The sequence below is a fragment of the Spea bombifrons genome, chromosome 2 (genome assembly GCF_027358695.1).
Source record: "Spea bombifrons isolate aSpeBom1 chromosome 2, aSpeBom1.2.pri, whole genome shotgun sequence".
NCBI lineage: Eukaryota > Metazoa > Chordata > Amphibia > Anura > Pelobatidae > Spea > Spea bombifrons.
The window spans coordinates 62,601,061-62,665,120 of record NC_071088.1 but is presented as its reverse complement, the minus strand read 5'-3'; the positions used below and the strand labels follow the sequence as shown (position 1 = coordinate 62,665,120).

Below are 64,060 nucleotides of genomic sequence, written 5' to 3'. Positions count from 1 at the left end.
TTCTGGTATATTGTCAAACAACAGTGTGTGTTCAGGAACATCTCCTGAGTGCAGTGATACCCGACATGCATGGGTTTGTCGTGTTGTTTGAGATTTAAAATGCCACATTTGGGAAGTGCGCTTTTTTTCTCCATTTTGGTCAGTCTGTACCTATGCCCTATCTTTGAGCTCGGCCACTCCAATTTACCCCATCAGCCATTTTTTTTATATTAGACACCCCTTGGGTATTTGAAGTGCTCTTATTTTAACTCTTTGTTGAGATTTTTGAGAAATTTTAGCACTTGCTCAAAATAATAAACTTTATTTTTTTAATACTTTTTTTATATATTTTGTACACGTTTTGCTGGTACTGAATGGTTCATCTAGTGACATCACTGCATAATTATTTTGAAATGTTAGCACATTTTTTTTTTATATTTTACTAATCACATTGTGATTAGAAAGCTGGGCTCCATTGACTTGCATGGTTGAATGCAGTACCTGTATACAACCTGCAAGTGGAGCCAGAGTTCTCTAGAGGGTCTTGAGACCCTCTAGCGAACTCTTTCATCTTTATTGTTTTTTTTCCCGGGCCGCCGCCATCTTGCTGATGGCGAAGATCACCGGCAGCTGCGGCTGCGACCACTCTCCGGAGCGGTCACAGCCCATCCAGATAAAAGTTTTTGGGTCGCTGGATGCCTCCTGATCGAGGCATTCCAGCGACACCATTTAAGTTGATCGCTGATCTCCTCCTAAACACTTTTAAAACGGGCGTCCGCCGCCATACAATGTATGGCGGCTGTTGACGCCCCGGGGAGGGGCCAGAAATGGCCCCCGATGCCGATCTCGGCCTTGTTGAATGCCTCGACATCGAGGCATTACAGTAACGCCGTGTAAGGGAAGAAAGTGATCGTTGATCACTTTCTAAGCTTATTTAATTTTTTGACGGTTCAGGACCGTCAAAGGTCATTAAGTGACCGTTTTTCCATGACGGTCCTGAACCGGCAAAGGTCGTTAAGGGGTTAATACCTGCAATGCTGTGTGCATGTATTTATTTGATGTATACCTGCAATCCTACGTTTCATACATTATTATTGTATACCTGCAAATACAGGATTTGTATGTCTGATTCTGTTTATTTGATATATACCTTCAGTGCTGAGATCACAAGTGAATTTCAATTGATCTATACATGCAAAGCTGGGTTTGTGTGTTAATGTGTTGATCTATATGTGCAGCAGGATCTAATATTTATATATATATATATTTATATATATATATCGGCAGCAGGGACTAATATTAATATAAATCGGCAACTGGGGCTAATATTAATATATATATATATATATATATCAGCAGGATCTAATATTTATATATATCGGCAGCAGGGTCTAATATTTTTATATATACATCGGCAGCAGGGCCTAATATTAACGAAACTGCCAGTTCAGCTGTAATTTTGAAATCATATTTCAATCATAGTCTTTACTTCAAAGAGATAAGTACTCATTATGTAGTTAAAAATGCATGTCTAACGCATATATACCATGGGGCCATCACATAAATCAATAATAAAGGGAGGGGCTTGCTGGGGGCATTAATACAAATAGTGGTGGCTGGAGGCGATCATACAAGGGTGTGGGCACCACATTAATCTATACTAAAATGGTGCTGGCTGGGGCATCAATACACAAAGGGCAAAAACACTAAGGGGGTATAAACGACAATGCAGTGTAAAAAATCCTGATATAGATGTCTGTGACGTAGATTGTAGCAGTGTAGCAGAGCCTGTGTGTGTATTGATGTTGGTGTGGCAGAGCCTGTCCTGGTGTGTGTGTTCGGGTGTCAGTGTGGCAGAGCCTGTCCTGGTGTGTGTGTGTTTGGATGTGGGTGTGGCAGAGCCTGTCTTGGGGTGTGTGTTTGGGTGTCCGTGTGGCAGAGCCTGTCCTGTGTGTGTGTGTGTGTGTGTGTGTGTTTGGGTGTCGGTGTGGCAGAGCCTGTCCTGGTGTGTGTGTTTGGATGTTGGTGTGGCAGAGCCTGTCCTGGTGTGAGCCTGTCCTGGTGTGTGTGATGGCTGACGGTGTGGCAGAGCCTGTCCTGGTGTGTGTGGGTGTCGGTGTGGCTGAGCCTGTGTTGGTGTGTGTGTTTGGTCATCTGTTTAACTTTGCAGGGGAGTTAAAACATTCAAGGCCCTGAAAGCATTTAGTGGAAAAGTTAAGGTATTGTGTTATTTACATTTCATAGCACATTACTTTTGGCAATGTATATATACAGTCTCTTTAATGAGAAGGTGTGAACGGCATAACGAGGGACCAAATCAGCAGGCAATCAGATAAACTTGAGGAAAAGCTAATGGGTCTGATAACGGAGAATCTTTCAGCGCGGTACACAATCAACAGAACCTGAGAGTAAATGGGGATGAAGTCCAGAGGTCTGTAAACAGGGAATCAGTCAGCTTAGTATAATAAGCGGTAGACAATAGGGAAATCCTTACAACAGTCCAAGTCTGTAACGGAGAGGATGATGCAGGGTGCTTCGTTCAGGACACGGAGACGGTTAAGCAGAAAAGTCTCCAGGGAATACAGCTCTGGTCTGAGTGGTGGGACCCTTCCTTGGATCACCTGTAGAGACAAGGTAAGTGTGCAGCATGATTGTTAAGACAATTGAAGTGCCCAGAATCACTACCTAATGAGGTTTAAATAGAGAGTGATCTCATTAGGTAGTGATTAATTAATGGAACAGTACCTATAATGTAGAGAACATGACACCTATATTAGTCCGATGCAAGAGGGAGGTATGCTGGTAAGAAAGGAAGAAATAATCAAAACAGGTGTAAGACCTATGCGGCACGGAAAAGAATGTGAAGTCTTCAACAGTGGGATGCAAGGCCCTCCACCAATCAACCAAATGGTGTGTAGAGAGGAGAGAGCAAATTTTCCTCAATACATGCTGGGGGTGCGGGTACATCCTGTGGAAGTATCAAAGGCGGAATTCAAAGCCACATTAAAATCCTCCAAAACGAGGACCCCCTCCTGGAAGCCAGTCAGTTCTTTCAGGTAAATATAAGGTATAGTTCTGGCTTGCTATGAGCCCTTTCACCAGCAGATGTCTCCCTTCTTGGTCTATGCGTGTAGCCAATTCCTTAAAAGACACGTATTTTGATATAAGGATGGCTGTACCCTTAGTTTTCCCTAGTGGGTAGCAGCTAAAGAAGCCAGTGGGGTAAAACCGGTTAGTGATCTTAGGCATGGGAGCCCCATGAAATTTTGTCTCTTGTCGCAGTTCCCTCAGCAAATTTGAGCGCTTTTCAGGTATATTCAAACCTCGGGAATTAATGGAGAGTAGGCTGAGAGTAGGCTGATGTTCGCATATTGTAAGGGGCCTCGGCGCAGTGGCAGAAAATAGACATAAGAGAAGCAAGAAGATGAGATATCTAAGAAGAAGGGAGAAAAAAAGGGGGGTAAAGGTAAGGAGCTTCCAGGTGCAGCTCCTAAGCACACAAAAAAGCTGAATCAGAAAATTAAAAATGGGGAGGGGCATAGCGCCATAACACCAAATGTCACACAAGGCATGCGTCTGTAGCTGCCGAAGCAATATTGCCATTTAAGATGAACACATTATGTGTTTCGGGAACGTAGATACGTGAGTAACATGAAACACCAGCAGATCCTGTTCGAGGAGCCAACTATGCCGAGGAGCCAAACTATGATCACTTCCTAAGCTCTGTTTTAGCCGGCTGCCATCTTGGTTTTTTAGCCATGATCCATGGCTAGCCTCACTTCTGTGGATTCTGAAAATGCCTCCATGGCTTCTAACAGTATCTTGTCCACGATTTCCATAGTGGATTACAATAAGCACATGGGTGGTATTAACTTGGCTGACCAGTGAATGAAGCCATATTTGGTGAACTGTAAAACCAAAAATGGCAATGTTCAATTCCTTTTTTTTATTGTAACTCTTGCTACTGCATGCATGCAGTTGCAGTATGCAATCTACAGTGTTCAGAGAACTAAATCAGTATTGCTTGATTGTGGTCCTGCCAAGCTCTATGGCATGGTTTCAAAGCAAGATTACTCTAGTGTTGTGAGCTCCCCTGCCGGTGACCTTTAAAACCGAAATACTGGCACCGAAGCCATTGGTCTCCCCAGGCCAAGTTGCTTTGCGGTGTACCTTGCCCTGCCCTTTGCAGGGGGGTTAAAATCCCCATTTCTCCCAAGCCAAGTTGTTCAGAGCAGTTGTCTGAGTCTGAGACAACTGCTCTGAGCAACTTGGCCTTTGGAGGAACGGGGATTTTAGTCCCTCTGGTAAGACTCGCTCTTACAGACCTTTAAAATCCTGGCGCCAAAGCTGCTGTGTACTGTTACCGCGTTAACCCCGTATTAATTCTCTATACCCGCTAGAGAAGCGAAAAAAAAAAAAAGAGAAAAACGAACACAAAGAACATACACAAATATTCGCCAGAAAAGAACACGGGAACAGGTGAATATTTGTGGAATATTAAGGGTTTTTTTTCCCAAAGACGAAGACTTGGCCAGCACCCATGTCTAAGGATAAGGGGAGTGCAGTGACAATAAACCTATGGAACGAATTGAAGAACATAAAGGGACAAACACATGTAAAACATGTCCATTAAATGTATTCCATTAAATGTAAGTGCTCTAAAGGTATTTTCTGTGGCAACTCCTTGGCGACCATAGAGTACATCAAATGGACTTTGTCTACCACACATAGGGGTGATTAATCATGGGGTATTTTTTGTGTTTTCTGCAGCAGAAACATAGACGTTAACTGACTTGTCTCCCCATTTTCCTGATGTACAGACTCAGATCTTAATCAGTCCCTGGTCTTGTCTTAAATATAAGATAGCTGTCTGTATCCCATGCATGTTTTAATTCCCTCACTGTATTAGCCTCTGCCACTTCTTGTGGGAGGCTATTATCTACCACCCTTTCTGTGAAAAAATAATTACATCGAATCTTAACCTCTGACCCTCAAGCTTTAGACTATAGCCTCTTACCCTGTCCATCCTTACTCTATAGGGGATTGAGGAGAGGGGTACAGGTCGACTCCTTGGCTCCTCATGGACTGGATAAGTGTGCATTTGCTAACCAGTGTACTGACAACTTGCCTTTTAGTAAATAGACTCAAAAGGAGAGAAAATGCTAAAACTGCTTCTCTGCTCAACTGCTCAACAAATATTTATTCTTAATGGTTAAAACAGAACCATAATCTGTGACCTAGTTTTTAAAGAATTCATTTGAACATTTGCCTGTCATGGACCCCTGGTAAAAGGAATTGTACAATGATTGCCTCAAATTACAAAAGGCAAAAATATCTTGGAGGCTTTTGCATAATTCACATTTCTGCACTATTAACATCCATAAAACTGACAGCAATATAATACCTCAGAACTTGAAAATCTACATTCTGTTTCTCACCTAGATTAAATTTCCATTACGTATCCCTATGTGCCTTTGCACAATGACCATACATACATAACAAAATATTGCAAGACACAAATTGGCTAAGATCTATTTAGTGGAGTCATGCCAAGGTGCAGTTGGATTTTTCATCAAGGCCAGCATACACTAAATTTGTTGCAAATAAATGAGCAATCGATGGTTCAATATAAAGAAAAAATATGCAGACTTTTTATTTGAAAATGATAATGTTTATAAAGGTCTATAATCATAATATTAGCAAACGGATAAAAGACAGCAGGGCATTTAAACCAAGGTTGACGTTTTAGTTCCTGGTTAGGGCTGCCACATATAAGCCTGTTTTTATCATCAAACCCATCAGATGGCTAAAACCAATCAAAGCCATGTTGTATATTTGCAAATTGATATAGAAAAGCATAGTTTATTTATATAAGCTTGATTTAAAAGTTTACATTTTTTATATCCATTAATTTAGAAATCTACATTTATTAGTTTTTTTGCTAGAGAAAATTGTCAGTTGTTGGATCTTTGATTTTTTTAAAACAAAAACCAATCTGTGCTTTCGAATATGTTGTAATTTAGATACATGTAGGAAACGTTCTACTGCATTTGCTAAACATGTCATACAACAAATTAAAAATCAACGACAAGCACGCAGGGCAGATGAAAGGATGGAGAAAAACTGATGATAGAGGTTGTTTAAAAGACTGTCCATATCATTAGAAAAATGAGCACAGCCTTCTCATCTCAAGTGAGATTGGAGGAGTATCAGAGGATCCAAGGGCTCAGGAGGCTGCCCACCAGCACAGCAAGCGACACAGCTGCAAACAAAACCAGAATTATAACCACAGACATTTATGGATGCACACAAGTTGAAATTAAGTTGTTTTTAGCAGAAAAAGAGTAATTTGTTTAATAAGAGAAGTTTCCCAGAATATACCCCAAAACCATAACCTTACCTGTATAAGAACCGGAATTTTCAATATCTAAAATAAGCAAATGAAAATAAACAAATATAAAATAAGGTCAACATATGTTTTTAACCCCCCCGTTTCCCAAGTACGTCAGTACACTAAAAAAAGTCATCATACATGGGACACCTGAAGCCACAATTTAACACAAAGAATTATTTTTAATAAAATATGCAGATTGAAATAGATTAAATAACACAAAACCTTCACTTTTCTGCTCACTGATTTCTGGGCCTAGAAAATGTTGTCCTTTAAAGTGACTATAGTTCAATTTATTCCTACAGAAACTAAAGTGCCAGGAAACAGATGATCAAATACACACCAGTACAGGCTCTGCCACATCGACACACCAAACACACACAACAGGACAGGCTCTGCCACACCACCACCCAAACACACACACCAGGACAGGCTCTGCCACACCGACACCCAAACACAGACACACACGCCAGGACAGGCTCTGCCACACCGACACCCAAACACACACCAGGACAGGCTCTGACACACTGACAGACAGACACACGCACACCAGGACAGGCCCTGTCACACCGACACCCAGACACACACCAGAACATGTATATCTGACTAGTTTGTTCCTGCCATGAGTCTATCAATCCCCCATACTGCAGGGCAGCATTTTATCTGGGCTGGTCAGCAGAATGCAAAAGCTATATGTTTCCTGGAAAACATGGCCAATGCAGACACCCTAATGCGCCCACACCCTTGTGTATTGCCTTTAGTATTGATTTATGTGATGCACCCAGCCAGCACCCTCTCGTGAATTAATGCCCCCCCCCTTAGCACCAAGATTTAACTCACAGGATCTGCCCAATACCCAGAATGGAAGCATAGGACTTCCCACTTTTGCCCCCATACAACCTGCCTGTGGTATCCTCAAACAGCCTCCCTGTGCAATGCTTTCCCCCCACTTACACATCCATGCAATCACACACGTATTCATTCATTCATTTATTAGTCACAAACAATCATTCACTCATTCATATATTCATTTCAGTGGGTAGGTGTCAGACTCTCAGGTTGAAACTGCACACAAACACATACTTTAGTATATAAACACATTTCTTGTGTCTTGTGATTGCTTGTGAATGTTGCTTTTGGCCAATTTACAAACATCCTTTGACACTAAATGAATATTAAAACCAACTATGAGCCATTTTTAACACCTTTTAAAACAACAACTATTAATTGTTTTGAGACTTTGATTTCACTGTTTAAAGAACATATGTTTGTTTGTGTCCTTAATTCTGTATGTTTATTTTCACATTCACTGCCTGGGTGACCTGTTGCGATCTTGGGTCTATAATGTTAGCTTGGTTTTGCAGATGTATGAGCTTGTTTAGACATTACTACTTCTTCAAATGTGCTTAAACAACCACTTTGACAATTTGAGATTCTTTGTATTATTAAACTTAATTCTCAGTACTGGGTATGCACTCCCTATTTTCACCTTGGAATGCAAAAGGTCCTAGTGAAAACTGTGAAGTTGGTAAAACATCTGATGCCTCACGAGAAGCTGAGCACTGCAGGGAGACAAAAGCAAATTGTCAGTGTGAGAAAAGAAAAACATAATAAAAAGCAAAACAAAGATATGAATTGAAAAAATTATGATTATGCACAAGAGCATTGAAAGAATTTATATATTTGAAGATAGTTTCATGCAAATGAAGATAATACTCTTTCAATTTCATACTCCAGCCTTACTCACCCCAGAACAGCTCCCTGATGCTGCGTTGCACAAGCGGGCGTCACAGAAGATGTAGACATTGTCATAGCCTTTGAAGGCGAAGGAAACAATGCTGAATCTGACCTCTTTAGACTTTCCATTTTCTACAACCTCAATGTATGGCCCCTGATTTGCAGAACACCTACAAAGATGTAACAGAAAAAAAGGTTAAAAAAAAAGGTTTAAAGAGATAAATATGGAACATTTGGAGTCCAGGAACCACCCTGTGATTTAATGGAATCTGAATTTATTTCTGTTCCACCAAAACTTTAACTTAACTTATTGAATACACATTGTTTTTTGACATACCACCATACCTGGGAACTTCTGGGCTCCGGGTACCCATAGCCTTCCCTTGCGGGACGCGGCCAGGACTGCACACTGACGTCGGTGTGCAGTCCCGATGACGTCAATGGGTGGTCCCGATGATGTCGATGGGGGGGTCCTGATAAGGTTAATGGGAGTACCCCCATTTAAAGGAAAAATGGGCGGGGAGCGGGGCATCCCGGAGGATTCTGGTCTTGACCTGGACAACCGGAGAAGCAGTGCTCATCCGGCAATCTCCGGGGTCAAACTCGGAGAGTTCCCAGGTATGCATACCACACTGCCGGAGATCATTTACAATAAATATCTTTCTCCATAAGACTTCTGATTTTTACAAACCTTATTTTTAACAATTTTTTCTAATTTGGTGCTAACTTCATTCAAATTTCTGATAACGAGGAGATTTCTGTTTTGTTCATTACATTAAATAAAAGTAAAATTCTCAGGGGTTCTGTAGACCTCAAGCTGCTTTTGCTGGGAAACTGTTCCACACATCCACCACCCTCACAATAAAGTAAATCTTCCTTATATTAAGTAAAACTTTCTTACATAAATAAAAGTAAAAATCTTTAGGGGTTCTCTGGACCTCAAGCTACTAGTATTAAATATTAGCCTGAGCTACTGCTGTGGGGCCAACGCAATATCTCCCACAATTCACAAACAGTGGCATTTATTTATAGTGTTCGTGTAAAAGCAGTTCACTGAAAATTTAAAAATCCAAAATAAAGAAGCAGAGGCTCAGCACTCCATTTGAGTCCTGAGCTTCTGCTTCTTTATTTTGGATTTATTGAAGGACTTGGTGGTACCCTGGCTCGTATACCATCTCACAACTGAGTGCTGCATTCCAACCTTTGTTTCTGTATATGAAAATTTTGAAAAAAACTAAGATCAAGGTTTTAGTCCTACATGAAGACATTTCTATATACACAGGTATTTGTTCAATAAAATGAGGTAACCAGATATTTCACATTTGTACACAATGTATGGTGCTTAATTAGTGCAAAATGTTTCTTACCCTCCTTTGATCAGCTGCACTTTAATGGGGCCGCTTCCATCACTGGTTGGAGTAGTAAAGCATGAATCCACCCTAAGTACAAAAGCTGGATCTAGGAACTGGGTGGACATCCCAAAATACAAGGTGGATCCCACCGGCAATTGCTGCTGTTCTGTCTGCGGTAAGGGCTGAGTATAGGATGGGTTAACATATGCTGCAATGGTTGTTGTAGCACCACCTTCTGAAGTCCCTGTGCTTACATCCTGTGAACTGAGACAAGTTTTGTTATAAACTTGGATCATGCAGTTGGCAAAAATGGGTAAACTAGGAGGGATTAATGGCTCTTAACTGCAACCAAATTATCAGTTCCTGAGCGTTAACTGTGATATTTTAATTTCTGATATATCAAGGCTTTAAAAATAGGCAAATATGGAAAAGAACAAAATGTTATAACACAAGGCCCTCGCTTTAGTTTATTGTCTTTAAAATTAAATCTACAGTTTATGTATAGAGTTATATAATCTTTATTTACCTCATGACAGGTTTTAACACCGTTACTAGAGCAGATTGCATTGTCAGATTATAGGTGCAGGAGAACTGGATACTTAAATTGCTCAAGGTCACAATTCCAGAATTTTTATAAATGTGAAGTGTATTTGTATATGTCACATGGGTTGTGTTTTTCTGCAAAAAAAAAAAAGAAATAAAATTGAACAGCTGTTAAGAAATGAAAGATCACATAAATAACATACATATCAGTATCGTGTGAAAACCTTTAAATAGCCTTTGAACTAGCAGTTAAATTAGCCTGATTTGCTGTGTACTCTGGGTATGTTCTTTCACTTTTAATTGAGATTCATTTGTTTAACTTTTGGGTTGGCTCTGTGTATATTTTTTTGTGGTGCATCAGCATTTGTTCGTCTATGACCATGAATATCTCCATTTGTCTGTATTCAATTGTCTGGTGCGGCTCTTCTACCCTATGCACTGAATGTTGGTTACTGCCGTCCTCAGTTACTTGCAGCCAAGGTTTCAAACCTTCCTCACTACTAGGTACCCTATTCGTGGTAGATGGCGCCAAGTCCCAATTGCCCCAACCAAAGTAGAAAAGAGGCTGACAACAGTAAAATCCCTAGCACACAACATAAACACTGGATGGGGAAATGTGGGTAAGGAATCTCTATTCATGTATATGTGGCACTGTAGACAGGGATAGATGAGTCTTTAACTTACTCTTTGGTAAATAAAACCCTATGTTGTGTTTTGGGGAACATTTGTGTTTTGAGACAAAAGAGTGATATAAATGGATCTCTGGTGCAACATTTAAAAAAGGTCCCAAAGCACAGTATAAAAGTACTCTGTGGAGCTGATGGGGTGAGTATCACATGGAGGGAGAGATGAAATCTCCAGTTTCTGCTCCACTGTCACTCACACACCCTTACCCAACATCCTCACATCATGTGACCTCTCTCAAGACATTTTCCATCTTCCTGACATCACAGCTATGATATGATTTTTCATGGGGTAGACAAGGCAAATGGGTAGATCATCACTGTTTTAAGGTAAGGAGCAAGAACTGATTTAATCTTTGGCCCTTTTATTTTATTTCCAGGGTATGTGGAAACATCTGTATTGCTTGTGCCTGAAGATATAGATAATGTTTAAAAATGGTAAGCTGGAATACAAGGTAAACAGCAGTACTTAGATGCGTTGCAGCTTTAGTTTATACTGTATGTTTATATATATATATATATACACACACATACACTATATGGACAAAAGTATTAGAAGACCTGACCATTACCCCAAGAGGGACTTTTGACATTGCATTCTAAATACATAGACATGTACTTGTAGCCATTAATGTCTAAACCTTGTCAACAAAAGTGAGTACACCCCTAAGTGGAAATGTCCTAATTGCGCCCAATTAGCCATTTCCCCTCCCCGGTGTGTCATGTGACTTGTTAATATTACAAGGTCTCAGGTGTGAATGGGAGTAGGTGTGTTAAATTTGGTGTAATCGCTCTCACACTCTCTGATACTGGTCACTGGAAGTTCAACATGGCACCTCGTGGCAAAGAACTCTCTGAAGATCTGAAAAAAAGAATTGTTGCTCTACATAAAGATAGCCTAGGCTATAAGAAGGTTGCCAAGACCCTGATACTAAACTGCAGCACGATGGGCAAGACCATACAGCGGTCGTCCCGAAGGAAGCCTTTTCTAAAGATGATGCACAAGAAAACACGCAAACAGTTTGCTGAAGACAAGCAGGTTAAGGACATGGATTACTGGAACCATGTCCTGTGGTCCGATGAGACCAAGATAAACTTATTTTGTTCAGATGGTGTCAAGCGTGTGTGGCAGCAACCAAGTGAGGAGTACAAAGACAAGTGTGTCTTGCCTACAGTCAAGCATGGTGGTGGGAGTGTCATGGTCTGGGCCTGCAAGAGTGCTGCCGGCTCTGGGGAGCTACAGTTCATTGAAGGAACCCTGAATGCCAACATGTACTGTGACATAATGAAGCAGAGCATGATCCCCTCCCCTTGAGACTGCGCCGCAGGGCAGTATTCCAACATGATAACGACCCCAAACACACCTCCAAGACTACCACTGCCTTGCTAAAGAAGCTGAGGGTAAAGGTGATGGACTGGCCAAGCATGTATCCAGACCTAAACCCTATTGAGGTGGGGGAGCACAAGGTCTCTAACATCCACCAGCTCTGTGATGTCGTCATGGAGGAGTGGAAGAGGACTCAAGTGGCAACCTGTGACACTCCAACCCAAGAAGAAGGTGAAGACACAAAATATTGAAACTTTGGACCCAATTTGGACATTTCCACTTAGGGGTGTACACAATTTTGCTGCCAAGGTTTAGACATTAAGACTGTGTGATGAGTTATTTTGAGAAGACAGTAAATATACACTGTTATACAGGCTGTACACTCACCACTTTACATTGTAGCAGAGTGTCATTTCTTCAGCGTTGTCACAAGAAAATATATAATAAAATATTTACAAAAATGTGAGGGGTATACTTACTTTTATGAGATACTGTATATATAATCAACTATATGGATGTGTAAATGAATGGCTAGGGTTAACATTTTTTTTTAATAAACAATGATTTAAGTTTCATTTATATCTGAATATGAGCAGTTGATGACTATGCAAACTGTATAAATTGGTCTTTTTGTAGAGCATAAGGATACTAAAGGTATCTTTCATTGTACATGCTTACCGACATCCTATTGCCGCAGGAGCCAAAGCTGCTTGGAACAATCACTGAGTACAAACGCTGTCCATTCAAGAGGGTCACATTACCTCCTGTACAGCTGGGATCTAACAGGCTGGAAGAGAATGATTTGTAGTAAAGAGCATCCAGCAAATTCTTGTTCAAGGACACTGTCATGTTGGAGCCTTTGCATTCCACAGTACCTGTCACATTATACACACCTGTGACAGAATAGAATAAATTGTTAGACTTTATTAAGTCAACCTTACCCAAGGATGTATGTACTAATTGTACTAATAAGTTACATTTTTCCAGTTCTGTGAGCCAGTTGCCAAGTGTGAAATAAATATATATACATATATGATTTTACCAACTGCTTGTTTCCAACAAAATAGAAAATCTTCACGATTTCGCAAAACCTGTGTTTTTGATTACTTTCAGCTGAACATTCAAAATAAAGCATAATGTGGACGTGTTCTGCAATATATTTCCTATGTTTTGATATACTGTAACCTACTAAAATCTTTAGGATAATATATATCTATGAAAAAACCACAGAGTGGTCAAAACCATCAAGATAAATCAGTCAAAAGTAAATGTGTTTGTATGATATCCCCAAGAGTGTTGTTGAGTGGTTATCTTGATGTTCTGGTCTGTCTTTTCTTTTTATGTTTATTTTGAGTAGATCATTAGCACGTCCTGGGTATTTTAGGGTTTAGGAAGCATTTTTATTAGAGACTTTTAATATTTGTCCATGATCCAAACAAAACCCTTATCATCTGTCTCATGTCTACAGGTAATCAGACATATGAACTTACTTAGGTTCTGGTTTTGATAGAAGGTTGTATTCACTGAACAGGTGGAACTTTGATTGACCAACATACAGATCTCATCCGACAGACATGCTGGGCTGCAATATGGTTCCTCTGGTGAAAGAGAGTATGTTTAGAGTGTTAACTGGAATAAACAACACTACTAAATTGTAATGATTATGAGAAGTGCTTTCCATAGTGTATGGAGAAGTGGTAGCTAATGAGTAGTTTTTCAAGGACCAAAACCACCCAAGGCTGGCCAAGGATTACGAGAGATGCATATCTGCACCACCTGGAGAAACACCTGCTGGAAGGTTTGGGTCTTGCAATATAAATATCCAACATAAACATAAATGACTCTGGGTAGTGAATTCCGCATCTTTATTGCTCTTACTGTAAAGAACCTTTTTCGATGCTTTAAGTGAAAATTCCTCTCTTCAAGCCTAAATGAATAACTTTTGTTTTTTGTAAAGTCATTTCAAAGAAACTGGTCATCAAATAGCATCTGGTATTGTCCTAGTATGTATTTCTTTCTGGTGTAAACAGTCAACCAATCAAGCATTTTCATAACAGTTTGATTTCTTTTCTTTTTTTTTTTAAATGTAGCTCTTCAAGCACCATTATATCATTTTTTAAGAACAGATGTTTTTAAGAACATATTTGGGAGAACATGAAAACGAACACAAATGTTGTGTTTTCGTTGTTCAAACCAAATACAGAATGAACTACCATTAAATGAGTAAAAGCGACTCTATTGGTCACCAGCAGGGGGCTTGTCTGGTATCAACCAATGAAGAGCTGCTGCCTTTCATTGGTTGATGCCAGAGGAGGCACCTTTAAAATCCTGGCACCACTTTTACAGCGTTAACTCCATATTAACCCCTGCTAGAAAATGAAGAAAAAACTAACAAGAAGAACGTACACAAATATTCACCTGAAAAGAAGCGGTGAATATCCGTGGACTACGAAGGTTTTTTTTTTTTAACAAAGACAAACATGAAGAATTGTCGGGCGCCTAAGTCTAGTCAATATCTGTTTTTATACATGACAATATTTTACTTGACCTTGTAGCAGCTAACTTGCGTTAAAATCTTACTAAGTTTACTTTCTACAATTATTCCCAAGCCCTTCTCGTTTAATGATTTCCCTAACGCAGCCTCATTTAAGGTATAATTAGCAAATGTATCTAATCTCACAAAATGCATAACGTTGCATTTGTCAACATGAAATCCTCCAATTTGACCAAATCTTCTTGCAGGGAAATAATATCACATTCATATAAAACCTGATCTTCACTAACAATCTTACCAATTTGAATAGACCATCAGCTTCCTTAATAAATGAAAACATATATATATACGGTATATCTATCACACTTTATCTTTTTTCTAGTGGTTTGTGACTTGTGTGCATTTTATTTACTTTAGAACTTACCAATTAATAAATTGTTACACCTCCTTTTTTCATCAAGATCTCACTTTTTGTTTATACTGTACACTAGTTTACTCTGTGTTACATGTTTTTTTCTCCTTACCTACACAGCATGCAAGGTCTTGGTTCCAGGACAGGCCAGACAGACAGCACACTGAAGAATTCATGGGACATGTACCAGCATCAGGCAGGCAAAAAGAGGTATTACTTAAGCACTTACACCCAGTGCCTGCAGTACACGTTCCTCCACAGGTAGAACATTTTGGGGGGTCTCCATTTATACCAGCTGTAGGGAGTAAATAAAAAAAAAACATGAATCTTTGCTTTCGAAATTGGTTTATAAACTGAGAATTATTATGGTGATCACAGTGTAATATTGCAAAAAAGGTAATCCAGAAACATTGGGAAGCCTGATACCTGTATTTGATTATGCAAGATTTGCAGTGCTTCAGTCTTGTAAATGATACTGATGCTATTTAATGTATGGAAAACGAGCCCACTAGAGTGGAAAAGCAGTAGAGTATTGATTATATTCTGCATCTGACCTTTAAATGGAGGTCTGTGCTGAGATAGCATTTCCCGAACCAACCCATGCTACCACTCAAAAGTGGGACAGTGGAGCTGCCACCCTGAACAGTGGAACTAACATCAGGTATTGCCATAATAATGGTAAATAACTTAAAAACTGAGCAGAATTAGCTAACAGTATTTCTCTGCTGAATATTCAGGATAAGCATACGACAACAGACATTACAGTCCTCCTTTAGTATGTTGGACTTTTAATAAGTATCAGTGTACCGATAGTTTAACCCTTTAAGTGTTCGTTATCTAGGCAAATATTTCATTCGGGAAATACCAAATGTGATAGTTTACACTTTACATGAGGAAATCCTTGCAATTTCCATTATAGGTTAAACTGCAAATAACCCAGTGTATTTTAAGTCAAACCATGCATCTCCTTAAATGTTATAATAAAAGTGCAAAAAAAATCCCCAAAACATCTTTTGCACGTTATAAATGATGATACATGTATAAATACCTGCAGACGGCACTGAAATATATATATGGGAGGGTTAGTACACATAACGTTAGATGCTCTAATTTTACTAAATAAACACAACCTATGTATAACCTACACAATTCTATGAGGATTAGAGTGCGTGCGTCTTTTTTTTTTTTTTTTTAGTTTTGATGTGACATATGGGTGAGGCATGTCTTGTGTATACAATGTTCGGAGAGATTACAGAATTGTCCCTGAATGCTGAGAAGATTCTCTAACAACAGGTCTGCTGCTAGAATGCAGAGACTCTTTTTGTTTGAGGCAACTGGCATAAGCTTGCTTGGAAATGCAGCTACTGGACTATCCAGACATCCATCTCTGGTCTTCATGCTTTAATCCGACTACTCCTCTGACAACCACTAATGTCTGCCATATCTCCTTCTCTTACAGGTATGAATATCCCATATTTCATTTGAACCCCTCATCTCCTATGTGTTTTTGTATGTGAAATTGTTCTACGGACTGTAACAGCGCTACGGAATCTGCTAGCGCTTTATAAATAAATGTAATAAATGTAATGTAATGTTACTAATGCATATCTACTTTATTAAATGTGTGGGGAATGCTGGTTTCATAGAGCACTGAGTATAATGCCAAATGTTCATAACATTGACCAAATGGCTAACTGTGTGTGGGTGAGGGAATCTACTGTAAAGATGTCCCAAAAAGGATATTAGGCACGATGAGCAGATGGTAGGATTCTAAATTGAAAAATGCACACCTCCAAAAAGATTGTTAGGATTCCACCCTGTTAGCATGGACTCTGTATTTATGAAAAGGTATCATATCTGTTGTAGCCTCCAGAGCCCTCCTGTCAGATCACAGTATCGTGTATGCTAACGACCTGACCAGCTGCATCTGCTCACCTGGGTGCAACCCTCCTCTTAACTACCTGCTTATTCCACCACTCAGGGCTTTTGCTTTGTGGTGTATCTGCCTGGCCCTGTTCTCTTGCTAGCATGGATTAACCCATTCTGATCTGGCTTGCTTCTGACTTCGTCCCTTGGTTCCTGAATTCACTCTTTCACTGCCCGTGGTTTGTTTGGGGTAAATTAAATTGGCCAGCTTCAAAGATGCCCCAAAAAGGATATGGGGTAGGATGAGTAGATGTCAAAATTCCAAGTTGAAAAATGCGCACTTCCCAAATGTGGCCTTTTACCTCACAAACTACCCGACTAACCCATGTATGAGTGGTATCACTGTACTCGGGAGATGATGCTGAATACATATTGGGCTGTTGTTTGTAAGTGACATATTCGAGGAGCTGTAAATTCATACCTGAAGTAATATTTTGTGAAAATAACACAAATGACTACCACAGACATTTGCATGGACAGTGTGAAAATACCACTATTTGGAATACCCTGGGATGTCTAGTTTTCGAAAACACATGGTTTGATGGGCGTAAATTAAATTAGCCAGCTTCAAAGATGTCACATATAGGATATGGGGCAGAAGGACCAGATGTCAAAATTGCAAGTTAAAACTGAATTGCGCATGTCCCAAATGTGGCCTTTTAGTCCCCAAAATAACCCAACAAACCCATGTATGAGTGGTATCACTGTACTCAGGAGATTATTCTGAATAAATATCAGGGTGTTGTTTAAAATTGATGTATACCAGGAGCTGTAAATTTAGACCTAAAGTACAATTTGTGTGAAAACCCCCCACAAAATAAATTACTACCACAAACTTTGACAAAGACTCTTAGTAGAATTAGTGCATAGAAAGTGTTACAATACTAGCATTTGAAATACCTGAGGTGTCTAGTTTTAAAAAAAAATATGGTTTGATGGGTGTACAATAAATTGGCTGATTTCAAAGATGTCCCAAATGGGACATGGGGTAAGATTACCAGATTTAATTTGGTTTTGAAATAGCAAAATTCTACTTGTAATTATTGCCCTATAACTTGCAAAAAACCCATAAAACATTGGGTATTTCTCAACTCAGGACAAATATAAGAATCTTTTTAGCAGGGTTTTTTATTAGCTTTTGTAGATGAGTAAAAGTTTTTTTTAAAAACAAAATGGTATCCATTTCCTAAAAACAAAAAAAAATATAATTTGTGGGTGTGGGTACACTAAATGAGAGAAGAGAAAACTATAGCTAAACATTAAGGTTAAAACAGCCTTGGTCATGAAGGTTACAAAAAGAAAAGAAGAGCCTGTTACTTAAGGAGTTAATGATGTGCGTGTTTTTGATCTGCACGATCTATTACCATATTAATGGTTGTTTTCTATGGCAGATAACGTCACATATAAAAGGGAATGTCAGAACACGTGTCCCAGGAAAAACAGTGAGTTAATACAGTTCTCCGGAAGAATCAGTGAATTGCTAATAATCGGTCATTTTTAATTAATTTAACCTATTTGTAATGAAGGATGTAGTTCTACGTCATTGAATTCTGTCAGTTGACACCAGGGAATGTAGCACTATGTCCTGGCCCTTTAAGCATCTGCAGAGATCAGGCTCAAGTGTTACAGCACTCAAAGTGAGCAGTGTGCTTGTTCTAGTGGCCAGCATTTCAATTCTGAGGCAAATATCCAAAGATTTTGTGCTGTTAATACTGTATATGTAAGATTTATGGTGCATGGACCTCCTGCACTAATGTGTTTGTATATGGATTGCAATGTTTGTACAACTGCTACACTTACTGTGTTTTCCTTATGCCATAATACCTATTACAAAGCAGAAAATACTGCTGCTGGAATTGTATAAATAAAATACACATGGATACAAGTCATATTAAAACTTCCATACATTGGATCAGAGTAGTTTACGCACACTATATGGTAAAGAAAATCACATAGTTTAGCATGCCATACAATGTAATTGAATAAAGCGTTGCAGTGAAAACTCACCATAACACGAAGTAGAATCTGAAGAAGATAAAGAAGATAACATATGAGATACAAATCCTCTATAATACTCGTATCTATATGTTTTAAATATATAAATAATCTTGTAAAATGATAAATATAGTATAAATATTATATATCCAAATGTATTTTAAACAGTAATCATATTTTTAAAGAAAGTACACCCCCCACAATAAAAATATGCCAGTACCACTTAGGTGTATAAAATATAAAATGATTATGATTGACAACCCATTTCTTTCATATAAGTAATATTTGCTTACAGGATAGGTTGACAAATTAAGCTCTGAACATTGCATTACTGCTACATACCTGTCTGCTCAAGTGTGGCCAGTAACACTACAAATCCCAGGAGCAACATCTCTTAGTGTGTCCTCTGACTGTGTTCTAGATTAAGTGACAGTAGAAAAACATTTTGCTTGTACATACATTCTTGAGTGACAAGGAGGAGGGGTGCAACACAAACACTTCTAAAATTTCACACACCTTCTGTAGTTGGAAACAGTAATACAATGGAAGTCAAGAGGCGAATGTCTAGGGGTTATTTTAACTCAGCAAAATGTATGTTTTTTTTTTAAATACTACATAATTATTCACTGTCTTGAGGTCACCTGGCATACTCGCTTGCTACATATAACATTCCTAGAACATATGAACTATCCAAGAGTTAATGGAGTAGTAGTTGTACATTTCAGGTCAGGGTAGACATGCCATGTAAGAAAAGCATTTTTAAGGGTTGTATGTCCATCTTAAATAGGTACCTTTCTAGTTATTTCTTTTTCATTTTACTCAATTTATATATATTTTTTGTTTGGAGGCAGAAATTAAGTAAATCACAGCTGAAAGAAATAAAATAAATATTTCAAGTGGCCATAGAAAGAGAATGGGATGAAGTAGCATAGCTTTAGATAGGGCTTTTCAAGACAAAATATATTATCAACAATTTAAACACAAATGTACTGCCTTGAAACCAATTCACATTCTCATACGTCAAATTATTCTGAATTTCTACTATCTTTTCATTAAGGCTAAGCAAAAAGTGGATCTGCCGTGGGTTCAAGGATGAGTTCAAAGATTTCATGGACACCCGGTTGCCATTTTTTCCTTTTAAGGTTTTACTTATTTATGTCCTAAAGGGGGTTCAATTGTTATCAGTAGGTTACAAAGAACCGTGGACATCTAGATATTTAGACTGAACTCTAACCTACAAAGTCCTTATAAATTACATATTGCGTTAGGGACTTTCAAGTATTGGTGAATGCTTAAACCCCTCCAAGATATAATTTGTTGATAAAATAAAATGTTGGCTTATCCGGAATCTACCAGATAATGCTAAATTGTCACGACACTTTGTGTAACCTGTTAGATTGATTTGAAGTGGAACTGCCCTATATGAAGGATATGCCAATATATCTGGTCTTATTGTCTGCACCATGTCTGTCTGTTAGAATTAAAACAATGAAAATATTTTGAAAAACAGCACATACAGAAAGTACTAAAGGTTTCGTCTGTAAGCATAATAATAGACATTAACGTTTCAAGTCTGACCAGAAATGGTATCACCACCTTTAGACAGAAATTATTTGAGCATAAATCATCTCCCAAAAGAGTCACTGAGTAAATACCTTTTTAGATGTACATTTTTATGCTGTAATATTTTTAGATGTAATATTTTTAGATGTTCATATAGATCTGAATTTACTTGACCTGCATTTGAATGAAGAGCAACGTAAACAATGCTGGTTTTTCATGTCTATGAGTAGAAAACTGAACAGGTGGTTTACTGGCTTTGATATAATGGATGATGTCAGTAGATTTGCTACAACTATTAATTATATGAAACAAACATAATGGGATCTTTTTATCTGATCTTCTGCATGCAAATGAATGTTATTATCATTATTATTATTGCATTACATTATTTCAAATGGTCAAAGATGGAGAGGCTATATGATGTACCTGGTTGTCGTAGGTATACTTAGATGGATTCCATCTAATTATCTTGCAAATTAAGTGGTATAAGAACGCAAGTATTGTTCCAATGTTAGTTTGCAGATGGAAAGCAGATGACAGTGACCCCTGAAAGCATAGAGAACAGCATAGCCGCCCAGAATTGGGTACATGGTACCACAAGAAGAAAGACAAGTTTTAACACAAAGGAAAGGCAAACGAAAAGACGCCAGCTCCGGAAATGACAGGGCAACATGCATCCAAGTAAAATCAAAACAAGCTTTCTTCGTATCCTTAGACGTTAAGAAACACAATAGAGCAAGGCTAAACACGATCAGGACCAACGCTTAGATTACTAACAAATTAATACCTGTGATGAATATATTGAATTATGATGAAATCAGATTTATTGGCTAGTAATTAATTTTATTGTTTTGCATTTCTTTCTGTTACGTTACACTACATACTTCATATTTCATTCATCATGATTAGCATTAGGGCATGTATGGTGATTTTGTTTTCACATGTGTGCCATCAATACTGAAGTGGTTTGCTCGTGGCCATAATATGTTTCAGCTGTGTTATTAATTATTTTTATTTGACCGCACTCCCTTTTTTATTTAAGAGGTCCAGCTTGTTCCCTTATTAGGCTGCTTTTGAATAAGCCTGCGAGTGCAAAATGCGTCAAGCATTGGCCCTGGCTCTGTTTGATCTCGCTATATGCTTTGTGTTTGTTAACTTCTAAGGACATGAATAAAAAAATCTAAATAGATTCTACTATTTGTCCTGAGTTTAAAAATACCCAATATTTCATATCTTTTAGCTTTTTATGCAAGTTATACGACAATAAGCACAAGTAGCATATTGCTATTTCAAAACTATTTTTTTTTCAAAACTGGGCATTCTGCCCCCATGTGCCATTTGGGACATCTTTGAATCTCAATTGAGAATTGGTTAATCTTACTAACAGATGTTTTGGGTTTATCCCCATGTTTTGAGTTATGCATAGGTCCGGGTTTTCTGCGTTAAAGTCAAAGGTTGTTTGCCCTCTTACATGACTGCTCTGCAGCACAGAGTGGGTCTTGTTCTGTACAAATTTGCATGGGTTCCTTAAAAGCAAAAAATGGAACAGGAGTAGTAGGTGATGGTGTTCCCCTACAAGTCATGCCTTTGTTCTATGAAATGTCTATCTAGAAGGATGACCTGTGTAGAAAGGTCCTCCAAAGTAGCCGGCAAACTTCTGCCAATTCATCGGATAGACCCCATCAGAAATGATCTAATGGAACTGCTTTGTTCCAGGTGGTTGGATTTTGGTTTGATTAGTTTGACTAACTAATGCTAAAAGAAGGGTGCAGCATGCAGACTAAACCTGGTTCAAGATTGGGAATGTTAAGGGCACAGATTGAATGGTGATTACCTGAATGAAAACGGAGAGGTGAGTGAAAAATAAAAAATAAAAGATGATTACATTTGTCAAGGAATTACAGAAATATGTTGGATAAAGATATGAAAGGGTGGTATGAGAAGAGTGAAAATGTAGTAATTCTCCTTGTCCTTCTTTATTTTATTGTCTCATTATTTATGGCTTCACCACCATATAAAATGCCAGTTGTCTCTTCCCATCTGACTTTTAGTCTTTCTGAATTTGTATTTATTCTCACATTCTGCTATTCCTACTGTCTGTCTACTTTCCAGTGTTTATGTTCATGATAATAATAATGATGAAATCAGTTTAGGCAAACAAAAGCAAGGATTTTTAAGAAAGTAAAATATGTATACCTGGGAACTTCTGGGCTCCAGCTACCCAGAGCCTTCCCTTGCGGGACGTGGAAGGTCCCGCAGACGTTGGTGGACGGTCCCGCTGACATTTAAAGGAAAAAATGGGCGGGAGCGGGGTGTGTTAAGACCCCGCTCCCGCGACCCAGAGGATTCGGGTCTTGACCTGGAGAACCAGAGGAGCAGCGCTCACCTGGCAATCTCCCGGTCCTAGCTCCAGCTGTCTACAGATAATTTTTACGGCCTCCTGAGACTTTCATGTTTGTGTATTCATGACCCAGACGGCTACTTCACAGATGCACAACTAAGAACTTGCCTACAAGCACCCTTTTAAATGATATTTTATTAACATGTTTTGACTTTCAAAATATAAATTGGTAGATGATTACCAGTTTTTGACACTATATTTAGTTGATTTTCACAGTATGTGTTTTTTTATCATGACTGTATCAGCATAAAATGTAGTAAGTATGTATAATAGGGCTATACAAGTTACCACTTGAAGTTAAACCCACACAACAATACATTTTATAAACTTTAATAAAAAAAAAGACACATTTTCCAAATGACATGCAAAAAAGACCCTAGCCCTAAGGAAGTATTCATAAGATAAATCAGTTATGTGTGAAAAGACCCATATCTAAGTCTTAACCAAGTAAAGTACATCCCAAAATACTTGCTAAAAATAAAATCACAAAAAAAATGTTCTCTTTTTCATGACTTCTAAGAATCACATTAGAGGAGAGGTTCCTTGTTTTTTGTATATGCATTGTTGCACTAATGCACAAATTGTTTAAAGTCTTTATGTTAGAAAAAAAACTTTTCATTTGACATTTTATGTTAACCTCCCACATAGTCTCCTCTGTTTATTTTGCTATACAATGACTCAATATAACAAACTGACCTTTAAAAGTAAGGGGAAATCTTACTATTGTACTATTGTACCTAACAAATGCATATACAAATGCTTATATGAAAGCATACAAGTGGGATGAAATGTCATCTTCAGAAAGCCTAGAATTACTAGAATATAAAAATAACACTTATTCTCGTTTTATATTCAAGGTTGTTTTATAATCTGACTCCATGACACCAGGGAGTCTGAAGCACGGGGGACAAGTCTAGGGATGCATCGGTAAGTCGGGGGGCATATAGGGGGGTATAAGGCATATCGGGGGGAAGATTGGGAAATGGAGGAATAAGGCATTTATGGGGGCAGAGTGATAAATAGGGGGTACAAGGCATATCTGGGGGACACAGTGGCATATAGGCGGTATAAGGCATATCTTGGGGGCAGAGTAGCAAGCTATGGGGCAGATGTGCATAACTGGGGGGCAGGTCGGCAAATAAAAGGAAATAAAAACAAAAAATGCATTTTCCTCAATCATAATTTTTATTAAAGATGAAAAAAAATGTTTACATGTGAATTAATATTTACTAATAAAACTTTTTTCCAATAGGATAGTCTAATATTCAGGCTTTTCTAAATTAATATTCACATTTTCTTGGATTGTCTCATAATTGAGCAACTACAGTATTTTCACAGTAGCCACGAGAAAATGGCATTTCTCAGAAGGAGTGGCGTCGGCAGAGGGGGCCATGGCCCCCCTACATCATTCTGTGCCGCGGCACGGTCGCTCAGGAATAAGTTTTCCGCAACCGTTCGGCGCCTCTCATTCTCCTCCGCGAGGCCTCTGCTGTGGTCGCGGTGCCGGCATTTCATGCTGAGCGCTGGAATATGACGTGAGAAGGGGTAGATAGGGCAGACGGGAGTGAGGAGAGGTAGATAGGGAGAAGGGGTAGATAGGGAGAAGGGAGGCAGAGGGGGTAGATAGGGAGAAGGGAGGGGTAGATATGGAGAAGGGAGGGTAGCAAGAATATTGAAATAAAGAGTCAGAATGAGAGAGAAAATGAATGGATTAATGTGTGGATGAGTGAGAGAATTAATGAATTTGTGAGAATGCATTAATGAATATGTGTAAATAATTTGTGTGAAGGAATGAATGATTCTGTGAATGAATTGTGTGAATGAAAGTGAATTAGTGATTTATTGTAAAAGTGATTGTGTGAATCATAGATGTATAATTGATTGTCATAAAAGCAAAGATGGTATAAGCAGGGTGTTTAAGCATTGGGGACAAAGATGGCACAGGTAGCGTGTTTATGTGACAAAGATAGCATACGCTTGGCTGTTTGGGGACAATGTTGACTCATGCTGGGCTGTTTGGGGACAAAGATGGCATGTGTTATGTATGTGTAATTTGGATGCTGGTCAGGTTCTATGTGGGCAATGTGGATGCCAGGGCTGGCTTAGGGGTGTGCAACCTGTGATCTATGCCTGTAATTTAGGCGTTTTATCTATTCCTTTAATGCCGAGTTTATATGTGATTTCCAACTGATCTATACTTGCAAAGCTGGGTTTTTGTGTAATTCTTTTGATCTGTATCTGCTATGCTATGTTTCCATACATTATTTATGTTTACCTGCAAATACAGGATTTGTATGTCTTACTTAGTTGATCAATACCCGGAGTGCTGTTTCCATGTGTTGTTTATTTGATATATACCTTCAGTGCTGAGTTTACATGTGATTTTCAGTTGATCTATACATGCAATGCTGGGTTTGTGTGTTCTGTTGATCTATACCTGCAATGCTATGTTTCCAAACATGATTTATGTATACCTGGAAATACAGGGTTTTTATGTCTTATTCAGTTGCACATGCTGTTTCCATGTGTTGTTTATTTGATCTATACCTGAATTACAGGGAGTAAGTAAAAGAGAGGTATGGTTTAGTGAATGAGGGGACAAAGGAACTCTGGGCATTACTGCGGGGGAGAGGACCTCTCAATGTCACGGTGCAGTCAGAAGGAGTGAAGACTGTACTGACTCTCACAGTCTTCCCCTGATCTGCAGTCAGTGTGGCAATTTTTTTTTTGGTGTGGTAGCGGAGGGAGTGCATGCTAGGGAGCGTAGAGCGGGGCCAAAGGAAATATATATATATATTTGCGGTATATATATATATATATATATATATATATATATATATATATATATTGTGACACAATACCCCTTCACTTGGTACTCTGTCCGGGAATTTTTTACTCACTCACAGCCTTCCAGGCTGCAGAGACAGCTCAGACACGAGGAGGGTAAAATAAAAGGCTGGGCCTGTTTTTATTTTTCGCCACAGGCATAACAGAAAAAATAAACAAATCAAAACAAAAGCCTTGCTCTTGTGAGCACTAACTAATACAAGGTTCTCCAACCTAACTGCAGTTGGACGGCTTATCCGGTCCCAACAAACAAAATAACAGATTGTATGCAATAATGGCAGCACTCAGTAACTCAGTAGCTCAGTAGCTCAGTAGCTCAGTAGCTCAGTAGCTTAGCAGCTCTCTCCCTCTCTCCCTCTCTCTCAGGGAGCCAAATGATCTCTCTTGCTCTGAGATCAGGAGACTACTTAACTGCATCTCCCATTAATTAGGGGAAACAGGTGAGTACTAGGAGAGTAACCGTGAATCTCCAGACTGATTCTCCAGATTCTCACCTGCTGGTTTTCGGCTGCCCACAAAATGTGGAGTGGAGCACTGGCCCGCCCTACTCTCCAAGTGCTCCACCCCAGGGACCCAAAATACACAAATAACAGACACCCAACAATTCCATTATTAACAACACATCTCCCTGGGGCTGGTAAAAACTATTGAGGGTAACCACCCTGCAAAATATAAAGGGATATATACACTCTCTCCATTATCATTCCCTGCTTTCTGTCACAATATATATATATATATGAAAAAAAGAAAATACAGCGCTGTTATTACATATATATATATATATATATATATATATATATATATATATATATGAATATTAAGTGTAATAGGTGTAGTGATTAAGTGTGTATTAAGTGCAAAAAAGGGAAAAAACAACCTATTATTTGGAAACAAGTCTATTAATAGAAAAGACAAGTGATAGTTACCAATCTGATCAATGTCGGTGAAGAAAGTGTGAAGAAAATACATTTCAATATTTGAGTGCTTGTGAACAGAGCAGCTAATCCTTGGAGAGATGTGGGATTCCTCCTAACAAAGGAAAACCTATGGTAACAAATAATATAACTAGACAGCGCTCTGACAAAGTAGAAATATAAAAATATATAATTTATTAAATAAGTAGACAAACATTAAGCAAAGAAATTATTAAAAATACACATTGAAATAAAAATAACAAAAAAGACATACAATAAAAAAGAATAGCAATCAATAAGCAATAAAAGAACTCGATCAGTCTGAATATAATTGGGATTTCTGTGGTTATATGGTTTGGGCAGTTTTGGTGTCTTATTATACCAATCCAATTGTCTTCCCTGACTATAGTCGGTTTTGGTCTCTTTTAAACTTTAGCTTTTTCTTTAAAATTATGTCTGATTCAAATGTATCTAATCTTTCCTCGAGTATATTTTCTAACTCTTTTAATTCTGAAGCTTCCTTGAATTGTTCTAATTCTTCTTTTAGTTCTTCAATGTTATTCTCGATTTAAATTAACATAGATTTCCTCATCGAAATAAGTAAATTTAATAGTTGTAAAGAACAATGGTCTCAATCAACTCAACATATTCACTGTCTTTCTACTTTGAAAGGGTGGTATGTAAACAATGTTCACTCTCACCTAAAAAGACTCCAGAGTTTAGAAGTTTTCTAAAAAATCGTAAATATTCTATTCAAAGATACCTTTCTTGTAATTCTACTTTCGTTGTATATCTCTTAGAATGTCCGTGTGGACTCCAATATATTGGACGGACGTGTAGAGCTTTTAAAAAACAGCTATATGAACATAGATATAACATCAGACGTGGATATGATCAACATACAAGTCTCTAAACATTATAAAGACGACTCCTTGTTAATAGCGTTTGCAAAAAGTTTTGTGTTTTTGTAACATCACTAATCTGTCTCCTTTTCTAGAACCTAAAACAACTTGTTTTAGGTTCTAGAAAAGGAGACAGATTAGTGATGTTACAAAAACACAAAACTTTTTGGATTTTGACACTTAACACCTTGGTCCCCTGGGGCCTTAATGATACCTTTGACCTAATCCCATTTTTAGAGTAAAAAATTTTTTTTTTCTCTTTTTTTTTAAAAAAAATTTCTATTGGGTTTATCTGTATCTATATATTATATTTATTATATTTATTGTATATTTATTTATTGTATTTATCTTTCAATAAATTCTGATCTTATTTATTTTTGCTGATTTGTATACCTTACACATGTAATCATGTTCATATACAAAGTCTGAGTTAAGATCAAACTACGGTAACTGTTCATCTGATATACTCTGAATATAGACAAGTAAATGTATTTTGAATTTACATATATGTTGAACATCGGATAATAGACTGAATTTATCCATCTCTGTACATCCTATATATTTGGTCATCAATATGTACTAAGCTTTGCTTGTTCAAGACCAATTTCTATTCCATTTGTCTATGTAGATATATTTATTTATGTATCTATTTATTTAATATATTTATTTATTAAATTATATTTATTTATTGTATTTATTATCTAATGAATTTTGATTCTATATGTTGTGAATCATGAGGCATTGAAAAAAATATCTGAAAATAGATATTCATTTGCCCAGTTGATCTGTATACTATATATGTCAGGGGTGTCCAAGTTTTTTCTGCAGTGGGCCACTTCATCAGAATTGTATATGTGCGTGGGACGCACTCATTTTTCACTGTGAGAAAATATGGCCTTTAATAAAATATGCAGATTAAAATAAAGTAAATGACACAAAACCTTTACTTTTCCTCTCACTGATTTCTGGGCCTAGAAAGTGTTGTGACTACGAATTTAGGATAATTAAAAATTCTAGGGATGCACCAAAATGAAACGTCTGGACCAAAACATTCACTTAGCCAAAACTGAAAATGACCCCCACCTTTAAAAATAATAATAAAAACTCACATTTTTAATAAAAGTAGGTAACACACCACAATTGGACAAAAAAAATTAGCAATATGACTTGGCATGATAAGAGTGTGATTGCTAACAGCAATCACAGTCCCATCATGTCTAGGTTCCAGCACTTACATATCCAACCAGTAAATGCTAGAACCTAGGCATGATGGGACTGTGATTGCTGTTAGCAATCACACTCCTATCATGCCAAGTCAGCCAGTACATGCTGGTACAGGTTGACTGTAAGTGATGTGCAGACCTCATATTGCTGGCAGCATCAATACACAAGGGGGGCAGCTAGCTAGGTTTCAGCATGTACTGGCTGACTTGGCATGATAGGAGTGTGATTGCTAACAGCAATCACAGTCCCATCATGCCTAGGTTCCAGCACTTACACATCCATGCCATCACACACACACATTCATATACTCATTAATTCACAGATTCATTCCCTCAATCACGCATACTCATTCAAGCACCCTCCCCACCCCATTACCTGCTCTGCAGCTCCTCGATGCTGCTCACAGACTTCAGCAGGGGGCGCGGCCTCCCTCTGCGTTCTCTGGTACTGCACAGAGGAAGCAGGACTGGAGCTGAGTCATGTGGTGTCACGTGAACTCTGCTGGGTTCCGCTTCCTCTGTGCAGTACAAAAGACCCTCCCACTGGTAAGTAGCAGGGCTCTTGCTGTAGCAGTGCTCGAGGTACGGCCCGCGTAAGATCGGTTGCCCTGGCTGCCGATCTTATGCGGGCCGCACCTCGAGGTCTCACGGGCCGCATTTGGCCCGCAGGCCGCATGTTGGACGCCCCTGATATATGTGATTATATCTGTTTGAGTCAAGATCAATCTATTGTCCACCCGATATACTATGAATATGGACAAATAAATAAATAAATTCTGAATTTGCATATATGCTGAGCACAAGATAATGAATTGAATATACCTATCCTGATGATTGAGATACTCTATGTATGTGGTTGTGAATATATGTAAAGCTTTGTGTATTCAAGACCAATCGTTTTGTCTCTGCAGGTATATTTATTAATTAATTTATTTAATGAATTTATTTATTAAATTATACTGAATGGATTAAATATTTTACATCTATTATGGCTTATTGGCTCCCAAGGTAAACGAGGGGTGGAGCTCGTGTGGCGCTCGATCCCCTGGTCCCCGGCGCTGTGCCTCGCTATGCCAGGTATGCGGGTCTCCGCGTCTGGTGCCATGGTTGCCGTGACACCACGGTAGCTTCATCATGTTCTGCCTATCCCGAGACTTCCTTTTAGTGTATAGAACATATAAACGTCTCTTGCGTATATCGGCAACAGGGTCTAATATTTACCGTATTTGCTCGAGCCTGATTATAAGACGACCCTGATTATGAGACGACCCCCCAAAATCAAAATATTAATTTAGGAAAAAAACAAAAAGCCTGAATATAAGACTACCCTATAGGAAAAAAGTTTTACCAGTAAATATTCATTTCATATTTAATAAAAGCTATGATTGAGAAAAATATATTTTTTATTTCCTTTTACTTGCCAACCTTGCCCCCCCCAGTTATGCACATCTGCCCCCAGGCCTGCCACTCTGCCCCCAGTAATGCCTTATACCTCCTATTTGCCACTCTGCCCCATGATGTGCCTTTTAACCCTCTATATGCCACTCTGCCTCCAGAAATGTCTTATACCTCTTAATGCCACTCTGGCATATAGGGGGTTAAAAGGCATATCATTGGGCAGAGGGGCATATAGGGGGTTAAAAGGCATATCAGAAATGTCTTATACCCTCCTTTATGCCACTGTGCCCCATGATATGCCTTTTAACCCCCTATATGCCCCTCTGCCCCATGATATGCCTTATACCCCTATATGCCACTCTGGCATATAGGGGGTTAAAAGGCATATCATGGGGCTGAGTGGCATATAGGGGGTTAAAATGCATTTCTGGAGAGCTATATATATATATATACTGCTAACAGCAATCACACTCCTATCAAGCCAAGGCAGCCAGTACATGCTGGAACCTGGGGATGTTAGAAGTGTGATTACAGCCTCCCTATGCCATGCTACCACCACCACCCCCCTTACACATCCATGCTATCACACACACACTCATTCACAAACATTTAAATACTCATTCATTCCATTAATCACACATACACACACACGCTCAAACCCCCCACCCCCTTACCTGAACTGCAGATCTCCCACTCGCAGACTTCTGCAGGGCCCCGGCTGTGCGAGCAACTTCTCTGGCCCCGCCCCCAGAGGAAGGAGGGGGGAAGTTGAGTTATGTGAGGACTGTGCTAGCTTCCTGTTTCCTGCTGCTAATAGCAGAGATGCCGCTCGCAATCAAAGCCCGGTAAGCAGCACAGCCGAAGCAGAATGAGGTCTGATTAGAAGACGACCTTGATTATAAGACGAGGGGTATTTTTCAGAGCATTTGCTCTGGAAAAAACCTCGTCTTATAATCGAGCAAATACGGTATATATATCGGAAGCAGGGTCTAATATTTATATGTATCGGAAGCAGGGTCTAATATTTATATATATCGGCAGCAGGGTCTAATATTTATATATATCGGATGCAGGGTCTAATGTTAAAGAATGAAAAATATGTCGTTAAAAATGCATGTCTAACACATATATATATATCTATATATATATATAGATATATACACAGTCTATGGATAGTTACCAGCATTCTAGGTCTTATTCCAATAAATACAAATTCCTCTTATGCAGGTCAAAAGACCAAAGGAAGACTCAGAGGCAGAAGCAACGTCGATACAGTAATGTAGCGGCTGCTAGGCCTTTTTTTAGATCCACTGGGACAACAAACAGAAAAGACAAGCTCCTCCAGGCACTGGATCCGGAGACGTAGATCTAGAGGCCACAGACCACATCTAAGGCTGTAATAAAGCAAGAAAAAACACCTTCACGTGAATATAAATGTATAAAAATAAAGGAATATATATATACCCCTACAAGTTCCACAGATCCCAAAACAACACTCCTCACAAGTGTATCACAACGGTATATCAACAGAAGGGGAGCATGAACATGTGAAAAAAAATAAATACAATACAACGGTGTAATAAGTTCAAAAAATGTTGTGTAGTGAATAATATATTGCACTCACAAAGGTAACTTGAAAAAGAGGCTCATCAGAAAAAAGCTTTTCTTCATACGGTCTGCAATGTAAATGAGAAAGCCACAAATGGTGCAGTATTGTCAAACGAATATTTAATAAGAAAAAAGCGGATCAACTCACAAATAAGTTGGCATAACAGTAATGTTATGCAAAAGAGCAGTATAAGGATAAAAGTCCAACGGGTAAAGAATTCTTTACCCGTTGGACTTTTATCCTTATACTGCACTTTCACATCTAAGGCTGTTCCTGGAAAATCCTCGGAATCCACCAAAGAAATTGGAAGGTGGAAATTGGTCACCATCTTGGGGAGAAACTGTCCATGGGTAACACAGTTCTCCTTGCTAGACGGATGATGGGTGCATCAACACGAGGGACCTTGCCCCAGATCTCTGTATTGGAGGTTTTCACTGCATATAGCCGGTCAATTTTTTCCTTGAAGTTAACCTGTCTTTCAGGTTTCTGCCATTCTGACAACATAAGCTCTTTTATGGCTTTATGGAATGAGAAAGAAGGCTTGGTATGGATCAGGTCTGAAAAGAACCTATCCAAGGCCGCTCCCTGCTGCGAACGGACCAGCGCTATTAAAGCCTCAACTGATCTTGCATCCAAAGTACTGGAGACTGACATTAAGTCCTCTTCTTCTAAGGACCAGACGTTCAATGAATTTTCCTGTGGGAAGTGGTCTTCCGGGTCTGATTCAAAAGTATATCCCCTCCATATCAGGGGGTGTATGTTTTTCTAACTGTGTAACAGCTTATAAGCCTTTCTCTACTGCCTCATTAATCCAAGATTTCATTTCTTGGGACATTGAGGGTTCATTGTCAGCCGCTAGTTTTATGCAATCCATGCACAGGGTTTTGCCTGGAGTAGCCCTATTGGTACACGCAGAACAGGAGATTGATGTTTCCCTTCTCTTCTTGGGAGGTCCGGATTGTGGTCTGTGACTAAAAGAACACACGTAACATATTATGAGCACTCTTTTGTGGAACCATAGAAAAGAAGCTGTATACATGTAAAAAATTAATGTAAAAATTATTGCCTCACCTAGACCTACAGATCTCTGAGACTGAGAACTATCCATAGTGCAGCTGGGGTAAATCGAAAAACTAAAAGACTGTTGTGCCTTTAAATCTGGAGTAATACAAATAAAACTGTAAAAAAACACAGTTAGCAGTGCACTTACCCTACCCTTTGTGGTTACTGTTAGGCCTTTAAGGGCTGGTATGTAATGTGAAGTAAACTGCAAATAAACAGAGGAATTAAGATCTCAACTGTATGGAGCTAGAAAGCCAATTCTCATACCTAGGAACTCTCCGTTTTGACACCCGAATCCTCGCCTCGCTCCCCCTCCATTTGCAGGCGGCCAATAGAGTCACTCGCACGGCCCTTTAACTCCTGACGCAGAACTTGGCCGGGGGAGGCCATTGGTCGTTCGTATGGACCTTTAACTCTTGGAGCGGGGAGACCAGTGGTCTCCCCCGGCCAAGTTGCCAACCTGGATTTGTCGCCAGCAAGAGCCTCATCTGCCATCAACCAATGAAGTGCATTGGCCTGGGGAGACCAAGTTTCGCATCAGGAGTTAAAGGGACGTGCGAAGGACCAATTGGTTGATGCCAGAGGAGGCCCTTTAACTCCTGATGGCCTGGAACTTGGACCGGTTGCGGCACCAGGATTTTATGAGGGACTCTATTGGTCACCAGCAGGGGGCAGAGGAGGCCCCTACCAGCGACAAATAGAGTTGCTCGTGCGGACCTTTAAAATCCTGGCGCCAAAGCTGCTGCGTACTGTGTACTGTGTTAACCCCGTATTAACCCCTTCTACAAACAACGAACATGAAGAATGAACACGAATATTCACCCAAACCGAACAGAGAAACGGGCGAATATTCATGGAATACGAAGGTTTTTTCCCCCACCAACACAAACAGTTGGCTGGCGCCCAAGTCTAGAAACAACTGTGCAACCACCTACACTGTGGTTAGCAGATTTTTGTCACAGATGCTGCTACTCTGACAATAACCAACAAAATTCTAATTGGCATGTCCTCAGTAATACTGTGTAGATATAGTTACAAAATGTCCTTTGCTTTCTCTAGTTTTTTTTTGGCTATTAATCATATTTGTTTTTTTTTAAATATTATGTAAACTTAAAAACATGTATCTATTGAAAATAAACATATAAGGTTTTCATTGATTTTGGAAACAGCTCCATCTCGTGACATCATATATTTACTGCATCTCCCAACATCAGTTGATGATTCTAGATGTTTTGTTTTTGGCTATGTGCAATCAGCTACTACTATATATATATTATGTACTGCTCACAAGCAGCAGTAAAGTATGGGGAAGGTTTCTTGCAAGTTTGGGACTACTTTTCTGAGTCTGGGATTTGGTCAGAATTAATGGTCTCCACAAAACTGAGATAATCCAGATACTGTAGATATTTATCCATCAGGGAGGCCTCTGATTGGTCCCAAATGTATTCTACTGCATGCCAATGACCCCAAAAAGTCAAAGTCATTAAGAACTATTTTTGGTGTGAAGAAGAACAAGGAATCCTGGAAGTGATGTTATAGCCTGTCTGGTATTACAAGAAGAGGTATTACAGAAGTGTGGTTAGTTTTCCCAGATCTTAGGGAAAACATCCCTGCCTAGTTCCTTCGAAAATGAGTACATAGAAGATTTGATGCTGTTTTGGAGGCAAAGGGTGGTCACACCATATATTGAATGAGCAATGATTTTTAAGGTATCAACCCGGAGCCTTCCCTTGTGGGATGCGGCCAGGACTGCACACTGACGTCATCGGGCAGTCCCACTGACGTCGGTGGGCGGCCCCGCTGAGGGAGTTAGGGGAGTTCCCGCTGACCTCGGTGGGCAGTCCCGCTGACGTTGGGGGAGTTCCCGCTGATGTTGGTGGGCGGTGCAGCTGACATTGGTGGGCGGTCCCGTTGACTTCAGAGGCATTCCTGCTGATGTCGGGGGCATTCCCGCTGATGTCGGGGGGGAACACCCCCATATAAATGAAAAAATGGGCGGGAAGCGGGGCATGTCAAGACCTCGCGACCCGGAGGATTTGGGTCTTGACCCGGAGAACCGGAGGAGCAGCGATCACCCGGCAATCTCCGGGTCAAACCCAGAGAGTTCCCAGGTATGGATATTACCTGCTCAAACACTGATTTTTTTTTATCACAATGCAATTCATCATAGACTTTTTCCATAGTTTCCAGCTGCGTAATCAAGGCTCAGCCATTGTATTGTTGACCGTGGGCAGTATGATAAGTGGTCAGGGTCTTACTCTACTAGGTAGGGCTAAAATAACAGAGCTAGAACAAGTACAAATGGCTAATAAGCAACTGCCAAGACTGAACTATTTTTTTTTAAAAGCACAATATTTTTCAAGACATATTTTAAATCTAGTACTAGTTAAAAAACATTGATGGGTGTAAGGCACCTACCTTAGTCCGCTCCCGGCCGCCTTCTTCTCCTCCCCGGCAGAAACGCCGGCACCGCACATTAGAATTCGAAGCAGCAGCTCGCGCACGCGGCCGCTTCATGAATATTTATGAAGCTGACCGCCAGCTGGATTCCGCTGCGCAGGTTTCGGGAAAGACGCCTGGAACGCACAGCTTCAGCCATTCCTACCCCGAGACGCCACTTTCCCCCGACGGTTCATACTGCTCCTACGGTTCCTACCGGTCCTCCTCTCCAGTTTCCAGCGATCATGCCCCCTCCGGAAGAACCTATGCAGATCGGACTGGCACGTGGCCCGCTATCGGAAGCCGAGAAGGCCCGTCGTCGGAGGAACAATCTGTGCCTATACTGCGGTGAACCAGGACATCTGATATCTACCTGTCCACGACGCCCTCCCAAGGGTAAGCCCGCACATGATAAAGTTTGCCTAAGTTCCTTCCCTAAAAACGGTTCTCCTCACCTGTACATCTCCTTGTTTTTACAGTGGACCAATAATTCTACCACCGTTTCTGCTATTGTTGACTCTGGAGCCAGCAGTTGCTTCATGGATCGGGACTTTGCCAAGCAACTGCATATACCAACTTTAATTAAACCGGCTCCTATACACATACAAGTGGTCGACGGGTCTCCTCTATCTACTGGACCCGTTACACATGAAACATCACCACTTCATGCTCTATTGGGGATTAATCATACGGAATGCTTGAACTTTGACCTTATTCCGTCACCCATGTTTCCAGTAATTCTTGGCCTACCCTGGCTAAGACTACATAATCCTACAATTGATTGGTCCAAGGGGACCCTCTCATTCCAATCCCTGTTTTGCTGCAATCATTGTCTGACAGACCACCCTACACTTCTATTGCTTTCTGATTGTTCGCCTCCTTCTCCTGATCCACGTATTCCTAAACAATATGCAGGGTTCAGTGATGTGTTCGACAAGAAGGGAGCTGATACACTTCCTCCACAAAGGACTTATGACTGTCCCGTTGATCTCCTCCCTGGCGCTCCTATTCCATTCGGCAGGATATTTCCATTATCTGAACCTGAATTACAACACCTTAAGGACTATATCCAAGAAAATATAGCTAAAGGGTTCATCCGACCTTCCACTTCTCCAGCAGGCGCAGGAATCTTTTTTGTAGAAAAGAAAGATGGGAGTCTGCGACCATGTGTAGACTATCGGGAACTAAACAAGATCACCATTAAAAACAGATATCCATTACCTCTCATTCCTGAACTCCTGGATCGACTCAAAACTGCGCGGATCTTTTCCAAAATTGATCTCCGAGGGGCTTATAATTTGGTCCGCATACGAAAAGGAGACGAGTGGAAAACCGCCTTCCGAAGTCGATATGGACATTTCGAATATCTGGTAATGCCCTTCGGGCTCTGCAATGCCCCGGCTACCTTTCAACATTTTTTAAATGACGTCTTTCGAGACTATCTGGATGTCTTTATGGTGGTCTATCTGGACGATATTCTCATATTCTCATCAAACCTGTCTGAGCACCGCGACCAAGTCAAAATGGTTCTCGAACGTCTACGCACACATCACCTTTATGCTAAGCTGGAGAAATGTCAATTTGAAACTGATCAGGTAGAATTCCTGGGATTCATCATTACGCCTGGAAACCTGCAGATGGATCCTAAAAAGGTGTCCGCTATCTTGGAGTGGCCAGTACCTTCTGACAAAAAGGGGGTCCAACGTTTTATTGGTTTCGCGAACTACTATCGCAAATTTATTAGAAATTTCTCTCACGTCATTACACCCATCACCAGGGTGACTCGTCAATACTCCCGTTTTGCCTGGACACCGGAGGCACAGAAAGCATTCGACGCTCTCAAACAACACTTTACCACTGCTCCCATCCTTATTCAACCCATGGTGGCGGAACCGTTCCATTTGGAGGTGGATGCTTCGGATCTAGCGGTAGGAGCAGTCCTGTCCCAAAGACATGGGGAGAAACAAAATTTGCATCCTGTGGCCTATTACTCACGTAAACTCACTCCGGCCGAGATGAACTATAGTGTGGGAGACAGAGAACTACTGGCCATCAAACAAGCCCTGGACACCTGGCGTCACCTGCTGGAAGGGACTCAACATCCAGTAACGGTATATACCGACCACCGGAACCTGGAGTATCTCCGCTCCGCACGACGCCTATGCCCTAGGCAGGCCCGGTGGGCTCTCTTCTTCACGAGATTTAACCTACACATCACGTATCGCCCTGGATCTCGCAATACCAAAGCAGACGCCTTGTCTCGGTTACCTACTGTATCAAGTTGTCCCGAGACTCAACCGGATACTATTCTTCCTTCCAGTCTCTTCCTCACACACCAACCATCCCTCATGGACTTTATTCGCTCCTTATCCCGCAGAGCCGTAGTCCCGAGAACTAATCCTCCTATTCGTCGTACCCGAAACCTACTATACTACCGTGATAAGATATTTGTACCAACCCCGGCCCGTTTAAAGGTTCTACAAGCATGCCATGATTCTCTCCTCTCCGGACACGGGGGCATTAAAAAGACCACAGACCTAGTTCGACGCCAATTCTGGTGGCCCTTGCTAGACCAAGACGTGACCTCATTTGTCCGTTCATGTACCACCTGCGCTCGTACCAAGACCCTACGTAGAAAACCAATGGGCCTTCTCCGCCCATTACCTACTCCTTCGGTTCCCTGGTCTGAAATCTCGATGGACTTTATTGTCGATCTACCACCCTCCAAGAAGCACGACACAATCATGGTGGTGATCGATAGATTCACCAAAATGGCACATTTTATTCCCAACATTGGCATTCCTTCCGCTTCCACCACTGCCACCTTGTTCCTGGATACAGTGTTCCGGCTTCATGGATTACCACAAACTATCACTTCAGACCATGGAGTACAATTCACGTCTCGGTTCTGGAAGGTGTTCTGCCGCAAGCTGCACATTCGTCCCACTTTGTCCACGGCCTTTCATCCGCAAACCAACGGTCAGACCGAACGTCTAAATCAAATATTAGAGCATTATTTAAGATGTTACACCACGCACCTTCAGAATGATTGGCTCCAATTCCTCCCTTCTGCAGAATTCACCTATAACAATCAAAAACAGCGATCTATAAAGATGTCTCCATTCTTCGCAAACTATGGTTACCACCCTATCATGATTCCAGGTCTGCCTACTGAACCCACGATTTCCGGAATTTCGGATCGAGTCACCGTGCTAACAAGACAATTTCAAGTCCTGAAGCAAAACTTAATCAAGGCTAGAAAGGCCTACAAATTGTATGCAGATCGCCATCGTTCCAGTCCCCCTACTTACCACTGCGGCGACAAGGTCTGGCTGTCCACAAGTCATTTGCGATTACAGATCCCCTCTAAGAAATTGGGACCTAAGTTCATTGGCCCATACCGCATCACAAAAATCATCAACCCAGTGACAGTTCAATTGAAACTTCCCTCTACTTGTCGGATCCATCCGGTTTTCCATGTGTCGCTGGTCAAACCCTGGGTGGCCAATCCCCTTCCTGACCGGGTACCTCCTCCTCCTGCCCCAGTGGTCATCGACGGAGTTGAAGAATACGTGGTACAAAAGGTGGTAGATTCCAGGATTCATAGAGGGCATCTAGAATACCTTATACAATGGAAGGGATACAGCCCAGAAGAAAGGACCTGGGAACCTGCAAGTCAAGTTCACGCTCCTTTATGTGTTCAAAAGTTTCATAAGTTGCATCCTCTCAAGCCAGGCCATCCTCGCCCCCGGAGGTCGCGTCTTGCGGGGGGATCCTGTAAGGCACCTACCTTAGTCCGCTCCCGGCCGCCTTCTTCTCCTCCCCGGCAGAAACGCCGGCACCGCACATTAGAATTCGAAGCAGCCGCTCGCGCACGCGGCCGCTTCATGAATATTTATGAAGCTGACCGCCGGCTGGATTCCGCTGCATCGCTATGGCGACGCAGGACGCGATCACGTCCCGGACGTCAGGGAACGCCCCCCCGGGCTATTTAAACCTCGAGCACAGTATACTCAGTGCTCAGTTATACTGGTCCTGTCCGTATTTCGTGAGCTTCCCCGTTGCATATATATTTATTATATTTGTCTTGTTCCTGTTGTTTTGGATGCTTTCCAATAAAGCCTTTCTTCAATTGTTGAACTGCTCCAAATTATGTGAATATAAATGTACGTGCACGGAGAGAAAAATAAGACACACGACACACTCTGGGTCAGGTCCAAAATCACTCTGCTTTATTTTGTTTATATTATAGATTATATAGTGTCCAGAAAAAAAGGGACGTCAGGTTACGTAAAGCTTATTAATTGGTTAATCCTGAAACTATGCGGAAATAGGCAGAAAGGCAGAAAACCGTTAGAAACAAATATTAGATACTTTCCTGCAACAAGATATAGCCAGAATGGCGCTTGCGGTTAGTAAAATATAGATAACTGAATACACTGCTACTTGCGTCTCTCACGTATCTGCGTGAGGTGTAACCCTTTATTGGTCGAGGCCAGCTTATATTCATTAAAGCAATAAGCGTTTCTTGCTGATATATATAATGGTTCCATAACAGTCCCCCCTTGAATATACGATGGCCGACTGTCCCTAATCCTGACAGATCCTACCGGACATGATCCCGCATCCTCTTCACCTGCAGTGGCGACAAATTATCCCTATTGGATAAAATCCCGGTTTCAGGTCTTGGACATGTCCCTCGGATCTATATGTCCCTACACGGGGCGGGGATTACTGTCAGGGGGAACTATCGAACTAGATAGTGTTTCATAAGAAGATGCAAAGCTTGGCATCGTGTCATCGTACATAAGCATTAACGGGATAGTCTCGCCTACTGCAAACATTTTATCGCATAGGCGTTGAAGACAAGGGACTACACAGAATAGCATAAAAGCAACAATAATCACAATAATCAGTAAAATTATTCCCAGCTGGACCAGAGCTTGTTTCCATCCTTTGAGCCAGCCAAACCATTCGGCCCATGGATGATCGATTCCGGAGTTGCGCTTTAATTCGTCTCCTAGAGAATTTAACTTTTTAATAGCCATGGTCACTTTTCCGTCGGGGCCTGTATTATCTGGGATGAAAATACAACAAGTTTCTCTAATTATTCGACAGACCCCGCCTCTTTCTGCCAGAATCATATCTAATGCCATACGATTCTGAAAAGTCATCTGGGTTGCAGCCTCCAATTGATCCGAAAGTCCTTGGAGTGCATCTCGGGTATAGTTGACAAATCTCTGCTGATTATAATAGATATAGTTAATCCAGTCAACATTTTTATTTATTGTAACAATGGGAAAAATGGATTCGAAACCAGCGGCTACTTGATCTCGGGCTTTATACTCATCTGGGACCCCCCTAGGAACTCCTATTGCATCTATATACACATGGGGGTCGAAACTTCCTTCGGGGGCTTTTGAGACACTGCGTTTTTTACGGAACAGGGTAGACTGGGCCTCAACAGCTTCTGGCTCTTCCGACATTATAAATAACGGCATTATAACTTTGGCCAGTGCGCATTCACCAGTCCAACTACCTTCTAATCTGGTGCGCAATTTCATATCTCCACATAGCCAATAGATGTCTCCCAGAGAATATACTTGATTCTGTGTGGGGGGGACCGGTCAAATTGCTGTATTCAGCACAATTACCATTAGAGAATTTACCAAGAAATTTGCCTGTTCCTTTGGTGTTTGAAATACAAATATAAGTGCCAGAATATATAGTAATTCCTCCGTTGAGCTTGGGAGCCTCGATTAGTAGAGGATATTCTCTTTTCCATTTCTCACATTCGGTGAATTTGTTACTGGTATTGGTATAAAGACTCAACAGACATATTAGTGACTGATAGGGCAACTGTAGGGGTACTGTACCCAGATGTGGACGGGCTTTACCACACACATAGCAATTGGACTTATTGTGCTTAATAGCAGAATATTGCATCCACTCGAGCCATAGATTAATATCATTATATCCAGTTTCTATGGCTAAAGTATCATCATAAGTGGGATTCGCTATAGCTATCATACTTTGAATGGCGCGCAGAACAGCATATGGAATTTCCGGTGGTTTCGAAACTGGTTGGTTTGATGGTTTACCTTGTGGCTCTTCCCATTCTAAACTATTGTACATATCTTTAAGATAGAAGGGGGCCTTGCCGCTCATGAAACCATATTTGTAAATCCCGAAAATATATTTTCGAGCATCAGTTGGCCGGGGATTCTCTATAGTAAGGGTGTATCGTTGGTTATCACCAGTTCCGGTGGATATGAGAGTCATTCGTGAGAGCAATGATTTACCATATTGATCTTTGAGGGCTAGGGCTTCAGGGGGCTTATATCCCCATTTGGTTCCTGAATTAGTTATAACAGAGCCCCAATACCTGCAGTCGTCCCCCCATTGCCCTCCAACATAGCATATGTACCCAACACATTCTCCTATTTGAACATCACAATACCCGGGGTCAAAATTGTCGGTGGTATCCCCTTCTTGTGTCATCACCCCGGTATATACATTGGTGTAGCGTTTAGAAACACAATCTATAATGTGACAAAATTGGAATGAGTATGTGGCTACTGTTGTGCTACTGGAGTTGTACCAAAAAATGGGAGGACCTGCTTGTTTTGCATCTCTTGTAATGGCTACCCGACCCCCCTGGTGACTGATAGCTTGGGCTGGTTTTCCCCATGTATGTTGGAAAATGAATGATAATAATAGTGGGATGCCCACTCTTTTGCAAAGAATATGCATTCTAGGAGTCATTGATTGGAGGATCGTATCCTTTGACTCTCTTGCAATGCGATGCGTGTATCCACGTGGGTTTCCCTTCAACTTTTATTGAGGTAGGAGTCGTTAGTAGCACTTGAAAAGGGCCCTCGAATCTCGGTTCCAAAGTAGATCGGACGTGTTTCTTCACGACCACCCACTCTCCAGGCAATAGAGAGTGAGTACCTTCGAGGATATTGGGATCTGGAATAGAAGAGAAAACTTGGGTATATATATTAGATAATTGAGTAGTCAAAGCAATAACATATTTTGCCATTGTTTCATAATTCATTTGCAACTGTTGTGGGAAGTATTGTCCTAACCTAGGGCTACTTCCAAAAAGTATTTCGTGTGGGGTCAGTTTGTGTGACGCCTTTGGCGTATGTCTGATAGCAAAAAGTACGATGGGTAGGCACTGTACCCAATTTAGACCAGTCTCTTGTGTCATTTTCAATATCTTTGATTTGATTATGCCATTTAATCTTTCCACTTTCCCGCTACTCTGCGGTCTGTAGGGAGTATGGAAAGCAAGATGTGAACCTATGATTTTCCACACTTCTTGAGTGACGTTTGCCGTAAATGCAGGTCCCTGATCACTTTCTATGACTTCTGGGACACCGAACCGGCAAATGAGTTCCTGAATAAGCTTCTTTGCGGTAGTGGGTGCGGTTTGGTTTCGTACTGGATAGGCTTCTGGCCATCCGGAAAACACATCTACCACTACCAGTACATACTGAAATGTCTGACACATCGGCATTTGAATATGGTCAATTTTAATCCGTTGGAAAGGGTATTGAGCATTCGGTAAACATTTGGATGGTGTAGGTTCTGTCCTTCCGGTATTGCACTGAGCACAGATTAAACATGATTCGGTGGTTCGTGCTAGCATTGGGGTGATTCCTGGTGCGATCCAGATTTTGTCGATAATCTCCTTCATAATGGTTTTAGACTGATGCGTCGGTCCATGAGCTAGTGATGCGACTAAAGGATATAAAGTCCGGGGTAAACAAAGATATTGGCCTCTGGCCCAGGCTCCCCGCTCATCCTCGGATGCTCCTTCTTGTATCCATTGATTTTGTTCCTTGGTCTGCTAAGGCATTTCCTTTTGCTTCCATAGTGTCAGCCCGTGAGTGTGCCTTGACTTTTATCACTGCAACTTGTTTCGGGAGTAGGGCCGCAGTCATCAAAGCTTCAACTGCTTTCCCGTTCTTGATTGGAGTCCCTGCTGCGGTGATATAATCTCTTGCCTTCCAGATGACTCCAAAATCATGTACAACTCCAAAGGCGTACCTGGAATCCGTATAGATATTCGCGGTAGAATCTTTAGCCATAATGCAGGCCTCGGTGAGGGCAGCTAGTTCAGCCTCCTGAGCCGACTGATCCGGTCGTAGAGCTTTTGCACAGAGTACAGTCGTGTCAGTCGTAACCGCCATTCCCGTATGGAAATGACCCTTGTCATCGGCATATCTGGAGCCGTCCACAAATAGGGTCCATTCTGGGTTTGAGAGTGGGGTATCCTGTATATTCGGAGGCGAACCGACTTCCGCTTGCATCATGGTCAGACAATCATGTGGATCGTCCTCGGGTGGTACATCTGGAAAATCGACATTTGATGACTGTGTATGCCACAATAGCTGTTCCTGAAGATCTTCTTCTGTGGCTAGATCAATAAAATCCGTAGACGGAATATCAGTATACTCCCCCCTTGGAAGTGGAAGGAGGGCAGCCGGATTGAGAACATTGCATCGTTGAATAGTAACATTGTCGGGCAACAACAGACTCCCTTGGAGACGAAGATGACGCTGAGCAGTGAGATGTCTGGGTTGAGTCTGTTGTAAAATAGCTGAGATGTCATGTGGAGCTAGAATTGTCAAGGGATGTCCGAGGACAATATCTGAAGTGACGTCCAGAAGACAGCTGGCAGCGTGAATAGCCCTTACACAGGAAGGTGTCGCGCGAGCAACTGGGTCCAATCGTTTGGAGTAGAATCCGAGGGGACGATGTCGACCACCGTGCATCTGAGTGAGAACACCTGTGGCATGGCCTTGCCGTTCCATAACATAGAGACGGAACGGCAGAGAATAGTTCGGAATTCCTAAAGCTGGAGATGAGGCAATCATTTGTTGTAGAGCGTCGAATGAGTCCAGTGCCTCTGGTGTTAAATAAAAAATTGCTGGTAGTTCTCGAGGTATACAGTCATAGAGTGGTTGCATTAGCACAGAAGCGTCGGGAATCCAGGGACGACAGTATGAAATGAGACCCAGAAAGGTCTGTAGCTGATGTGGAGTTTCTGGCGGAGCCAACTCCAGGATGGCCTTTTTTCGTGCCATTGTAAGGTGTTTACGGCCTTTGGTAATACAGTGTCCCAGAAAAATCACTTTTTGAAGGCATAACTGTAGTTTCGATTTGGAGACCTTACAGCCAGCTGTAGCTAGAAAATAGAGTAGGTCCAGGGTAGTTTCTTGACACGTGGATGGGTCTGGAGCACAAAGAAGTAGGTCATCCACGTATTGCAGGAGCTCAACTTCCGGGTGAGCGTCTTGCCATGAAGAAAGCACAGAAGACATAGCTTTGCTGAAACTGGACGGGCTGTTTTGAGCTCCTTGTGGCATCACCGTCCAGGTGTATTGCCGACCAGCATGTGTGAATGCAAAAAGATATTGACACGAAGAGTGTAATGGAATGGAGAAAAAGGCATTAGCAAGATCAATTACAGTGAACCAGGATGCCGTAGGTGGAATACTGGATAGAAGAGTATGTGGATTTGGCACAATAGGGGTATCCAGAACCGTGGCTTCGTTGACAGCGCGTAAATCTTGTACCATCCTGTACACTGGAGGTTGGCCTTTGATCTGCTTCTTTTTGACTGGATACAGCGGAGTATTGCAAGGAGAAGTAGTAGGTATTATTGCACCGGATTCTAGGAGTGCAGCTACTTGAATAGATATTGCATCTAGTTGGGCCACTGATAAAGGATATTGGGCCTTGTATGGAAGAACATTAGGATCCTTAAGCACAACTTGTACCGGTGGGACATTGAGACGTCCAATGTCCATAGGTCCAGAGGCCCATAGGGTAGCTGGAAGATGGTCTAGCATGGTATTCAAAGAATTAAATAGATTATCCCAGGTTTCGGCACCAGGATCATGTACTACTGCCATAAGCATACAGGTTTCTTCAGGGGCAAGAGCAGTGTTGAGAGTGACAGTTCCTTTGTCAGTGAAGGTAATATTGGCTTGGATTTTGCTGAGAAAATCCGCTCCTAGAAGATTGAAAGGGCAAGTGGCACTGACCACATATTGAGCTAGAGTAGATGAAGGCAGATGTATTGAAGAGCTTGTGACGGGTAAGGGGCGTGTGAGTGGGTTGTGTTGAACCACGCCTTCTAACCCACTACAGGGGAGTTGTATATCAGATAGCCAGGATGGTAATGCATCCGTCTCACAAAGCACGCTACGAGCAGCGCCAGTGTCAACAAGAAATGAGCAAGGTTTTCCGGCTACATCAAGAGTGATCTTAGGGGAAGGGCCGGAAGGAGGGGCGGAGACGGCCATGCAAATAGAGTCCCCCTCCTCCATTTGCTCGCCTATTTCCTATGGCTGAGGAGGAGGAGGTGGAGGAAGAGTGTTCTGGTTCTGGTTTTGGTTCTGGGCTTGATAAGCGGCCCACAGATGGCGACTACGGCATACTCTTTTAAGATGACCGACTTTTCCGCATCCAAAACATTTACGAGGTTGTCGCTGTCTGTCCGTGGCTTCATTAGTGGCGTCGGCTCCGGTCATTACCGCCATGATGGCGGACTTTTTCTTGCTGTTTCCTGCCTCCAATCCTTTAGCAACCTGTATAAGGACTTCAAGATCCATTGACCTCCATTCCGGGCGGCAGGTAGTGAGTACTTTGTTGAGATCAGAATGGAGGCCGTCTACAAAGGCACGACCCAACATACGAATATGTGCCACTTCTTGGAGTGAGAATCCTAGATCACGAAAATGTCGTTTGATTCTGTAGGCATATTTCTCCACTGACTCTCCTTTTTCTTGAGTTATATCCTGTAGAGATACTGTTTGTTCGGACAATCTGTCCTTCGCCCAGATTTCCAATTGCTTGATAAACTGTTGACCTGATTCAGTGGATCTGGGATCGCAAAATAGATAAGATGGGTCTCGTATAATTTGGTTGAGAATAAGATCTGCGTAGTCTCCTGCTTTGGCTTGGACAATACTAACAAGGTCAGACCAGGTACATCCATAGGTAGTCCAGGCCTGTGAAACTTTTCGATAAAATTGGATGTGTATCAGGTTCAGGGAGATCTTTGACGATTGTATACAGTTGTTGCGGATTGAATGCTGCATACTTGGAACGCGGCTCCGTGGAAGCGAGACCATCTCGTGGAGTAGCATTTTCTGTGGCGAGTCGGGTGGCTTGTACTATAGCTGCAGACATAATTTCAGCGAATTGAGAAGAAAACGGATTATTGGGATTTGTATTCCCCATGGATGGTGGCTGAGGGGCTGACGTACTTGAGGGCTGTTCGGTATCAGATTGTCGAGTATATCTTATACGGCGATGGCCTATAGGAGAACGTACAAAAGGTAAGCTCTGGTAAATACTTTGGGATTCCTCCCCCTCCTCTGAGCCCTCTTCTTCTGATAGACTGTCATGAGTGCCTATTTCTTCATCAGTGAAAATAGGTTGGTGCTTAGGCCTAGCTCCCATCTCCTCAGCATGGAGAACAGGTGGGTCAAAACCCACCAAGGGTGACTGTGTGTGTTTGGGCTTAGTTCTTCTTTGGGGTTTAGTTATTGGTTTCGGTCTAGGTAACCTTTTTCCCTTTTTAAGTATCATACTGCTGTCGGCATCGGATTGGGTTGGGGCAGCTGTTGCGCCCTCGGTCGTATCTATTTCCTCCCCTTCTGGACTGTCGCCTGGGCCCATCATCATTAACGGGACAGTAGTGCTGGGTGTAGGTACCGGGGGTGTAACTACGGGAGGAGTGGGTGGAAATAGTACTGTTTGAGGTTTTTCTAGTGTTTTGCCTTCCTGGAGTAGTAGGCCTTCCTCAGCCTGGTGTTGGGCCGGAAGCATAACAGCACTAGTAGATATATTTTCCTTCTTTGTTTCCTCACCGCTTGCCATTATCATGATTGGGACCATATGTCTGGGTGCTGTAATCTGGGTAGGTAATACAAATGTGCCATCCGGATTAACTACTGGGTACAATGACACTGTGGGAATAGACATAGAAGATAACGGAGCTGGAGGTAGGCCAGAATTTTGGGCGTTGTCAGTTAACAAAGATGGCGCCGATGCCTGTACCGGATTTAACATGGAAGGCGGGGCAGGCAATTGGTGGGGATTTTCCACTGAAGACAGTTGGTGAAGTGCGTCACAAGATGGCGCTGGTGTCTGTGTCAGACACGACACAGTAGCCGGAGTAGACGGGGGGCCGGGGGGCCTCACAGTACAGACAAGAGCGACGGCTTCCTGACGTCATTGCATTACAGGCTGGGCAGCTCCACCCCTTGTCCGACGACTCGGCGCCATTATAGAGCTGTGGCGTATAAGACATTGGAATTTTACACAGATATCTTGAGTGCTTTTCATCATACATTTCTTCGCCATCTAACGATTTAAATTCTTTGCTACAATCTAGCCAGATTTTAACAGTATCTTTCAATCCGTCGTCGTCTAATTTTCCTGCTTTTTCATTTAGGAGGTTTTGCCAGGTGCAAATTGATAAGGTTCCTCCTCTGGGTACTTTATATCGTTTTTCCAACTTAGATAATTGCTTAATGTATCTTTTCCCTCGTCTGTCAGCAACTAATTGGGAGGGAGTACAGAACCCACTTGGAACGCTGTTATCGTTCCCCATTCCGCAGCGGTATCGTAACCTTGTCCGCAACCGTCCGAAACCTTCTGATACGAGCGAGGCACACACACACTGTAGTAATATTATACACTGGGGACAGGCGACTGGGCTGTCCAAAATAGTGTTAGTCTTACGGCACCGTCTGGGATCAGAGCAACTGGGTTGATCAGGTGTAGACTTGAAACACTTTACCGATTTCTACAGTGTGCTAGGGACAGACGACTAGGCTGTCCAAATTAGTGTTAGTCTTACAGCACCGTCTGGGGATCAGAGCAACTGGGTTGATCCGGTGTAGACTTGAAACACTTTCCGAAACCTTTCCGAAACAGTGTGCTCGCCAGCAAAAGGGAGGCTCCACAGTTCAACAAGTGATTATACAGTAGATTTACATGGGGTTCTTTTATTGCCTCTCGAGGGTGCGTCAACCACCTGAGTTCCCTCCTCCGAATACACACGTGAGTAACGAGAGACACACAAGGTAGATAAGAAACGATCTTACTTTGTAACTGGGCTGCAGTCCCAGGGTCTAATCGTCAGCTCACGGCGTGAACTCTCCCCGGGAGGGACCTCCGACAGGTACGGCTTCCTCGAGCCCCACGTTGGGCGCCAACTGTTTTGGATGCTTTCCAATAAAGCCTTTCTTCAATTGTTGAACTGCTCCAAATTATGTGAATATAAATGTACGTGCACGGAGAGAAAAATAAGACACACGACACACTCTGGGTCAGGTCCAAAATCACTCTGCTTTATTTTGTTTATATTATAGATTATATAGTGTCCAGAAAAAAAGGGACGTCAGGTTACGTAAAGCTTATTAATTGGTTAATCCTGAAACTATGCGGAAATAGGCAGAAAGGCAGAAAACCGTTAGAAACAAATATTAGATACTTTCCTGCAACAAGATATAGCCAGAATGGCGCTTGCGGTTAGTAAAATATAGATAACTGAATACACTGCTACTTGCGTCTCTCACGTATCTGCGTGAGGTGTAACCCTTTATTGGTCGAGGCCAGCTTATATTCATTAAAGCAATAAGCGTTTCTTGCTGATATATATAATGGTTCCATAACACTGTCTGCTAAACGGCTTCCTGTGTTTCTCTGGTTTCCTGACCCTGGCTTTTCCTGCTACTACGTGTACTTCTGGCATCCTGACCCCGGCTATCCATATCGACTACGTGTACCTCTGGCATCCTGACCCCGGCTATCCATACCGACTACGTGTACCTCTGGCGTCCCGACCCTGGTCTGCTAAACGGCTTCTCTCTGACCACCCGTGCTTACGGTTACACTACCAAGTGCCCTGTAACCCTCACCAGGCCCCTTGCGTGTGTTCTGTTTCTGAGCAAGGGTGTTCCAGTCCTGCACATCGGATTCCGTCTGGTAAGACGCACCTCACAATGGGTTTGTTTAAATTGAACATAATTTCTTTTCAATTTCACAGAAGAAATGTGAAATTAAAAGGAGCGTAGTATTGGATTAGCTCATAAGGATGAAGCAGTAGTTTAAACACAAAGTAAAAGATATTGCCTGGGGGAGAAAAATTGGACAGAATGCCCTGAAGTTAATTTCATCCCTAATTTTCCCTCTTTTAACATTGATTGGCCATGAGGGACAGAAGGGCCGTAATTTGTGCTAAAGATAGATTGCCTCACAGATATAGAATGTTCATTAGCATTGATTTTTATTTTCCAAAGGAAGAAGAGAAATATCTGTTGAGATGGAAAGTGTCAATTAAGTTTCATTATCCAGTCAGCTGAGGTCATTTAGAAATGCGCTAAAGATCTCACCCAAAAATCTGTGTAAAACATTAACAGCAAAACATAACAAACTAAGGATAAAAGATAAATAGCACTATGTAGCAGTATTGTAAAACATGTTTCTCATACAGTGATAAAGTGCAAAACGTGTTAAACAATTTCAAACTATCACAGAACATGAACTTCTGATGCAGAAACCTGCAGTTGTCATATTCTTATTAATTGTAAAAGTATAAAGGTTTAAATCTCCACCTCTAGATGGCAGTGTAAGACCTTAAATAGATTGGTATGGCCTTAGCTAAAGCAAATGTTCTTTAAGATGTCAATTTCAGTACCATTCCAGCACTCTCCCAACTAGACACTTTTATCAACGTATTAAGATTTCTGAACTAAATGTGATTACATTATGTACCCAAGTACATTATATGGACAAAAGTGTTGGGACACCTCACCATTACACCAAAAGGGCCTTTTATGACAACACATTCTAAATACATAGTCATAAATATGTAGTTGGTTCCCCTTTGCAGCAACAACAGCTTCCACTCTTCTGGGAAGGATTTCCACAAGATTTTGGTGTGTTTCTGTGGGGATTTTTGCCTATTCATCCAGTAGAGCATTTGTGAGGTCAGGCACTGATGTTAGAACAAGAAGGCCTGGTTCCAGTTCATTCCATAGGTTCCAATGGGTTGAGGTTAGGGCTCTGTATGGGCCAGTCAAGTTCTTGCACACCAAACTCATCTGTCCATGTCTTTATGGACCTTGCTTTGTGAACTGGGGCAAAGTCGTGCTGAAATAGAAGAGGGCCTTTCCCTGTGCTGAAGCTGTTTGCAGATGGCTTTGATTAGGATGATGGTTGGGAGCACTGTAAATGAATGTTGTACACTTGCCTGAACAAGTGGGTTTTCAGAGTGGTTTTGAAAGTCACGTATGAGGCAGAAAGTCTGACGGAACGGGGAAGGGAATTCCACAGGAGGGGAGTGGCGCGGGTGAAGTCCTGAATATGGGAGTGGGAAGAGGTAACAACAGTAGAAGAAAGCCGCAGGTCGTGAGTGGAGCGAAGTGGAGGCGGGTCCGCGGGCGGTTTTTCTGGGGCTGCGGGCGGGAGCGGGCGGTCAGGCACTGTACCTGCAGGTCCCGGTAATCCCACGCAGTCCCGCAAGGATGCCTTCTCGCTGCTCCATTACAGTGTCTCCTATCTTGCTCCGCCCATGAACAAGGCGGAGTCACGTGATGTGACATCACTCCCTGTGACTCCGCCTTGTTCCTGGGCGGAGTAAGAGAAGAGACGCTGTGAGGGAACAACTCGAGGGCAGCCTTGCGGGACTGCACGGGAAATCAGGTAAGGAGGCGGCCTGATTAGCCACAAATGTGGCGGGAGCGGGCGGGATGTGGTGGGAGCGGGCGGGAGCAGAACACCCACATTGCGGGAGCGGGCGGGAGCGGGATTCAAAACAGCGGGAGCGGGCGGGAGCGGGATTAAAAAAGCAGTCCCGCGTAGGGCTCTACTCTATAGGTCAGGGTCAGAAGTTTAAATTTGATTCTGAAGGGTATGGGGAGCCAATGAAGTGATTGGCATAGTGGAGCAGCGGATGAGGAACGATGACAGAGAAAAATTAATCTAGCTACAGTGTTGGGGATGGATTGAAGCGGTGAAAGGCGGGAGAGGGGAAGACCAGTTAGTAGGGAGTTGCAATAATCCAGGCGGAATATCACAAGGGAGTGGATTAGTAATTTGGTCGTGTCTTGCGTGAGGAAAGGGCGGATTCAGGAGATGTTTTTTAGGTGAAGGCAGCAGGATTTGGAGAGGGACTGGATGTGAGGGATGAAGGAGAGAGCAGAGTCGAGGGTGACACCAAGGCAGGGAACCTGGTCTGTTGGTTGGATAGTGGAGTTGTCAACAGTAATAGAGATGTCAGGAAAAGTGGACAGAGCAGATGGCGGGATTACCATGAGTTTGGTTTTAGAGATGTTGAGCTTTAGGTAACGGGACGCCATCCATGATGCAGTTCCTGATAGTCAGTGAGGCGAGTTAGAAGAGAGGGGGAAAGGTCAGGAGCAAAAATATACAGTAGGGTGTCATCTGCATATAGGTGGTACTGAAAACCAAAGGAAGAAATACGTTTTTCGAAGTGTAGATAGAGAATAGCAGAGGCCCAAGAACTGAGCCTTGAGGAACACCAGTAGATAGTGGTAGGGGAGAGGAGCAAGTTCCAGTAAATGAAACACTAAAAGTACGGTTAGAAAGGTAGGATTTAAGCCATGAAAGAGCCATGTCACGGATGGAGAAGGGGTTGGTCGACTGTGTCGAAGGCTGCTGAGAGGTCCAAGAGAACAACCAGTGAGAATTGGCCTTTCGTTGAAGCTGTGAGAAGCTGTGAGAAGATTAGTAATCTTAGTCAGTGCAGTCTCTGTTGAATGCTGTGGACGGAAACCAGATTGTAGAGGGTCAAGTAGAGAGTTTGAGGAGAGAAAGTTTGTTAGTTGATTGGCGAGAGAAGTGAAACTGGACGGTAGTTTGATGGGGATGTGGGATCAAGGGAAGGTTTCTTTAGGATGGGGGAGATAATGGCATGTTTGAATGGGGATGGGAATACACCAGAGGACAAGGAGAGATTAAAGGTGTGGGTTAAGGTTGGGGTAAGGACACTAGAGAGGGGTGGTAGGAGATGTGAAGGTGCAGGGTCAAGGGGACAGGTGGTGAGGTGGGAAGACAACAGGACCTTGGAAACTTCGAATGGTGTAACTGGGCTGAAGCAGGTGAGGATGGATTGAGGTGAGGGGGGAGGTGAGGTACCATATGATTGACACTATAGGTAAGATGTTATCCCTGATGATGCCAATTTTGTTTTTGAAGTAGGTGGCAAGCTCTTGGGCAGAGAAGTTGGAGGGCAAGGGAGGTGCTGTGGGCCTGAGAAGGGTGTTAAACGTGGAGAATAGACGTTAAGGGTTATGAGAAAGAGAGGTGATTAATGAAATGAAATATGTTTGTTTAGAGAGATGCAGCTCCAATGTATAGGAGCGGAGCATGAATTTGTAGTGAATGAAGTCTTCAGGTGAACGAGACTTCCTCCACAGGTGCTCAGCTGTACGTGAAGGAGGCATGTCTGTGTGGAATGCCATGGCTGAGGCGGCCAGCGTGGGGGATTGCGTACAGTTACAGGGGCAACCATATCTTGGGATGAGGCTAGTGTATGGTTATAGTGAGCTGTAGCTGTGTCAGGACAGAAGGAGGAGGATATACTTGAGAGGAGTGGCCGTAGTGTATCTGAAAGCTGTGGAGTGTTGAGGTTGTGGATGTTAAGTTTGTGGTGGTTTCTTGGGTAGGGAGGGTGTGTGTGGTATGTCGAGATTAATTGTAAGGAGGCTGTGATCAGACAGACAGATGGGAGAGTTGGAGAACTGAGATGTGGAACACTAGATCGATTTGATGACCGCCACGGTAGGTTGGGGAGTTAGTCCATTGTGAGAGTCCGAGGGAGGAGGAGAGTGAAAGTAGTTTTGAAGCAGCAGGTGAGGATGGGTCTTCAATAGGTAAATCCCTTAGGATTAAGTGTAGGGATGGTGGAGGAAAGAAAATGGGAAAGCCAAGCAGCAAAGAAGCGATCAAAGAAATATGAGGTGGGGCCAGGAGGCCGGTAGATCAATGCAACGCTAAGAGCAATCGGGGAGAAAAGGCGGACAGAGTCTACTTCGAAAGACCAGAAAGACAGAGAGAGAATTGGTGGTAGACATGGAAAGGTACAGCGAGGAGAGAGGAGAATACCAACACCACGTCCCTGTTTGTCTCCAGGTCTGGGAGTGTGGCTGAGGTGAAGGCTACCGTAAGTAAGAGCAGCAGGGGAGGTAGTGTCCGAGGGTGTCAACCATGTTTCAGTGAGTGCAAGAAGGCTAAGGTGGTTAGAGATGAAAAGGTCATGGACAGCAGTTAGTTTATTGAAAACAGAGCGTGCATTCCAGAGGGCACAGGAGAAAGGGGTGCCGGGGGTTACAGTGGACTGGTTAAAGATTGGAGGGATTGCGGTAGTTTGTGTTAGTTTGGCAGGTGATGGGACGGAAGAAGGTGGGAATGGTGGGGCCAGGGTTACGTTCCCATACAAATAGAAACATAGCATCGTCCAAATGTCTTGGTATGCTGAAGCATTATGATTTTCCTTCGCTGAAAGAAAGGGGCCTAGCCCAACCCCTAAAAAAACAGCCCCATAGTGTTATCCCTCAACTATCAGTGATAAAGTTGGTACAATGCAGTCAGGCAGGTGACGTCCTCCTGGCATCTACCAAACACAGACTCGCCCATCAGACTGCCAAACAGAGAAATGTGATTCGTCATTCCACAGAACACATTTCCAATGCTCCTAAGTCCAGTGGAGGTGTGCTTTACACCACTCAATCCAACGCTTGCCATTGTACTTAGTGATATGAGGCTTACATGCAACCACTCAGCCATGGAAACCCATTCCATTAAGCCCCTGCCACACAGTTTTTGTGTTGATATTAATGCCAGTGGAAGTTTGAATAATAGCAGAACGTTGTCGACTTTTTCGCACTACGCCCCTCAACCCTCAGTGACCCTGCTCTGTAATTTTGCATGGTCTTCTGATTCCTGGCTGAGTTGCTGCTATTGCTAAACGCTTCAACTTTTCAATAATAGCACTTATAGTTGAACGTGGAACATCTATCGGGAGTGAAATTTCACCAACTGACTTATTGCAAAAGCGGTATCCATATTGCAAACTTGGTATCCATGAATAGCTTAACTAGTGCTATAAAAATATAGGTTTCCACAGGAAAAGTGTCAGCTGTATGGCTGTCACCTTTTCAAGTTAACTGTAGTAATCTATGAAAAGCTGACCATGCAACTATTTTCCCAACTTGAAATGAAATAAATCTTCCGATATAGTGTTGTATAAATTGTGAGCAGATGTGGCCCTTGAGAGATTTTGTCTTTTAACTTTCAAGTCATCCCTGTCAAAATGTTGAGGAACATTGCTCTAAAACATAACATAACTGTGCTTGAAGACAACCCTACATTCCTTGAATTGTGGAGAAATTGCAAATGTCAGTGGGGATCGCATGAGAGCACGGAAAGAAATGTTAAACATTTTCACCGCAAATATGTTGTGTGATTTACAAAGAATGCATAATTCTGCTTTCAAGTGTACGAACTTACACACCCACAGACAATGTAAAAAATGTGCAATGTGAATATAAGAGCATAATCAGATATAGATGGCAATATAAACCCTACAATGTAAATGGTATATACTTGGACTTTAGTCCTTGAGACTTGTCTATCACTATCCTGATGCCATGTTTCAGAGTCACCTGCATTTCTAAACCATGATACCATATTTTCCTGGCTTTATGGCTCCTGATTGGACGCTTATCTCTACACTACCTTTTAAGTCAACATAAAGCTATTTAATCCAGCCAGTCTATACAAGAGGTTCGGATTTATGGTCTTTGCGTTGGATTTTTTCTTAGTAACATAAAATTTTGATGGCAGAACTATATGGCCCATCTTGTTTGTCCATTTTTTTAATCACTCATTGGTCTTGTCTTATATTCGGAATGGCTATATGCCCATCCCATGCATATTTAAGTTCCCTAGTGGTATTAGCCAATAACACTTCCGTTGGTAGACCAGTTATCTCCCACCCTCTTGGTAAAGTAAAATCTCCTTGCATTACATCTAAACCTCTGACCCTCCAGTTTTAAATTATGACCTCTTTTTGAAATACATTCCCTCTCCCCTTAGTCTTTTCAAAAGAATATTTGTCCTACAAACCATTTACCATTTTAGTATTTCATGCATTTGCCTCTCCAATACTTAATCATGTCTGAACATTAGTAATGACCATGGAAATCTTGACAGTCTTAAATAAAATAATTTTCCAGTACTATCTTTTTTCCCCTGGTTTGTCCTTTTTTCAAGTATGTTGAATATCAGTGCTGTAAACATGCAGGAAGGTGTTTTGAAACTTAGAAGATGAGATTGATCTACCTCACCCTTAAGTGTAAAGAGTAATGTTTGTATCAGCTGAAACTAGATCTTCTCTAGGCATGGATGGATGACAACTGGATGGATATAGAGTGGACTTGAACCCCACCTGGATTAATTTTTTTTTGTTTTTGGCCCGTTACTTTTTCAGACAACTAATTTAATTTCCTCTCTTACAGAAGTGGTTGTCCAAGAATGTAGACTTATCACTCTCATCCTTCTCTGGCATCCACTTCTGTGTCTTTGCTCTGATTCTCTGTCTGCATTCTTCTCTCTGATCAGTTCTGCAAAAAGACACAGCCTCCGCGCACAACAGGGACAACCCCTTCCCCCAACCAGTGGTTAGACCTTAACATGGTTAGACATGGTCCTCGGCAATCGTTCATTTTTTATCTAGAACAAAGTATTGATATTTGAAGCATTTTGTGTTCTTTGGTTTTCAGTTTGTGTCCCTGTTTCCTGGGTTCACATGCTTCATTGTACTGGTGTCCTCTGCTCCATGTGTCCCTGCATTGACTGACTCTCTGGTTTCAGACTTGAAAGTTTATGCATATTCTTATGGATATGTTTTGCTGACCAAACACCATCTTTAGTTCAGCATCCCTGATAACAGATGGAATGTATGGCAATGTATTTTCTCAGAGATATATTCATTTATAACCATGTCCTTGCTAAATCACATAAAGAAACATACAATAATTGAGTCACTTATCATTTAGGCACAACATAATAATGGATTATTTTGCATACATATTATGAGATTACTTTTTATGCCATTCATAGATTCTTAAAATAATACAATCAGCAATTAAAGTAGTTGCATATATCTGTTTATTGAAGTAATATGTCTAAATATACTGACTGTATGAAAAGTAATTAACGAGCCATACAGACATCTTGTCATCCATACACCTAAGTACAATATATACACTTTGTAGTCTGGTGAAGAAAAATAAATTATTTCCAATCAGTGCCACAATCTGTTGATTATAAGTGAAGCCCATGACTTGATCCATTTATATCCAGCTCCATAGGATACAATAAGTTTCTCACCAAACCAGTTTATTTGAATGGTACATGAATAGACATCCAGCCATTACACCCAAGGATCCAGCTACACAGAAAGAATGAGAAAAGTGGATTATATTATTGGATTCGGACATAGCCCAATCATAAATTCTGATTTGGTGGTAATATACATGACATAGCAGGTGCACTGTTCTCTTTAACAACAAACTCAAAAATTGAGCCATTTAATTCTCACACAGACAGAATTCCGAACGATTGTTGCAGATACCAAAATAGAAGTATAAAAAATGCTGCCTAGTTTTCTAGTTTTTTTCTTTTTCTATTTTAAAGCTTAAAGAGTGTAAGAGCAAGAGTGTAAAAACAAATAGCACATATTTAGATTTATTGTGTGGATAATTCACATCATTTGTTTCTGTTGTTAGTTTCATTGTTTGCTATGGCAATGATACCACATACTGAACTTAACTTCTTCTGCAAGTAACATTGTCTAGTTTTACATACATTTTTGAATGAACACTCATATAAAAGTAAACCTCAATTCCATTGAGCCTACATTTGTGCCAGTTAATCAACGTATCAAACTGCTGTAAAATTTTGTTACTGCCTTCACTAAGGTGACCAGATTTTTAAAATGAAATCCGGGGACATTTCCTTTTTACTTCTGGACCGCAGTGAGCATAATTTTTTATATGTTATGTTACGTGTCAATAAAGCTGTGGCTATTAGTTTTCCTGTAATCTGTGTTTTCCTGTAATCTGAGGAGAACATCTGGACACAATCCTCCATATCCAGTGCCAGACCCCTAAATATTGAAATCTTATGGGCATACCATAAACACCATTTAACACATGTTGTAGAGAGGATAATTTGGGCGCAGTCTGTTTGGGGGCACATTTGACACAGACTATGGCACAGATGACGCAGACTACATATCTGGGGACACAGATGGTGCAGACTACCTATCTGGGGACACAGATGGCTCTGACTACATATATGGGGACACAGATGGTGCAGACTACATGTTTGGGGATACAGATGGCACAGACTACATGTTTGGGGACACAGATGGCACAGATTATATTAATAGGGACACAAATGGCACAGGTCATTTCTTTTGGGACACAGATTATATTAATGGGGACACAGGTGACACAGATTATATTAATGGGGACACATTATCAAATTTAAGTGGCTTAAATCTGCTCTGCAGTACATGCAGTTACTTCTTTCTTCTATCGCACGTGTGCTGCAGCAGTGCGATAGAAGAAAGAACCATGAACAAGATGCCTGTTCATAGCTCTTTCTTGTATATACAGGCAGGCTACATCAGGGGACAGGAATTTGCAAAATTCATCAAAATCCATTTTAATCAAAATTAAATAGAAATAATAAGTGTATTGTAATGTGTTTATTATAGCTATATAAATAATAATAATAATTATTATAATACACTTATTATTTCTATTTAATTTAGATTACAATTGATTTTTGATGAATTTTGCAAATTTTTTTTCCTTTTGCACTTGGGGGTTCACGTGCACATGTGCTACTATGGAGGAGCCTCCACTGATTCGGGGACATGTACAGGGACATAATTTGTCCAGGGACAGTGTCCTCAATCTGGGGACTGTCCCCAGAACCCAGGGACATCTGGTCACCCTATCTTAAATGGCTTTTCATTGTTATTATTATTGACGATAACATGTGAATGAATCCATGATTTTGCGTGTAAATATGTGTTACCTGTCTCTTTACCATATTTATCTTGCTAATGTTTACTAGGTGTGCTTTACAGCTACAGATCAGACTGTAGGTTAAATTAGGCTTTATATAAAAGGACCATGTATCAGGCAGTTACACTTATAATATATAGTTTGAGAGTAATCTTACCTATGTTGGAACTGGAGCTAATAACATCAAAATTATCTGAAAGAGACATCAGACATTTCATTAACGAGCAGTACTAATACTGTACTTTGCAGAGGACCTATGATACAAAGTAGGAAATACATTCAATAAATTCAATAATCCATTTCATATTGAATATAATCTCAAGACAAGTAGATCTTTGGAAAATGATTAATGTAATGCTCACATATGTAAAATGTTCATAAGATCACATAGTAACAGATTGAAAGCATTTATATTTACCTTGTAACTTCACCTCAATGCTGATTTCTTGAGTTTGTCCCCCAGCAGACCTGCTACTTGTACACTGCAAGCAAGCACAGAAAGGTGTTTCTATCAAAGTATTTTCTGTGTGATGCATGTTTAAAGTTTTACTGTGGTTTCCATACATTGAATTTGGAATACTCAGTTCCCCCCCAGATGCTGTCACTTATACTCATCCCCCTTGTGCTGTCACTCATATTCAGCTTCTCCCTGATTCTGTCACTCACTCTGCTCCCTACTGATGCAGTCACTCACTTAGCTTACCCTGAAGCTGTCCCTTACATTAAGCTCCCCTTGAAGCTGTCCCTTTATCCCTTATGTTGTCAATCACTCACACTGATGTGGTCACTGACACTCAGCTTGCCCTTTGTGCTGTCATTCACACTCCCTTATACTGTCACCAGTGCTGTATCTGACAAAAAACGCTGCCCCAAACGCCCATGGAATGCCCCCTGCAAGTGTTCCAGCCAATGGGGCGCGCCTGCGCCATTTCTTGTCGCCAGCGCCGCAGCATCTGATTGAAACTCACTGGGTTTGCCGCCGGATTGTCCCCCACATGCAGACAACGAGGTATCATGGCGCTCAGAGAGAAACAGGTGGAGTTTACTGAGGAAGCGGAGGGTCTTAATCCGGAAGGGGTGTGGTCTTCACAGGAAGGGGTGGGCCAATGTTAAATTAGGGGGGTGCCCGAGTTTAGTCTTGCCTAGGGCAGCACAAAACCAAAATACACCACTGAGTGTCACTCAGCAGTCATTGTGCTGACAATCACATTCAGAATCTCCCTCATGCTTCCACTCTCTCTGATGATGTCATTCTCACTTAATTATTCCCTCGAGATGTCGCTTACAGTTATTTCTCCCTCACTTCCACTGTCCTGCTGCAACTCAGAATCTGTTTCCCTCTCATGCTGTCACTCACACTCAGCTCTTCTGGTGCTGTCACTCACACCCATTTCCTCCTTCCTGCTGTCGCTCACACTCATCTCCTTCCTCATATTGTCACTCCACACCCCACTGCTTCCACTCACACCCAGCTGTCCTCTCATGATGTTACTGACACTCATTCCTGTTACTCAGCTCATCCATGATGCTGTCACTCATAGTCTCCCCCCTTGTGCTGTCACTAACACTCATCTTTTCCCAACAAATTCAAGTCTCTGGAGCTAGAAATCAGAGTAACAAATAAGGTGTACAGGTTCTCTCTATTGGTCGTTCATATGGACCTTTAACTCTTGGAGTGGGGAGACCAGTGGTCTCTCCCGACCAAGTTGCGGCACCAGGATTTTAAAAGTCTGTACGAGCGACTCTATTGGTTGCCGACAGGGGGCTCGTCTGCCATCAATCAATGAAGAGCTGCTTGTACGTACCTTTAAAATCCTGGTGCCAAAGCTGCTGCATAGTGTGTACCGCGTGAACCCCGTATTAACCCCTTCTACAACAAATGGCAGAAAACAAAGAAAAAAAACAAACACGAAGAATGCACATGAATATTCGCCCGAACCGAAGACAGGAACCGGTGAATATTCGTGGAATACGAAGATCTTTTTCCCCACAAAGACGAAGACGAAGAGTTGGCCAGCGCCCAAGTCTAGTTATCAGTCTGTAACTGCTGCTACTGACAAGTTATAATGGTGTCAATACACACACACACACACACACACACAATTTTCATTAAAAATAAAGACAAGGCTAGTGCTTAGTACATCTCAACAAACTTAAAAGCACAATTTCATTAAAACTGATTTTCAGAAGTGAAATCATACAAATTGTATTTAGAAGGAAAATCACACTATAGCCTATGAAATATAATATGCTATGTTCATTTTTTTTTTTTTTAAGATTTAGATATTTGCAAAAGCAGCTGCCAGGAACAGGGTCGGAAATAGGTAAAGTAAGTGCTTTGGCATCTCTGGAAAAGGTAAGCTGCGGGTAAATGCCTTCTCTGCCTTACGGTATATACAGTATTACATACCTTATTAAATGTGGCGCCAGTATATGGTTTCACTTAATAATAATGAAACAGTAGTTATTTTAATCCCACTGACCTGGTCGCATTGTTCACCTTGGGTACACAACCGGGCATCACAGAAGATGTACAGACCGTTATACCCATTAAACGTAAACGAACTGATTCTAATGCGGCTCTCCAGACTCTTCCCATTTCCCAGTACAGATGTTGTTATTTCTCCAACAGGACAGCTGTGGATAAAATGATTACCAGATTTTCTAAATTTCCTTTAGTAACTTTAACGTCAAATGAATCCTGTAGATGCTGGAACACAATGAACACATGCATGCCAATGGGAACAGGCAGCCAGCAACATGTTTGGGGCATTTAAGTAATTGTTCTATAGTCTCTTTGCAGATATCAGTACCTGGGTACAGACTTTTTCTGTTCTTAGACCAAATTGTGCTGTATACTGGTACTTGTTTTCAGTTCAGTTTTCTGTAGGTTGAACTTTGTGAGTCAAAATTAGTAGTACCGCTACAGACCAGAGCACCTCTGGATGGTTTGGGTCTTAAACAAATAGATTAGGCAGCAATGGCCAACGAAGAACAGAAATCAGTTCAGTTGACTTTGTAATTTAAAATAGCAAACATTTCAAAAGTAGCACGATGTTCCTAAATATCAGCTTTGACAGGAAGCCTTAATAAGAATGTTAGAAACACAAAGTGTGTGGCACAACTGTGCTTCAGGCCTGTATCAAATGCTAATTATAATAATTCATTATTTAATAATTCAGAGTTATTTTCCCCGCTTGCTCATTTAAAGCTTCTTCATCCTGAGAGTATTCCACTAGTTTAAAATGATATAGTACACTTACCCTCCCTTTAAAAATGTCACGGCAATGGCATTGTCACGATTTGAGACAGGGGATGCAATGCAATTCTCCACCTTGAGCGAATATTTTTCTGCATCTGCATTTTCTACAACGAAGCCAAGGTAGATGTAGGATCCAACTTCTATAGTATCATCTTCGGATATTGGAACCTGTGACAATGCTGAATCTTTGTAAGCAGTAAGTGTGAGGGGGTATGAGCCCATTCCATTGACAGGACTGAGGTAGACAGTTCTGTAAAAAATGTAAAAAAACATAACTAAGTACTTGCATTACTTTTACCTTTAAAGCATCATCAACATGTATTACAAAACATTGTTAATATGGCACAAGAATATTTTGTCATGCATTATGAGCAGATCTTTGGGGATCTTTTTTGGGCATAAAGTGTCAACATTCTAGAGACATAACTGAAGTGAAATATAACATAGTAACATAGTTTGTAACATAGTTTGTAAGGTTGAAAAAAGACCTTCAAGTCCATCAAGTTCAACCCTTCTACCTAACCTTCCTATTTTTGATCCAAAAGAAGGCGAAAAAAACCCCTAATTAAGCTACTTCGAATTCTGCCATCAGGGGGAAAAATTCCTTCTTGACTCCAAGAGGCAATCGGATTTCTCCTTGGATCAAGAAGCTCTTAAAAACAATAGGTTGGGAAGTACCCCATCAGGAGAAAACAAAAATAATCGCAGAGCAAGGCTACACTACCCAAGCATAATGCTAGTTCACACTAGAGCTGGGAAAGAATACACAAAAGAATCTCTGCAAGAAATTGCAAGAATTACTGCATGCATGTATAATGCATAATGATAGTACTATCTCTAATACAAAGAGAGAGGGTAACACGAAAGTAATGGCAATATTTTTTTAGCATGGTCACATTATTGCAATTTAGGGACTGGCGGATGAAGTATGCAGTTAAATTACAGCTGTTACTGTCGTCAGTGAGTGCTAGCTAATGATTTGTTCCCGCTCAAAAGCAAGCACCAGACCATACTGTTCATTGGATATCAGAGAGCATGTTAAAAGGCCTCATTCCACAGAGAAATTGAATTCTTACTATTCACATCTGTAATTTAGCAAACATTATTTTAGACGTTGTAATAAACAGCACTTTTATATAATCTAGATTTTTCCTTGATTATGGAAGGATGGACCTTTGTCCTGCTTATCTAAGCGTGACCTGAAGTGAAGGCTTGTTGTGAGTCTCTATCAAATTTATGTGCAACACCTGAAATTTTGTAAGATCAAGCAAGAAATGGTTGAGAATAAGGTGACTTCTGTAGTTTCCAATATGCACTTTAGGAATAGCACCTAGTTGCCCAACATATAATTTTATGTTTGGTAGTAACATATGTTTTCCTTCTTACTTTTTCACAATATTGTTACTGATGTTCAAGTAGAATGTCATTGAGCGGTTGTAAGAACAGGTGAAGTCCAGCTGGATCGGATTCACAGTTATGATCGGTTTATTCTGAATACCAATGTTAACAGTGTTTTTATAGTATATATGACTTGAATCATTCTGCAGAAAGAGGGAATCAAATAAGAAAATACTAATTAGGCAATGAATACTAATTTCTCCGATTCGATTTAAGTGAACAAATAACTACATTTCAGTGTAAAGGTGAACACATAAATCAGATAAATAAAATATATTAATTTGTTGGTGAAATCAAACTTTACATGTTCACTATTTAAATCTAAACAGGTGTATAATATAATTAACTCAGCATACCTGTAGCAATTTCATATAGATTAATAAAATAGTTCATGGAATGTATCTAAAATGTTGATGCCTCCATTATTTGGAAATAAGTGCATGTGATGTATGGAAAAACCTTACATACAGGGACAAGTAATAAATTAGTGTCCATGTCTCTTAGTGCTAAAAATGTTAAATTAAAGGCATGTTTTGTTGCAAGTTCAGCTGTGACCAAAGTTCATAAAAAGCCAAGCTGATATAATTTCCATTGGACATTAGTGATCTGACATAAAATAGGGAATATAATAAATGGTGATAAACAACTTACTGTTACCACAGTTCCACACCAATTTTGTTTTAGTTGACCCTGAATGTTAATAGTGCTCTGGTTGTTGGAAGTAGCGTTATAGGTGGTGTTGCATTCAAGGTCACTTCCATTCAGACGCAAGGATTCAGGATCATACCCAAGGTACTCCAGGAGGCAACGACTAAGCGATAGATCCATTGTATCACTCCTACATATCACTGACGGTTTCAAGTCATTGATTGCTAGCGAGAAGTTTAGAAAAGTTACTAAATGTGTTTCATGTGATGGAGGAATATGGTACCAGAATGCATGTCCAGTCAAGTTAGAAAGGTTTAAACAAGCTTTGGTTTTGGTTTTATTGTTTAACATTTAAAGTTGCAGTCTAATGCTACACCCCCACCACTAGAAAGAATA

The 64,060-nt window shown here is 41.2% G+C and overlaps 2 protein-coding genes across 2 annotated transcripts in view; both read right to left on the bottom strand.

Annotated features, from left to right (window-relative positions):
- Positions 1 to 5,628: 5,628 nt before the first annotated feature.
- Positions 5,629 to 19,257, bottom strand: LOC128472596 (uromodulin-like). The gene is made up of 11 exons (XM_053454510.1): positions 19,182 to 19,257; positions 18,852 to 18,869; positions 15,031 to 15,213; positions 13,503 to 13,610; positions 12,691 to 12,905; positions 9,986 to 10,137; positions 9,475 to 9,723; positions 8,118 to 8,277; positions 7,860 to 7,932; positions 6,380 to 6,406; positions 5,629 to 6,241 (listed from the first exon to the last, which is right to left on the bottom strand). Exons 1-11 carry the CDS (start codon positions 19,228 to 19,230, stop codon positions 6,189 to 6,191), a joined length of 1,287 nt encoding a protein of 428 aa, XP_053310485.1. The 5' UTR covers positions 19,231 to 19,257; the 3' UTR covers positions 5,629 to 6,188.
- A 37,145-nt stretch (positions 19,258 to 56,402) lies between these two features.
- Positions 56,403 to 64,060, bottom strand: part of LOC128472594 (pancreatic secretory granule membrane major glycoprotein GP2-like) — a 10,061-nt gene continuing 2,403 nt past the window's right edge. The window contains exons 5-11 of the mRNA XM_053454508.1: positions 63,668 to 63,888; positions 63,005 to 63,159; positions 61,620 to 61,868; positions 60,840 to 60,993; positions 58,775 to 58,838; positions 58,514 to 58,549; positions 56,403 to 56,708 (exon numbers count right to left, since the gene is read on the bottom strand). Coding sequence (XP_053310483.1) covers positions 56,644 to 56,708; positions 58,514 to 58,549; positions 58,775 to 58,838; positions 60,840 to 60,993; positions 61,620 to 61,868; positions 63,005 to 63,159; positions 63,668 to 63,888 — 944 coding nt within the window. The 3' untranslated portion in view covers positions 56,403 to 56,643. The remainder of the gene's footprint in view (positions 56,709 to 58,513; positions 58,550 to 58,774; positions 58,839 to 60,839; positions 60,994 to 61,619; positions 61,869 to 63,004; positions 63,160 to 63,667; positions 63,889 to 64,060) is intronic.

What these genes read in the sequence shown, in the direction of transcription:
- LOC128472596 (XM_053454510.1), bottom strand. Translation starts at nt 19,230, where the DNA reads ATGTTGCTCCTGGGATTTGTAGTGTTACTGGCCACACTTGAGCAGACA. An exon ending in CTATCAAAACCAGAACCTAA is followed by an intron (nt 12,906 to 13,502) that starts GTAAGTTCATAT and finishes ATTCTGTCACAG; the next exon opens with GTGTGTATAATGTGACAGGT. An exon ending in GTGCAGCTGATCAAAGGAGG is followed by an intron (nt 8,278 to 9,474) that starts GTAAGAAACATT and finishes ACATCTTTGTAG; the next exon opens with GTGTTCTGCAAATCAGGGGC.